Below are 72,089 nucleotides of genomic sequence, written 5' to 3' on the forward strand. Positions count from 1 at the left end.
TCTTTTTTTTAAGTTTGCAAATGGAGAAAAGGGACACACGTGAGTCTCTGTTAATTAAAAGGTTAGTGGTTTGAGCCCACCCAGAAATGCACTTCTCATTATTGCAATGTAAACCTCATCTCTACTTATTCGGATTTCTTAGCAAAACCTTAACCCACTTGATATTTGCAAGAAATGTGAATGTTTTTGTTAAACAATTAAGTATGTAAGTCAATATCACTGGGAATGGCCAATAATGACCAACATTCAAGGACATCATATTCAGCCAAGGACTTTGATCTTCGAACGGCTAGCAGAAGAATTCATTTATGCTCTCGATGCATCCTTAGTTAGAATATTTAAAATTACGACACAGATTTGTTGGAGAACTTGACAAGCAAAAAAGACAGTTGGACAGCATGATTATGCTAGGACTGTACATTTGTATTTTAATACTTTTGTATATTTATCTCAATTGTAATATACATGTAACCATAAATGCTGTTCTATGTAAATACATTTTGTTATATTTTATCATATTTTAGCTGAGGGCACAAGGGGGTCTATTATACCTTCCGAAACTTCCAAGACAACTATAACAGAGGCTCATATTTTAATATAATTTGCTTTAAAAGAAAAACACAATTTGTACGATATCATCCCTCAATATCGACGTTCAAATGAAGGATTTAAAGAAGCAACAGCGATAGGAGAGTACATTGATTTTGGACCAATGTTTGCATCTGAACAATCCTTCCTCTTGGAAAGAAGAAAAAACAGGTATGTTTTGAGTCTCATGATGATGCTCTTCTGGAAAAAAAAAAAACAGTGCAAATTTGTTTCGGATGTATTTTGGATAAAATTATCATCGAAAATAAATTTGATCAGTTGAATGCAGTCGAAACTTTTGACATTTTATATGATGACAGGACGTACATTTAGGACTCAGTACCGATAACGCTGCTGATATTGATGGAGTAGAAATTAAGTGTATTGGCAATTTTATCTGAGGCAAGAAGTACTAGAACACCTCCTATAAAAATGTTAGGATTCAGAGCAAGAAATATTTTTCCACTTCACCCAATGGTATTGCATTAACGAGGCTGAAGCTGGCTTCTTATTCGCCAGCTTCTTCTTCTGCCTTAAATGCTGCTGCTGTGATGTTATGCCGCCTTTCGCCTGTAGATGGCTCTCTACAGTAATTTTTAAAAGTACTAATCGGGATGGATTACTGTATTTATCCTCAGTAAATGGGAATATGTAAGTAGTGACTATCCAAATAACATTTTTGTGTGAAACACATTTCAGAAAATTGTAAACCAATTTTCAAAACTCACAATAACACAAACACAATAAGTAAATAAGACAAAGGCAAAACATAAGTTCACAGGCTCTTTCTGCATATTTACCACGACCTTGCCTTCTGATCATAAAAAGTCTTAAAATCTTGCATATTACAAGAACTTTTTAATATAAATGGGACATTTAGAACATGACATATGAGAATATATGGTTAACCGAGGATGAGCAACGGGTGATTGCACTTTTTGCTTCTTGCTATAAACCTACCCCCTGGTTATAAAAACATCTAAAAATTCTGACACTGAGGTGTGAGAGACAATGGAACAGACTATCAAAATCCTGAACTTTAGGAAATTTTACTGTGCCATTTTTTTAAATATGACCCTGTGAACATGGCATGTCCCTCCTTCCTCATTACCAAAACATCTCAATGTTCCGACACTACAGATGCAGCCATTCAAAATGGGTGAGGTATTTCGCAGCATACCCCGGTGGGCGTGTCGCAGTATCACGCGGTATCACGCAGTTAACGTGTGTCACGTGGTTAACTATCCGGCGTCGCCTTGTAAAACCGCCAGGGGGAGCTTAACCTCTCATGTACAGCATTTGAACCTTTAATTTTGAACTGTGTATTACAGCATGTTAATCATCAGTCATTAAAATGTTGGTATATTTTATGAAAGCAAGATTGCTCAGTTGGACAAAAGTACACAACCTACCTTTATCAGAAATATTTATGCATCAAAGCCTTTACTGAAGATATTACTAATAGTATTAATAATGAATGACTTTGGACAAGCTGTATACTCAAAGTATAATTTCTTTAGCACATTTGTACAAGCACTTGGAATCTGTCCAAGCCATACTTTGTCAGGCATTTTGTTTTACTTCAACGGGCATAAAAACTTCCTTGCTTTTAACAGGGCGTTTCATAATTTCTAACTACGAAAATGATTTAAAATGAGACACCTATCATTCAACTAGAGCTTAAAATATCACAAGGATCCTCAAGAGCACAGCAAATAGTGTATTAAAAGACACTTGTATTTATCAACGCTTTCTTTTCCGTATACCAGATTTTATGGAACCACTGCAGAGGGGTGTCAAATGCGGCACTTTAAAGGAAAAATACACACCGGTATTCCATCCAAGTACTTAACTAGCATGTGAAATAGCGTGTGAAAAAGTGGTAGTATTAAGCTTTTCTGCTAATATAATATGGAATCGCGTATCTAAAGAATTTAATAACGGTATTCGTGTGCTGCGACAGGGCTGTGTAGGGCTGTTTCGCCTGCCTGTTCGTGCAAGCTGTCTTGTAGCCAACTGGTCTATGTGCGTGACTACCAACTGGCAGGTTGTGTGTTTGAATCCAGCTGGTGCTGGACTTTTCTTTTAACAAACATTTCTTCGAAAAAATAGGTAAGCGATATTATGGACAATCAATTGACTTTTATATTTCAAAATATCGCAACATGATCGATATTTGCGATATTTTGAACATATCTTCCCTTCTGACAGTGGTTCCTGCTTCTAGTGTGTGTGTGTGCAACAGAGTACATTTTTATAGAGAAATGGAGGCTGGACAGTATGTGTTACAATATAAACATTTATATTGATTTAAATCGTGTATGATTTAAATCGCAAACGTGTGTTTAATTATGTGTTTTTTAATCATAATCAGGCTAATGCATTTCTACATTTTCTGTATGAACCAGCTTAGAGGTTCATACAGAAAGACAGCTTGTGTTTAAATTGAGTGTAAGGTAATTTATGCTTCTAAAGTCATGGTCAGCATTTATTGTACTGTGCTGTAAACTTTTTCTGTGCCTAGTCACATTATTTTATAGCGTTTTTATTGTGTTATTAAATCCGGTGGCGCTGTGTGTTAGTTTCCTGACTCCCGTTATTTAAACTGCAACACTGATCATTCATCTCTAAATAAACTTTATTTTATATAGCGTTTTAACCAAATAGGTAATTAGATTGCTCATAAACCTAATCGCTTTTTCTACATAAACACAGCGTGATTGCTCTCTGAAAATGCTTTCCGTTAAAGCGATTCTATTGAGGGAGTAGCCCAGCTACCACTTAACACTGTACTTCCTACTTTGAATACCTGTGAGAATGGTTTAATTCGTCACAGCCAGCACTCCGGGAGTTCATATTGCTTGATTAATTTTAAAAACTAAGTTATAAATGCAAACGCTTCCTCGGTGCGCTGCTCTGGTACGCTGGGTCTTACACAGTGCCTGTCGGCAGTAAGCGTTACAATATACATACCCAACACTGCTTGTACCCATCTGTCATGCAAATAAAACACCTTGAATTGAATTGAATTGAGGGAGAGAGGGGGGTAGTGGGACAGAGATACTGTAGACAGACTCAAGGCAAATAAGATACTTATGGGTACGCAGGCATTCACGACAGCAACATACGAAATGTTTGCACGTATTGTATAGTTAAGTTATTACTTGGTTTTCAAAGTGCAACGAAATACAATATTGTTGTTGCTGCTGTTCTGGTTGTTTTTATCCCGTAAAGCGTTTTGACTATTGCCTTTCATATCTGACACCAGTGAAGTAAAAGGGGTGATTTCAGACCACATTTTAGTTACTTTATTTTGTTTACTTTTAACATTTCTGTAATTTACAGTAGATGTCACAATAGAAGCCCGAAGCCTATTATACTCAGTCTAGCCTTGGATCCTCTGAGTCCCATGACTCAGTCTTGTCTGCTTTCCTAGAATAAAACCAGTTAAGTCTTGTGTACTATGCAATTTATATTTTCCTATTCCATGCATTCCCTTAATGTTTAGAGTTTACTATATTCTCCAGACTCAAACACATAAGTACTAATAGCTCTGTCCCTTTAGGAGACTCTTTGCAGTACTGTCCCACTACCCCCATGAATTCTTTAGGTTGGGTCTAATATTTTCCAGTAATATACAGAATGGCATACAAAATGCTGTCAGGCAGGTAACAGAAAAGAGAAAAATATAAATATTTCCATTTTACAGACGTTCACACATTTATAACATTTCGGCTCAATAAAAAGCTAACCCAATAATTAAATGTGATAAAGTATAGTTTGGATGTTTATACATTCATGTTAATCGTATTCTTGATTTATTTCAATAAGTGTTCATGTTTCATTTGCTAACTTAGAGCATATTGTGCAATGAAGATTAAAATAGTAGCGTGACAAGTGACTTCCTTCTCTCAGTGGAAATTAAAAGGTAGCCTGATAAATTATAAGACAGTAAGAAAGGTTCCAATCAGGAGGAGACAATTCTTTCCATTTTTTTGGTTTGATTGCTGGTAGCAAACTGATCTGAGGATCTACTCCAGCTCTTTCTCTTTTTATCATACAGTAAATTTTATTTTCTTGCTTTCTGAAACACAATATAACAAAAAATAACCTCACAAACTCAAAGAAAAAATCCTTGCTCCCCCCCTCCCCTTGGCAGTACTTCCTCCCATGCTTTTTACTAAGGACATCTAAAATACTGTCAAACAGCTACAATGGTATCTCTGTACAAGGCTTTGACTGTGTCAATCACAGCACCTACCGTTCCCTTACCAGCAACAACATGGATTCTAACACTCAGACATTAAAAAAGTCAGGCCAAGAGAGAAAATACCGAGCTTTACAACATGGGGTACCAGTAACATTTTACCCACAGTAGACTCACCAACCAGATGTGTTTCAGTTTCTGTGATAAGCCTAGATTAATCATATCCTCTCCTCTAGTAGGAGCACCAAGTGTAAACATGTAACGTCCCTATTAAAAATAATGGCAAAACAGAAGTTCACTCTTTCTAGAACATACCTTCCTATGGGCACTCCTAAAATGTATAAAATAGTGTCCACAGCATCTCATAATAGAGGCAAATGGGGAACTACAAACTCATTTCATACAATGCCATCCATGAGGGGTTAAATACACCCTGAGAGAAATTAATTTCTGGATAATTCAACGGCTATGATTTCTGGAATATGTATTATCCCAAATATTTTCACAAGAAATTGAATCATTTCAATGAATCTGTGCCATTCAAGTACCTACTCCAGACAGTAACCACTGCTAAGGGTTTATATGAAGCTTGCATTAAAAGACTTTAAAAAAATGTCATGTTCCCATAAAAAAGTCATGCCTTGGAGTATAGACTCAAACTGCAAAATAAACACATACAGAAAGAAAGTATTTGTATTGTAATTGCAAATCCTGGTATGAGTGATTGGTATGACTTTCCTCATTACAAATCTCTTATTAGAATTTAAATTTCTATGTAACTCCAGGTCAGAACAGAGAAAATGTAACCGCCTTAAGGAGTTTACGATTATGAAAAATAGAAGGATAAGCATGATACGTATGTCTTCTGTCATTTTCTAAGTCATGTTACTGAGCACCAAATCTTATTGAGAATATGAATCCATTTAAGGTTTATACCATTAAAGTAAAAGTTTATTCCATGCTGAAAATGTTTGTACCAGACTTTTTTGAGGCCTGTTTAATTGTGTCTGAAGTCTAATGTTGTAAATTTTATTGTTAAAAAGATCCATGAAAATGTCACTACTAAAGTTAGCTGGTACTGTTGGTATTGTAAGTGGCAAGTAGAGCTCATAGTTTACCGCTCCTGTCTTTCTGAGCAAGGAAGAGCTCTGCAACATATCTTTATGGAAGCGACCCTTTAAGAACAAAACAAATTCCATAATTTGGTAACACCATGGCTGAGTCATTCATGCCTACCTCAGACATTGTACTACACTCATACTGTAAGTACTTCACACAAGTGCCAGACATCTTTTTCAACTTTCACTTTTGCAAGTGACAGAACTATAACAATAATTTATTATTAATTACTGGCAAAGGATTGTGTACAGCATATAAAAATATCTCACATACACATACTGTATATCATTAAAACCTACACTTGTTCTTTCAAATCTATAAACAATAGTTTTATATATTTATTTATTGGAAACTAGCAAGTGCACAAAAACCAGGTAGACAGTTGGTAATTCTGTTTGATAGGTATGCTCAGTATTATATCAGGGCAGTACCAGGACCGTTCCACACTCTGTAATGACTATAGGTTATTGTGAAGTTAAAGGGAACTTCAGAGATTGTGCACTTTAAAATTATAAAGTGTTTAATAACCTTGCAAGGGTTTGTTGCTTTTAGTTATCTGTCACAACTTTTTTTTTCCTTTGAGCAGGAGAAAGCCTGGATGAATTTATGAGAGATTTAAATGGTTGAGCATGTGAGTTTGAGGTAACATGCAAATGTGTGTTTCATGCATGAAGCACGAGATATGATATGGCGGCAGATGGTTCACTGAAATTGCTGCTGCAGACAATACAAGGTACAGTATAAAGCTACTGTAACTGCTTATCATTTTTGTCAGAAGTATGAGATTTTATTTTGAAGATGGGTACAGTACAAAACAAATGTTTTCACATTAAAGGACACATCAGTCTTCTGCATTTGGAGAAATTAGCTTTCTAATGTAAAGTATTGAGATTATTTTATTTCAATGAAAGTTCCTCCAAAATTTAACTTCTGGACATATACTAGAGAAATTGAAGATTGAAGACTTTTGTTCAATGTTACATGTTGTGGCCTGAAAAAAGACACAGGCACATCCTTGCTTGTGACCTAATCTTCTTGCTGAAGTGTCAAGAAATTCTGCTAATAGGCAAAATCCCTACTCAGCAAGCTGAGTGAATTGTTATGTGTAATGTTCAACCGTATCCATAAACTTTGGATAAATTAATTGCTTTGGAAGTACAGGGGTATGACTCATATTCATTCTATTCTATTTCACCACAAAAGCCTGGCAGAACACTGAAGTGCTTTGTGAACAGCTGTTGTGAATGGGTATGAGTTACTAGTAGACTAGCTAGCAGCCATATCACCCTGCAACTCACAACTGGCAACCCACTGAAACTAAGCAGTTGTGAGTTCCTGGATGGGAGACCTCCTGGGAAATCATAATCAGGCTAATGCATTTCTATATTTTCTGTATGAACTAGCTTAGAGGTTCATACAGAAAGACAGCTTGTGTTTAAATTGAGTGTAAGGTAATTTATGCTTCTAAAGTCATGGTCAGCATTTATTATTGTACTGTGCTGTAAACTTTTTCTGTGCCCAGTCTCATTATTTTATAGCGTTTTTATTGTGTTATTAAATCTGGTGGCGCTGTGTGTTAGTTTCCTGACTTCCATGTCACATGGTCTGTGATTGAATCCCATGGAACTATGACTTTATTTTTTAACAAACATTTCTTTGAAAAAATGAAACGTTTCCCTTGGTCAGAGATTAAATAAAACCTCACTCGCACCAAACAAATTTATATTTCTAAATATCACGACATGATCGAATTTAAGTCTTTTTAATAACAATGAATAGTCACCTATGCTTTACAAAATATACATTTATATTGATTTGAATCGTGTTTTGATTTAAATCGTAAAAAACACATAATTAAACACGCGTTTGCGATTTAAATCAGAACACGATTAAATCAATATAAATGTTTATATTGTAACGCATACTGTCCAGCCTCCATTTCTCTATAAAAATTTACTCTGTTGCACACACACACACAATAGAAGCAGGAACCGCTGTCAGAAAGGAAGAAGGTGACTATTCATTGTTATCAAAAACGACTTAGAATCGATCATGTTGCGATATTTTGAAATATAAAAGTCAATTGATTGTCCATAATATCGCTATTCTATTTTTTCGAAGAAATGTTTGTTAAGAATATAGTCCAGCACTGGCTGGATTTGAACACACAAGCTGTGCATTGTTAGTCAGGCACATAGACCAATAGGCTACAAGACAACTCGCATGAGCAGGGAGGCGAAACAGCCCTACACAGCCCTGTCGCAGTACACGAATATAATCATATCGTCATTAAATTCTTTAGATATGCGATTCCATATTATATTCCCTATTAATCTCTTTAGTTAAAGACTTCGATGCTTAAAATGTTTAGGGAGAAATGGAATACTGGTGTGTATTTTTTTCTTTAAAGTACCAAGACCAGCTATACACAGTACTGTATGTTTATGTTCCAAAATTAATATAGTTTATGTCCTTCACACGCGTTACAGTATGCTCCTATTCTTTTTCTGCTCAGCTACTAAGATTTCCCTTCAGTGGTAAAATTCAATATCTACAACGGGCACAGTAAAGACATTTACTGTACAGTAAGTCTTTCTACGACAGATCAACGGACCACGAGTGCCCCTGTCGGTCAACCGATCACGCACCGCGGTACCCCGCGTCATCTTACGTCATGATACGCGACACCGCAGCCAATTACCTGTGGTACGTGTCTGTACCGCTCACTTTGAATGGCTGCATCTGTATAGTGAACAAAATAGCACCCCTTCTGCTGAATTACTTTTTCCCTCCTTCCTCGTTACCAAAACATCTTAGTATTCTGACACTAAGGTAAGAGAGACAAAATCACTCATCACGAACATTTGTAATTACAAAACTTCACTGTTGCATTTCTGCGTTGTGACATTCTGAACATGGCATGTTAAAGTATATAGAAAACCTAGATCAGAACAGGCTAAATGTAATTCATAGTGATTTATATTTTTTTAATTCTTTCTAAATGAAAAAATATGTTTTTCAGTGATTATGACACTTCGGTTTTACATAAAATATGCTTCAATGCCAAAATAAATAATAATGGAAAAAATACCCACAGTGGACATTCATAGTTGTGATTATAGGAATGTTATATATCAGGTGGGTAGCTGTGTCAGCATGCGTAGGCTGCAAAGGAAAAAGTAAAGGATTATTCCATGCTGAAAAGAGAAGAAAGGAAACATAACGTGTTGGCCGTGGAGCCTTCTTCAGGTGTGAGAAAGACAGGGCAGTAAGCAAAGATAATTTCCTTTATCTTTGCTTGCTGCAGTTTATCTTTGATTACAACATCAAGAACGTTAGGAATTTTTACGGCTATCAGCTCCACATCAACTTCCTTTTATAACTAACCTCATCAGATCCCTTTACTCCCAACTCTTCCAATTTCTCACTTCAGAGAAGGATAAAAAACTCAATCATCCTCTACAAAGAAAAACCACCTACGACCTCCACCAATCCTAACCTTGTTTTTACTATACCCTCTGACCTTTCCCTTTCACCCCTTTGCATCCTCAGCTAACATATTTTAAAATTACAATATACTGTATAGTATTTATGTTTAAAATTAAGGTAAATATGTCAAAATATCAAAATCCAACTGCACAGTGCTATCGTAACAATGCTTGTCAAGTTCTCAAACAAACCTGCATTGTATTTTTAAAATATTTCAGCAGAGGATTCAACTGGAGTATAAATGAAGATTCGACTATATTTTTTCTTGGGTGAATATGGTTTTCTGGGGAGTTGCAATGTTGGGCATTATTGGACATTTCCCGGTGACCCTGACACGTGTTAAACACTCGCATTTCCTGCAAATATTAAAATGGTTATGGCTTCGCTGAGAAATCTAATTGACTGAAGACAACGTTTACATCGCAGAAGAAACGCGTCCCCGGGTGGACGCAAACCACCAACCTTTCAGTTAACAGCCAAACGCGCTAACCGATTGTCCCACAGAGACTGGCGGATGGGTACTTCTCTCGAATCACAAGTTTTCGGTTAAAAAAAATATCTTACCGTTTATTTTGCCAGCCGGTAATATTTCTTCTGCACTGATAACCAAGAATTGAATTTCATTTTTCGCAAGCTGTGTGAATTTAATCAAAAACAAGTTTTCCAGAAAGGAAATTAACACCTGCATTTAACGAAATTAAGCCCTTTGTGATTGCCCGAAATGGACCGGGGTAAAGTTAGCTCGAAGTTCGAAAATGATTTTGGCACGCCTGTAGCGCTTTCACGAAACCTCTTAGAGTTGCGAGAATGCTTGTTTTGTGTATAAAATACATTGTGGATGCTTTCTCAGCCTTTACTTTTTCGATTTTATGACATTTTTTTGACCATGCACGAATATTCTTTTGTCCATATCTTCGCAATGGAAGCACAGAACGCCGTCAAACCAAATGCATTTTAAAGACCACGACTTGTGGATATTTCCACAGCCTTTACATCAAACTATCAGTGAGCTAATTATCTTTTTTTAAACCTCCGGTTTTTCATCGATGCGTAATTACGCACGAACTGGAACCCGGGGGACCGCTGTGTGCACACGTTCACAACGCGAGAAATACTGTTCAATAAGGCTTCATGCGAAAAACCCGTATATGACCATAGGAAGCAGAACAGCGCAGTCTCCCATTACCCAGACTGTAAGCACGGGAATAAAGCTTTGTTTGATTTCTGAAACCCTTCCTTTACGCCCTGTTTTCATTCAGGTAAGGGTCAACTATATTCACAATACTACTGACAGCAGGAAGATTAAAATATTCTTTTCTCAGCAGCTTATTAAAAACAGCTCCCATGATGTTCAAACCGATTTTTTACACAGAACACTGACACAGCTTTGCATTTTGAATCTCTTTTTCTCATGCTTTTATTTAATATGGCACAATGCACTGGGATAGGGGTATTCTGTTCACAAACCAATAGCATTTAAACCACAGCACCCACAATGCAGCAAGTGTTTTGGACACTAAGCAGGTCCTCTGACTTTTCCCAGCTTTGTTTTGGGTTGTGGAACCTTTCTTTATATTTTTTAGGATTTTCTGAAGATAACACTACAGGTAATACACTGGGATAGGTGGGTCATCTTCATGGCTCAATAGCATTTCAAATACAGCACCCGCACTGCTGAAACCAAGTGTTTTACACACCAGACAGGCCCCAGAACCTCGTACAACCTTGCTGTGGCTGTGGCCCCTTTCTTTATTTTTTTTATGATTTTCAGATCATAAGATTGTAGGTTCGACTTCTAGCTGGTTCGTGTAAATTTTAATCAGGCTCTTCAGTAATAGATTATGTAATGAACCACACCTGAAAGCGAACGTTGGGTCTGTTTCCTTAGTTTTCCAGCATGAAATAGCAAATCGTTACAAAAAGCACCAGCTAATGTCCAATAGCAGTTTTTTTTTCAAATTACATTTTCAGGTTTAAGACACTGTTTAATAAAACAGTGTCCTTAAAATCTCCAACTTTCAGGTTTGTTTTACTTTATAATAAAGGAGATCTGAAACTTCCAGGATTCCATTCTCTGATGTAGCTGTCTCTAAAGAAGGGGGTGATGATTCACAGATGTGAACCGTGCCTTTTCTCTTGTATTCAAGGGTATTCGCTGCGTAAGCTCCTAAATGCGTGTTCTTTATTACTCTATTTTGTGTAGATTATCTATGTGGTGTACAGATAGAACTCAACTACATGGTATGAATTCCATGTTCAGCACAAGCAGAACTTGAAAAACTAATAGCTGACCTCGACATGATTTGAACACGCAGCCTTTTGATGTGAAGTCAGAAGCGCTTCCGTTGTGCCACGAGGTCACGCCAAACAGCTACTTTTAAGCCCCCATCAGCGTCGTGAATTTTTTTTTCCTCCTGTGAGGAGTGCCGCTCTCCCAAAGAGAGTCTCTTCTTCCCAGACCACATTTTATTCTTGCCTCACAGCTCTTGAGCAGGTGTTGTTCTCGACAACAGATCCAGGAACACTGATTGTTTTTTTTTCATTAAGTACCCCATGGTGCAACGGTAGCACGTCTGACTCTAAATCCGGAAGTTGAGTGTTTTAAGTACATGGGAGTCAACTGATACTGAACAGGTTCTGCTGCTGAACCTGCAGCCTTCACCATAAGGTCCAATTCCCCAGCCTTCTGACCTTATATGTCCATCCCTTCTCGTCAAAACACAGAAATCGCAGTATAGAATGAAAAAACTCCAATAAATCTCAGCTGCTGTTGGTAATTTTCCTTTAAAAACAAATGAATCTCCAAAACTTTTACGGAGTGTATCACTTGCACTGAGACCGAGACGTGTTAAGCTGTACATGAGTCTTTGTGGCTCGGGTGTTAACCAAAAGGGTGGTGGTTTGAGCCCTCCCAGGGACGCTATGAGCCTTTTAATGAACACAACCTCCTCACTTCATTTCTCCACGGGCGGTCTCGTACCGCAATCAAATACAGAGCCTGTAGGGGGCAATAAGCTTGCAAATATAGCTCGCTGTGTATATATGAAGAAGCAGAGGTTAGTTTCTCATCTGCATGTTGCAGAGCCTTACGAAACTCGTACCAACAGCTGGGGTTTGATCCCTGCACGGGCTATTAGTTAAAAGGCCATTGTAAATGACGTGTAACAGATTTTCCAGCTGGCTTTTCTGTTTCACACTAAATTGCAATCTTGAAACTAAAAGAATAAGAAATATGGAACACAACTGTTGTTCCCCAAGAAGGAAAGCTGTTCTACACTGATGTCACTCCTTTTAATAAAATCCAGATTGTGAAGACATCTCCGTCCTATCAAAAGAAAATGTTATACAAAAGTTGGAAAGCACACTCTCAATCCATCTGTATATTTGATTTTTGCCATCCATTCAAGGGTGCTTGGTGCTTTACAAACAAATCATTTCAGGGAAGAAACTTAGTTTAGTGAGCTACTGTTGTATTTTCACTGATTGAATTTGATCTTTGTACTCTCTTTGCATTCTCATATATAATATTTCAGAATTACAGTTCAAATTTGTTGGAAAACTTCACAGGCATTATTAGGTTAGCACTGTACAATTGTATTTTAATATCTTGGTATATTTACCTTCATTTTAATATAGAAGTAACCATAAATGTTGTTATTTTGTACTTTTGTCGCACTTTTTAAAACATTTTAGCTGAGGATGCACGGCGACAAGTGCATGATATTATTCCTTGATATCGATGATCACTTGAAGGATTTGAAGAAACTATCAAAGAAACAGCAGCAATAGCAGATGATTTTGGTTTTTTAACCCATCTTTACACCTCAATAATCCATTTGTCCTTGAAAAAAAGAAAAGACAGGCATGTTTTGAGTTTTGAGAGGAATGATCCTCTTCTCGTTCAAAAATAAACGTATAAATTTGATTGCTTCAGTAGAATTTTGGATTTTCTTTAGAAGATCTCACAAAGTATTGCCAGGATCTATATTTAGTGTTCAGTAGTGATAACACTGCTGATATTGATGGAGTAGAAATCTATGATGTATTGACAGCTTTATCTGAAGCAAAAAGTCCTAGAACGCTGCCAATGAAGTTTTGGGATTCATACCAAGAAATACCTTTTGTTTTCCCACCCAAAATGCTACTATTACAATACACATTATGCAAACATTACCAGTTTTAGTAGCTTCTGGGTGCAATTTTCCAAACCTGAAACTAATTACAAATTATTTAAGATGAACCATGTCCAAAAATTGTAAATCAGGATTAATATAATATCAACTGAAATTACTACAGAAGAAAATATTTAACTGAAATATCAATAAGACTATGCAAGCCTAAAAAGTAGAACAATTCAATTCATATAACTTTTATTTGTTATTTTTTTACAAATGGGCTCACACACCGGAAAACACTAACATTTCCTCTTTATTAGAGAATGTGAATAACAGTTTAACCCAAAATGTTTTTAATTGTGATTTTGTTCAAATTCAATCATCTATCTATAGTGAGAAATTAATAAGAAAGTAAGAAATTGTGTTATTTCATAAACTGTAAGACATGGAGACATTGACAGGTTATAACCTTTGCTTTGTGTTTTAACATAAGTGTTCAGGATCCAAGCCCATGTTCGGACAGTTGTGTTTCTCTTGTAATCATCAAATGTCATTGTTTTGTCCGTCAGTTTCTTTCTTGAGTTGTACCATGGATATTTTATACCATCAATACTTTTCATGCTCTTTTGCATTTTCCTTCACATATGGAAAAGAACTCAAGGCGTTCTTGTCACTGTGCTACACAGTACAGGATATGCTGTGAGGAATTCGCGCAGCTTTCAGCGGAATCCAGAGGGAGGACTCGCTCGGTGAATGATCTCTCAGGAAATCCCGGGTGAGATTCAACATCCCGGGTGAGGTTTTTCTGCACCAGCCACGACAAGTTTGAAGACGTTCTCTGGATTTCCTGAATGTGACTTTAAATTAGTTCACATTCTTTGGTAGTTAACAGAACTAAATGCTTTGGAGGTACATTTAAAACTGCAGAGAACACTGTAGCACTTCGAGTTTAATTGTGTAAACCTGGCTCTCTATGAACACGAGCAAAGAGTTCTCACTCAACAGAAGACTGCGATGTGAGCACAGTAACATAAAACACTTGGAGATGCCAGAGATTGAACCCGGGACCTCATACATGCAAAGCATGCACTCTACCCCTGAGCTATACCCCCGACATAGAAGGCTGTGGAAGTGACTTAGAGATGTGCAGGTGCTCACAGAACACAATCCATCTTTTGCATCTTTTAAGTGCTCTTGATTAAACTATGCATAGAAAAACAGCGGTACTGATGATTTTCATGGACTGATGCACACTTGTTCTGTACAACTCCAGTGATAAAACCTTGTCTGTAAATATTGTAGAACGTAAAAGGGTGAAACAACGCTCCAACCGCAGGAATGGTAACAGAAAGGATCATTTTCTTATTTAATACGTCCTTTTGGGTTCCTTGTCAACGCACACAGACGTCAGAGCTGAACAAATATTTTGTACACAAGACGGCAGTGCGATATTAGAATTCCTGTCTTCTTGATGGATTCAGACTCTTTCTCAGAGGTCCATGCTTGCCAAATAACTTTACAGCTGTAGCGGCAATGCTTATTAATAAGACAGAATTAAGCGTTGCTGTGCTTTCCTAAATGAGGCCCCATCTCACTCTCCCTCTCTGTGGTGCAGCCACAGAGAAAGTATTCATGCAGGCTGATTTAAGATGTTTTCTTCTGATAAGGGACAGCTCCCAAACGGAGATCCACTTAGCTAAGCCTGGCTATCATGATCTATGGTCATCCATTGGCGCCTATCTGTCTAGGGAGTGCCGAATGGACATCTGGACTGCATTCCTAAGTGTCAGGAGTAAGTGACTCATATCTCACCTTGATCAACCAATCAGGGATTGGCAGGGGGTGGTAACACCACGTGGGTCTCCAATGCCTCCAATGTATTTCTGATGGAGCGCTATGAGCAAAGATTTAATAAGCTACTCCTGCCGATGATTCAGTTTAAAGAAGTAAAAGCTTTGCAAACAAAAGCAACTCGCTACCACAGCCAATATTAAATGTACTTGGTGGCACATTGCCATTTGCACTGGCTCAAAAGTGATCTGGCAGACGTTGTTCCCTACGTAAAGCTGAAAGCGCCAAAGAGCATTTCCATTGAGAAAAAAAAAATCTGCCTTGATGTTAAACATAGAGAGCCTGCTTTTTAGAAGTTCTCCCTCTAAACACCTTGTGCAGCCTCCCGACAGACTAACAAAAAGCGCCTTTTCACCAACTCAATTTATAATACGCCCCTCAAAACTCACAACCGAATAACAATCCACCCGTATATTTGATTTTCAAGATCCATTCAAGGCAACTTGGCTCTTCGTAAGCAAATAATTTCAGGGAAGAAACTCAGTTTAGTCAACTACTGGTGCATTCAGCACAGCACTTGCTCTTGCTTGTCAGGGTGGCCGAGTGGTCTAAGGCGCCAGATTCAAGGACATGTGTCTTTCCAGTGGGCTTGGGTGTTCTGGTCTCCAAATGGAGGCGTGGGTTCAAATCCCACTCCTGACAGCTTCTGTTTCTACCTCTCTTGAATTGTTCCAGTGCTAGCTGACAGTGAATGACTGAAATATAAAAGCAACAGAAGAAAGCAAGCAAGTCAGTGCAATTTATGAGTATTCTGCACTGTTAAAATGCACAGGTTTTCATACTTTTTGGAATTCATAGCTCAAGAAGTGACTCCTGTTTCATTTTCTATTCACCAACTTGATTTGCATTCCGCCCTCACACCTCACAACAGAATAACAAACGGCTGTTTCGAACGGAGTTTAATGTCGGTTTTTTACTTTATTAGAGAGAGGCACTGAACTTTGGGGAACGTGACATCCACCCAGTATTACTAGTAGGTTGATAAATATAAATGTTCTTTTTCCCCCCGTATGCTACCTCGCGAAATATAACGATGGCCAACTCCTTAAGTCGAAATTTAAACCCTTCTCACGCTACAAGACAGTCCGTCAACATCGCCGCGGCCCGAAGCGCGACCTTCGGTATGACGTTGGCGGAAGGGGGTAGGGTAAGTACGTCACAGCCAGGGGAAGCCCCTATCACGTGAGAGGGGTGCGGCGGGCAACTAGCCCACGGGGGCGAAGAGAAGTTGATTTGCGTGGAGTGTGGAAACACTACACGACCGGGCAAGCGAGCCGTTTTTTTTTGTTTTGTTTTTTCCAGAACATCAGAACAACCGCAAAGATGACCATCGATCCACCTCCGGACGTTTCCTTTTTTGTCCTCTTTGGCCTCCAAAATAAAAAAAAAAACTGGGATCCATCGTGGCGTTGCCAAATTAAAACGTCAACCACTTTTCGGGCTTTCGTGCTGTCCATGATGAAACCGTCATGGTTGTGTAAGCATACGTTACGTCACAGACCGGCGGCGCTCGGACGTGAGGAGTGTCGTTACGTTTTTGAAATGGCACGTCAGACAAGATCTCTGACAAGCTCTCCGAAAAACCCAAACCTGTAAAATTCAATTTCAATTCAGTTTTTTTATATAGCGCCTTTCACAACAAGAATGCCCCAAGGCCCCAAACAAAGGAGTTGTTCCACACCCCCGCCACCCTCTGAGTACAGTAGAGCCCCCTGTAATGACTGGAGGAGCTCACCCAGCTGTGTCTGGAGAGAAGCCGGGGTATCGGCTTCAACCACAGGGCTGGGCGGCTTGTTCCCCACCCCCACCCCCTTCTGTGTACAGAAGAGCCTCCTGTCCTGACTCCAGTAGGAAATGTCACCTGGAGGCAACACACCGGCTTCTTTTAACAGATGACCTCGGGAATCGGGAACAACGGAGCTGTGTGCGGCCGTCTGTACGGAGGGGTTCAGCGCGGGGGGGCTCCGGGCTCGGGTCTGGACCCGGAGGGGGGGGGGGGACTGTCTGTGTGGAGTCTGCATGTTCTCCCTGTGTTCTCCGGGTCCAAAGACAGGCTTTTGGGCTAATTGGCTTCTGGGAAAACTGGCCCTGGTGTGTGTGTCCTGTGATGGAGTGCTGTCCTGTCCAGGGTGTGTGAGTGAGTGTGTGTTTGTCATGTGATGGACTGGTTCCTGTCCAGGGTGTGTGAGTGTGTGTGTCTGAGTGTCCTGTGAGGGACTGGTTTCCTATCCAGGTTGTGTGTGTGTGTCCTGTGAAGGACTGGTGTCCTGTTCAGGGTGTGTGAGTGTGTGTGTGTGTCCTGTGATGGACTGGTGTCCTATCTAGGGTGTGTGTATGTCCTGTGATGGACTGGTGTCCTGTCCAGGGTGTGTGAGTGTGTGTGTGTCCTGTGAAGGACTGGTGTCCTGTCCAGGGTGTGTGAGTGTGTGTGTCTGTGTGTCCTGTGATGGACAGATGGTACCAAGCCTGGACACCCATGAGACACTGGCTTCCTCAGAAGACTCTCACGGAGGGCACACTGTCCCTAACCCGGGTCCAGAAGAAACTACAGTGATCTATAATTCCTGCGCCTCGGAAGGGTTTATGACGTCTATGTCCGGCGCCCGCGACCGCGGACCGGCGGTTTGGCGTCGCGCTCCGCAGCTCGAGCTTCGGTGCGAGGCAGAGCGGGAGGGAGTCGATGTGGCCTCGGTGCCATCTTTGCTGGTGAGTCAATTGTGACCGTTGCGGTACAATAAACCATCAATAAACCTTTTCCCACCCCGTCCAGTATTTCTGTCGCGGCCCACGTCCCTTACAATCGACAAACTATTAAAAAAAAACAGTAGCCCTTCGCAACATTACACGCCATTTTTTTTATTTTAAACGTCCTCTAGATACGCAGGTGGCTCGATACCTGTCTTATCCTCGCCGGCGTCTTTATACCGGCAAGTGAATTTTATTTGGGGTCCCTCAGAATTGTGACAGAAATGTCAGTGAACCACAATAAAAAACGAAACTTTTTTTTTAAAGGCGGTGAATGGATTTTCTGAGTAACCGTGTAGCGACTAACATAAGGAAAAAAAAGTTGTCTTTTCCTACGAAGACGTTTTGGTACAGGACTTTCTTTAAATATCAGTTGTGCATAGCGTTTTACAAAAAGTTGATGATGATCTTGGAGATAATTGCAAAGGAAAATTGAGATAACTACCAAAACGTTACGTGTGAAACGACAGGACAGAACTTTGAACCCACAAAGAAACAAAGGTATGAAATATTGCCTCGTCATGGGGGGTTGATAATTGTAGTAAGTGTTCCTAATTTTCGTAAAGAAATGTATATTATGGGAGTCACACGTGAGATTTAGTGTATATACGTTTCATATTGTGCATACATACGTGGTTAAAAAGTGGAATGAGTATGATTATAAACTCGTGTGTCCTATAATCAGATAATTTTTGAACAAGCTTTGATTAGACAGGTGAAAAACAACATCAGATCCTTTTTTTAATATATTCTCACGTCTGAATATAAGCTTCTCCCCTCTGGCCAACATTTCAGGGCTCCCAGGTGTAGATCCCAAATTGAAACAAATATTAATTTGTTACCCAGTTAAACAGTTAATAGAAGTGAGTGACCAGGGTAAATAAAGGTGGGTCAGTGTAAACTGTTTATTCTGGACCAGACTTCGTCATGTGTGATATGTCATGACTTCTTATATTAAGTTTTATCTTTATATTTAGTTCTACATGTGTAATAGATGCGATGTGTGTCCATAAAAAGGTTTCTCCAGGGGAAAATCAAGTTCGTTTTAAAACCGTGTTTCCTTTTTAGGGTACGTTTGCATTCCAAGTGTGGGGTTTTTGCCTTTTTATCATATTTTGGATGTGAATCCGTGGTATTTTTGCTGAGACAAGTTGCCTTTCTTATACGCGGAGGGATCTGCTCGTGAGATGTCCGCTTGGTCCATTTCTGAGCTCAGTATAAGGTGTAGAAAGCACGACTGTCATCATCACCCGCCTCTCACCCAGGTGTGGAATAATGTTGTGACTATTGCTTCAGCAATAACATGCTGATTGCATGTTTCTAGATGGGTATAACAGAGATCTCAACTACTGAGGGGCCTTATTAATAAAGTCTCCACAGCCGAAGCGCTGTGTCTCTTTTCAGCTGGCGATAAACCTTTCCTCGATCCTTTGCTGACTTGTAAAACTGTTCCTGATCAGAATAAAAAACGCTCCCGCTAATACACAAGCACCCGTGTCTCGCCAAAGCTGACAAATAAACAGACGGACAAGCCGCACTGCACGTGTGAACAGGGGAATGAGCGAGCGAGCGGGGATAGGGCGCCTCCTGCGCTTAAAAGCTTGCAGCACCTGGTATACCCAGGCGGTCTCCCATTTAAGTACTAACCAGGCCCATCCCTTTTTAGCTTCCGAGATCAGACGAGATCAGGCATGCTCAAGGGGGTGTGGCCGTAAGCGAGAGCAAAGCTCGCTGGCACCCTTCTTATTGAGAGGACAGCTCCGTCACCTCTTTTACGACGCTACTTTTTTTCCCTTGTGTTTTTCTCTTCTTCCCACGTTCTCTCTCTTCACTGCCTTCGTCCCCGCTCTATTTCACTTCAGCCTTTCACTCTTGCTTCCTTCCAATGAGGACGGAGCTGCGGGAGAAAGGGCGCTATAGAGGATCGCTGTGGAGAGCTGCTGCTGTGCTTTGACATCTGAGCTCTGTGGAAAACGATCTCAATACAATTCTGAAAAACGCGACTCTCCGAACGCCAGCCGAACAAGTCTCCACAGCCGAAGCGCTGTGTCTCTTTTCAGCTGGCGATAAACCTTTCCTCGATCCTTTGCGGACTTGTAAAACTGTTCATGATCAGAATAAAAAACGCTCACGCTAATACACAAGCACCCGTGTCTCGCCAAAGCTCACAAATAAACAGACGGACAAGCCGCACTGCACGTGTGAACAGGGGAATAATAATAATAATAATAATAAACTTTATTTTATATAGCGCCTTTAAAGGTGGCTTCTCAAAGCGCTTTACAGGATGACAATAACAATAAATAAGAAGACTACAACAATAAATAAGAAAATTTCACAAGACAGGACACAATTATAATTACAACAATACAACAATAACAATAGAGGAGACCGTGGAAGATGGTATTAAGAAGAGCAGAGGGGTGAAGAATGGAACCAGTTAAGTAAAGGCTTTTCTGAAAAGGAGGGTTTTGAGTCTGGATTTGAAGGAGTTTAGAGAAGGTGACTCTCTAATATCCTTGGGCAAAGAGTTCCAGAGCTTGGGGGCATAGCAGGAGAAGGCCCTGTCGCCCATACAATGTAGACGGGCTTGGGGGACAGTAAGGAGGGCAGAATTTGAAGAGCGGAGGTTGCGAGGTGGGGAGTAGGGTGATAAAAGTTCAGACAGGTATTGAGGTGCCAAGCCATGTAAAGCCTTGTAGGTGAGCATGAGGATTTTAAAGTCTACGCGGAATTTGACCGGAAGCCAGTGCAAGGACTCCAGGATAGGAGTAATGTGAACACTTGCACTAGACCTGGTCAGGATTCTGGCTGCTGAATTTTGGACATACTGCAGCTTGTTCAGAGTAGATTTAGATACCCCAGGGAGCAGAGCATTGCAGTAGTCAATTCGAGAGAATACAAATATGTTGATCAGCTTAAGATCACAGTTAATGATAGCATAGGGCGTAGTCTTGCGATATTTCTAATGTGAAAAAAAGATGTTTTGACAGTATGCTGTACATGTGGGTCGAATGTTAAGCCAGAATCTAATATAACCCCAAGGTTTTTCAATTTTGATTGGAGCTCAAGTACAGAGCCATCTACAGACAGGGTTACATGGTTGTTGAGGGCGGTCAAGGGAGCTGTGAACAAGGAGGTTACGCAGATTAGGTGGTCGGCGATATGAGATGATAGGGCGATCAGAAAAGAGGGCCCCAATGGAGGGATCATCCTGTACGATGGAAAAGTTCTGGTTAATGGTCCTGGGGATAGGAAGTGTGTTAGGGTGGTAAGGAAGCACCAAAGGAATGCAGTTTTTACGGCGGGAGTTCCTGATCGGGTTGATGGTCCGGGGGGTGTTTTTGGCTCGGGCAAGGGCCTTGTCAATCACACTGCTGGGGTATCCTCTGTTGATGAAAAATGAGTACATTTCGAGGGCTTGGTTCTCGAAGTCGATGTCGTCGCTGCATAATCGTCGTAACCTAAGGAATTGTGAAAAAGGAAGAGAGTTTTTAGTGTAGTTGGGGTGAAATTAGCTGTACAGGAGGTAGCTGTGTGAATCCGTGGGTTTGTAATAAACTGAAGTGGACAGTCGGGGGTAGTTGATAGACAAGTGGATGTCTAGAAACGGAAGAGTGGTGGAAGATATGTTAACCGTATATTTGAGGGACGGGTGGAAGTTGGTGAAATGGTGCAGGAAGAACTCAAGCTGATCGTTGGAGCATGTGGCGGCACCGACGCAGTCATCAATATATCGCTTGTAGAGGTCAGGGACATAGCCAGTGTAGGAAGCGAAGAAGCGTTCTTCTACCCAGCTGACAAAAATGTTGGCATAGCTGGGTCCCATTCTGGTGCCCATGGCAACTCCACTGACCTGTTGGTAAAAAAGATTATTGAAAGAGAATGCGTTCAGTGTGAGGACCAATTCTGCACGGCGTACCAGGGTGTGGGTGGGTGGATCAAGCACTGTGCGTTTGTCCAGCATGTGCTTGAGGGCTGTAAGGCCGTCATTATGGGGAATGACGGTGTACAGAGATGTGATGTCCATGGTAAAAATGTAGCATTCGGTACCCTGAAATTGGAAATCATTAAAAAGTTGGAGCGCGTGGTTGTTGTCTTTGATGTATGAGGGAAGATCTTCAACCAGCGGTCTCATGAGGCTGTCGAGAAAGGCTGAGATGTAAGTAGTTGGACAGTTACATGCTGATACGATGGGGCGTCCAGGGGTGTCCGGTTTGTGGATTTTGGGGAGGAGGTATAATTGAGATACCTGTGGATGTTCCATGATGAGCCGGTTCGCCTCCTGGGGGAGCTCGTTACTGCTGATAAAAAGGGAAATGGTGGAAACCACTTCCTTTTGGTAGTCAGTGGTAGGGTCCTGTTGGAGAGGGAGGTAGGCAGAAGTGTCAGTTAGTTGTCTAGAGGCTTCAAAGATATATAGATCCTTACGCCACACCACAACAGCACCTCCTTCGTCCGCTGGTTTGATGACAATATCATCCCTGTTGCGGAGAGACTGGAGCGCCTGATTTTCTCCTTGGGTGAGGTTAGACCTATGTTTACTGGGTATAGGGAGTGCCTTGGGAGCTTGATTAGTGCATTGGTTGATGAAATAATCAACTGGTGGAAAACGGCCAGAGGAGGGAGTCCAACAGCTCTGTTTGGGATTAATGTTGTTAATGACATCAATAACCGGGTTGTTATCAGCTGCCTGTGAAGAGAAATTGTCGGCAAAATGTGCTCTGAGACGGATCCTGCGGTAAAAGCGGTTAAGGTCGACATTGGTCTGGGTGATGTCCAGTTTCCTGGGAACTGGTACAAAACTGAGCCCTTTGCTGAGGAGGGATCGCTCATCCTGTGAAAGGGAAGGGTCAGAAGGTATGGTGACAACAAGGTTAGGGTTGGTGAGGGTGTTCGGGGTGTTGATGGTTTTCTTCTGTAGAAGATGACTGAGTTTTTTGGCCTTCTCTGTAGTGAGAAACTGGTCGAGTTTAGAGTTGAGAGATCTAATGAGGTTAGTTATGAAGGGAAGATGATGTGGAGCTGTCAGCCGTAGAAATTCCTTAGCCTCTTTGATGTTGTTGTCGGAAAGGATAATCTGTTTTTTGAGGGAGAAAATGGTAGAGAGCATTAGTTTCCTAGAAAATTGTTTTAGAAGTCTCTGAGTGTTACTCTGGGTGGTATCAGAGTCAAAAGAAAAGGTATTAAATTTAAGGCGAAATCCTTTAGGGATGATATTATGTCGACGACATCTGTAAAGGAATAGAAGGTGGTTAGAAAGCCTGGTCTTGGAACAGATAGCTGTAAAGAGACGGAATGCTGGTTTAGTGAGAGAAGCGGGCAAGTGGCCCAGGGAGGAAGAGAAGGTATGACGAAGAGATCTAGAAAAAGATTTGGAGGAAGGCATAGTGGGTCGCATATATTTTCATTTTTCTCTTTTTTACATAACACGCTTTCGAGAAATAGACTGTCTTGTAATGAAAGCTGCATTAGAAAATGTGTATCTAAATTAAAATCGGGAATATGTCTTTTGCGTTATTCAGCTTTCTTGGGAACACTATGGGATCTCAGAATTGTGACTTAGAATCATAGAATTGCGACCTAAAAACTCAGAATTTTGACTTTATATCTCACATTTGCAACTTCGAAATAGCCCATATTTCATTGTCTGTCCTTTTGTTATTGTAACGGATTCGGGTTCTAGCCAGCAAGACCTGGGTTTGAGCCAATACGGGGTTTGAGGCACGAAGTAGGGTGGGAGCGGCGAGGGCACAAACCCTAGAACCCGAATCCGTTACAATAACAAAAGGACAGACAATGAAATATGGGCTATTTCGAAGTCGCAAATGTGAGAGATAAAGTCAAAATTCTGAGTTTTTAGGTCGCAATTCTATGATTCTAAGTCACAATTCTGAGATCCCATAGTGCGTTTTTTTTACTCCCTGGCGGAAACGGGCTTCCATAGGTTCTCAGTGCTGCGAAGCAAAAGCAATCTCTGGAAAATCAGACAAATTATTATCAGATCATGTCAAAAGCTGATCAGTATTTCTTTACTGGGAAGCAAAGAAATGCTTGTATTACACATTTTAATATGACATGCAATTACACATGAAAAATAGTAAAATTATTTTCATTGCGGTACGTGTTGATAGAACAGCCCCCTCGATAAAGGAAAGTGTGGACGGACGTGTCGCATGTTCCGTACTCTGTCTGACAGCGAGTTTAACACACTTTCCTCGGAAATTAGAAACTAATTGAACAATAAATTAATCTGAGCAAATTTTACACGTGTGGGTGATTTAATTCTGTCGAAATTGCGTGGAACTCCTCCGCTGAGGTCAGATACACACGGGAAAGTGTTCAGGAGGCTTCACGGAGTCCCGCCTCATACTGGAAGCAGGTTCTAATTAGACGCTGAGAACAATCCGGGTCTCTGTGTGTAATTGATTGTGTTGATTGAGCGGTAGTGTGACCAGGTGTGCGGTAGCAGGTCCTGCCAGTATAAAAACCTAGTCACCGCGTTCACACTTTATGCTTTCTTGCTTCAACACGGTTTTGTGGTTTACTTATTTTACTCCTGTAGCAATTAAGCGGGACGTTAATTTGGCGATGCGCTCGTTTCTCTTTGTGCTGTGCCTGTGCGCAGGGGCCGGGCTCCCCGCACTGGTCTCCGCTGGGCCGGCTGGCTGGGACTCTCGGGAATTGGCGCTCCAGGCCGACCTCCCGGCTCCTGAAGATGCAGCCCAGTTGGAGGACTTGAACCTGGCAGATGCGCCCTCCGAAGACCTGTCTACAAGCGAGAACGACTCGCAGTCCTTGGCTCCCGACTTTCGCCGCCTTCCCGTGTCCAGAGACGCGTACTCGCCCTACTTCAACAAGGAGAAGATGAAGCCGGCAGCCGCCCCTTACCCGCCTACATCAAGAGCGTCCTGTTTCCTCCCCAGCGAGGGCGGCAGCCGGCTCGCCCGGCCATCGGGGGCACCCGAGCAGTGGCTGTGTGGTGCGACTCCAGCAGGATGTACGTGAGGGTCAGTCGGCTCCTGTTCGGCTTCAGCTGTCGGCCATCGGAGGTGACCTTGGGCAACTGCAGCGTCAGCCGAACCACACGCCATTACTTCTACTTCATCTACGGGCTTCACGAGTGCGGTACCGAGCGATCGGTAAGCGGGTCTTCATCTACAGGCAATGTATTGATGTGAACTGTAGGGCTAGTGCCTTTCCTGGGAATACCCCTTCCTCTGTGACCTTGCAGGTTGTCCAGGGCCGCCTGGTGTACTCCAACACTCTCCGCTATGCCCCGCCCTCCTCCAGTGCGCCTGTGCATCACTTCATTCCCTTCTCTGTGCCGATCAAGTGCTCCTACAACAGGTAGGCAGGGCTCTGCTGCTGCTGGGAAAGTGTCCAGAAGCCCTTCATCTCCTCTGTCCTGCAGGTTCCACTACTCCTACAAGGTTGGCTATGTCCCCACGTGGGCCAGGAGAAGGACCTTCTTCAAGGACCTGAAAAACAAGCACAGCTTTGTCCTGCTCACCACCAACTGTAAGCTCCTTGAGCGAGTGGCTCCTCCTGCCAGCAGGGGGTGCTGTGTGCAGGTGTAATGCTGTCTTTCTCTCTCCAGCCCACTGGGTCCGGCTCTCTCCTAAGGATGAGTACTTCCTGGGTCAGCCCATGTACTTCCAGGCCACTGCCTACTTTGCCACAGCGGAGCAGAGGCTGTACATCCACTAGTGTTACGTAACCGAGAAACCGGACCAGCACTCGCAGCCCCGTTTCCCTGTGATCGATAACTTGGGGTACGGCCCCTTCTGGGAGCAGAGGTGGGCAGGAGCCCCGAGAGCCTGCAGGGGTTCATCCTTGTCCTTGTCCCCAGGTGCATGGTGGACAGCACAGCAGATGGCTGCCTGTCCAGGTTTGTACCCTCCAAGCAGAAGGATGTGCTCCGCTTCACAATTGATGCCTTCCTCTTCCAGAAGAAGCTGTCCAGGAAGGTACTGCTCTCAAAGGCTGCTCAGCCTTCTTGCTCTACTGATCCATTGTCTGCTTTTCCATCCATGATCTAGATGTGAACCAGACTGTGGCAGCTGTAGTGCCTAGAGCTGCCAGCTTGCCTTCACTGATGGCAGAAGGTCCTTCTCTGTCCCTCTATTGGCCTTGATCCCTTAATGCTGTGACCTTCCCTCTTGCAGCATGAAGTGACTGAGCTGTACATGCACTGTCATGGCTGTGGCTCCTGCTAAAGCAACACCAGGGACCAAGTCCTGCACCTACAACAGGGAGGCTAAGAGGTACTTCTGCAAGGAACCTGCTGAGGGTGCTCTGGGACATGCCAGGTGGAGGCCTCACCTGTCCTCCTCTCCTCCAGGTGGGAGGAGCTGTATGGTGACCATGAGGTCTGTGCCTGCTGTGAGTCCAGGTGTGCTGGCAGTCAGAATGAAGGTGGGTCTGGTTCTCTATCCCTTGTGGATGCATCTCTGCCCAGGAGACAACCATGCTTGGACAACTGAGGAATGATCCCGTGCTGGACAAAGGGACTGTGTAGATGAGTAGACTGTGGGTCTCTGGGTATAGCAGATCCCTCACTCCTGGGTGTTACTTGTCCACAGGTACTAGGAGCCTGGTGACCAGCAGTCGGGTGGCTGTGGCACCAGTAGAAGCTCCTCTGGATGTGGGAGCTGACTGGACTGAGGATGAGGAGGGAGACCCTCAGAGCTCCAGTGAAGATGCTGAGAGGACCAGAGAGGATGTGGAGGGAGCAGAGGACTTTGGAGATGTTGGCCAGTGGACAGGTAGGGTCTGGCAGGAGGAGCTCCTGTAGGGGTGGGTGTCCTGCAGTTCAGCTGGATTGTTCTCCTTCTTCCTCCCCAGGTGCCTGAATGAAGGCTCCAGCCTGGCCCTTGTGACTCTCCTGCCTCCAGTCGCCTTGTAATGGCAACATTTCAATAAAGCTGTGAAAGACCCTTCTGCCTGCCCTTGTTTCTTTATGGTTTACAGGTTTGAATGGGGTGGAGGAATTCAAGGGAAGTGAGACCCATTAATAAATTAAAGTACTGTATTTGTGGGGGTTCCACTTTCAAGAATGCTTCCTGTATTGCTGCCAATGAGGACTGAAAATGGCTGGAGTTATAAAGCATTGTACTGGGGGAAGATGGCCGCACTATTCCTTGGACAGGTCATTGTGACTTTTTTTTTTACTGTGGGAGAGACAGAGGTGTTCAATATACTGGAAATCCTCCCGTTTCCGAGAGGGGTAGTGCTTATGGAGTGAGTTGCTACTGTAGTGCCCAGTAAGAGTGAGATCTGATGTCCTATTCTGGGCTGCACAAACTGACTAAAATAAACACAAGGAAGGAATTGTCAACAGGGGCTTGGTGTAAAGTAGGCCTTCCTTCCTTAGCAGAGGAACAATACTGGTGTGTGAATAATGGTACAGTTAGAATCTCGGAGGTCTTATGTTATGGGTGTTGGTTTCACAGCAGTGGTAGTGGACAGTCATAAGTATTAGGATTGAGACTGGAGATCCCAGTACTTGATCCGGAAGACAGGTGTTCACAACTACCTCTACCAGCAGCACAGATGGTGTAGATTGAGACTGAATGCTTACTACACAAAGCCTCTCCACTGTTTCAGTGTCCCGTGTCATGGATTTCAAGTGAATCCTAGTCTTCCTTTGTGACTACCTATAATTTGCACAAATCATGATGGCCCACTAAGGCTGTCAATTTTTAGCCCTACTGCAGTGCCCTATTAAAGTTTCAAGGATTTAGAATAAACTATTTTATATAATGGTTCCGAAGGTGGCTTCTCAAAGCACTTGACAAAATTACAATTAGAATACACAGGATAAAACAATTCCAATAGATTGAGGAGAAAAGTAGAAGCAGAGGGGTAAAGAATAGAACCAGTTCAGTAAAGGCTCTTCTACAGAAGAAGGTGTTGAGTCTGAATTTGAAGGAGTTTAGGGAAGGTGACTCTGGTATCCTTGGGGAGAGAGTTCCAGAGCTTGGGGGCATAACAGCAGAAGGCTCTGTCACCCATACAGTGTAGACAGGCTTGGGGGACAGTTAGGAGACTAGAATTAGAAGAGCGAAGGTTATGATGTGGGGAGCAGGTTGATAATAGATCAAACTGCTACTGAGAAGCAACTGAAATGTGATGGCATGTTCTACATTTTATGCAAGACAGGTAATGTTAGGATTTTATGGAACAGTGGTAATGGCAGCACTTTTGAGGATCGTTGGTACAACGGCAATGCTCAAGGATTCATTTCTAATATTGAGGACAATGGGTTATATACCCATCGTTCTTACCAAAGGATCAGAGACCTTTTGCTATATATAAAGACTCCTTTCCACCACTAATTTATACAGGTTTGGTCCATTTGGGCTTTATCAGTTAAACATTTAATATTGTATTTGTCAGTTTGTTGATGCCTATATATCACAGTGATCTGCACACACATCTTTGACTGAATATGGGCTGCCAAACCTCTCCACCAAACTTATGTATCACGGTAGGTACACAAGAAGTTTCTTTGTAATAACAGGGTTGGTGCCAGTAGTCAGATTGGGTCAATTGCAAGGTAAGAACAGCATCGCATTAACTGGAGATGATCCAGAGATTAGCATGCAGCTCTGTACGCCAGATTACTACCGATTTGCAACGCGCTCGTCTGCTGACTTTAGTCCCCTGCTCAATAATCACAATGTTCCCAATTGCAATGAGCCCAAGGAAACAGCTGCTGCTCTCTAGATGACACTACAGGACAGGACTAAGTACAATTCCTGCAATAGACTAAGCAGTTTAGTGCCAAACTAATGGAACACTGAATCCTATGGGACAGTTCCGAATGTAGTAACAGCTTAATACTGAAATAATATCGTAAACACCTTGTGATCTTAAGAATCTGTCGCTGTTAAAAAGTATTATAATAATAAGCTAAAATTGTACTGCAGCCACAACACAGTGGACCTGCAGCTCCTGTCCTGATCATACAGAAAGATGTCATCACTATGTAGTGTGCTCTCTGAAGGCACCAGTTCTGTAGGGTTTGGGCATTTACTGGGACAATTATTAATTGTAGCAGTAAATCACAAAATGATTCTTTTAATGGCTTTAGAATCCAACCATGCGATATAACTCAAACAATGCACACACACAGGTACTAATACACGAGGATACATTTCTTAATATATGGAATATGCATATAAACCTAACAGATCTTATCGAGAGGGTTATCAGAATACAAAGGGTATATATTCAGTCAGTTACCAAGAGTTACATATATCAAGAGGACATACGTTCAGTATATCATTCATTTAGACCATTTCGTAATTGAACTTGGTTACAACGTCTACATTAGATACTCAAAACAAGTACATAACTCTTAGGAATTAAATTGATATCAACTGTTTGGGATAACAATTGAATTCTCGAGCTGTAATGCATTGAAGTTGAATACTCATCCAATCTCTGGGGATTCAGATCTCCTGCGGGCACAAAGAAACAGTTGCAGGCTGTTGCTGTCCAATCCGCGCTCTCTGGCTCGGTGCCAGGCTGTGCTGTGCGGCTTGTGACGGTGCGCTGCTGATGCTCACTGACCAGCTAGTTAGTGTTGGCTTTAACTAGCAAAGTTTGCACACAGGAGAAAAGATGACTGTGAGTCCCAGCAAGTCAGGAAGTGGACCGGTTCGTTCCTGATGAAGAGCTAGTTCTGAATAGTGATTCAGCTGTCAACAGTTCCGACCTGTTCACGAGGCCTGCTCGGGTGGATCCTCTGGTTACTCTCTGGCAACCTCCGCTCTAGACTCTTAGAACAAAGGAAAGTTCTGGCACTCGGACACACTGGCCGTTCCATGGTTGTCCGGGCTGAGTCTCAGGATGGTCAGGAGGCGCGCTGCGAGAATGTCCTGCCCTTGGCAGCCTTTCTGCTCCTGGGCCGTCCCGCCCTGGAATTGTCTCACACTCCTGGAATTCTCCTTTGAATTCCCTTTAGAATAGTCTTGGAGCTCTGTGTTGCCTGTTTTTACCTGGAGGAACTTCAGCTCGTTCATTGGATGAAAGTTTCATGGGCATCAGAGACCCACGTGGGTTACTCGGCCCTACCAGTCCCTGATTGGTTGATCAAGGTGAGATATGAGTCACTTACTCCTGACACTTAGGAATGCAGTCCAGATGTCCATCTGGCACTCCCTAGACAGATAGGCCCCAATGGATGCCCACTGATCATGATAGCTAGGCTTAGCTAAATGCATCCCCATTTGGGAGCTGTCCCCTATCAAAAGAAAACATCTTTAAATCACCCTGCCTGAATAGCTTGAAGAGAGAGATGGGGCCTCATTTGGGAAAGCACAGCAACACTTAATTCTGTCTTATTAATAAGCATTGCCGCTACAAATAGTAGGAAGAAAGATACAATGTTTTGAAAATGTAATATGTTTTAAAGGATTAAAGGGAAAAGAAATACTTTATATAAACTAATTCAACTGAGCTCCTCTAAACAATATAGCCTGAAGAATTGCCAAAGCACAATGTATCAATTTTGGTGACACTGGGGTAAAAGGATCACAACACACAAGGAGCCCAACCACAAGGCTTATTTTCAACAGCAAAATTTGTGCTTGATAAAATTTGACAAAAAAAGGAATATTACACGCACGGAAACCAATATTTACCACTAGGGTAGAATGCAGCATAGAACAGTTGGATAGAAGGTTAATGTAACTCTATAGTGCATCACAGAGGTCAGTCTCTTCCCCCTCATTATGCAGGCTGACTTGTTCACAGTGAACTGTCCTCCAGCGATAGTCAGCTGTAATCACTGACGCAGACATGATGTTAATACTCTGACAGCATCTTGGCTGATTTGGTTAAAGTGTTTTCCTATTAAACAGGAGATTCTGCGTTCAAATCCCACCAGTGTCTTTCTTCCTGTCTTGTCTTACAAAATGAATCACTATGGATGATTACATGCAGCTTGATTTTGTTTAATGCAAGTTTTCATTCCCTTTCTGATGGCTCTCTCTACAGTAATTTTTAAAAGTACTAATCGGGATGGATTACTGTACATATCCTCAGTTAAGGGGAATATATAAGTAGTGACTATCCAAATTGCATTTTTGTGTGAAACGCATTTCAGAAAATCGAAAACTAATTTTCAAAACTCACAATAACAAGACAAAGGCAAAACATAAGTTCACTTGCACTTTATGCATATTTACCACAACCTTGCCTTCTGATCATAAAAAAGTCTTAATTTTAATATAGCAGTTTTAAATGGGACATTCAGAACATGGCATATGAGAATATATGATTAACCGAGGATGAGCAAAGGATGATCGCACTTTCTGCTTATTGCTATGAACCTACCTCTGGTTATAAAAATGTCTCAAAATTCTGACACTGAGGTGTGAGACCCAATGTAACAGGCTCTCATAATCCCGAAATACAAGAAATTTTACTGTAGCGTTTTATAAATTTGACCCTGTGAACATTGTATGTCCCTCTTTCCTCATTACCAAAACATCTCAATGTCCCGACACTATGTACATTTGTAATTACAACACTTCACTGTTTCATTTATGAGTTGTGACATTGTGAACATGGCATGTTAAAGTATATAGAAAATCTAGATCAGAACAGGCTAAATGCAATTCCTAGTGATTTATCATTTTCTTACTTTCTAAATTAAAAAAATATTTTTTCAGTGATTAGGACACTTCAGTATGACATAAAATATGCTTCAATGACAGAATAAATAATAATAATAAATAATCATGGAAAAAATACCCAAAGTGGACATTCATAGTTGTGATTATAGGAATGTTAGCTATCGGGTGGGTAGCTGCGTCAGCATGCGTAGGCTGCAAAGGAACAAGTAAAGGACTATTCCTGCTGAAAAGAGAAGAAAAGAATCACAATGTTTCGGCTGTGGAGCCTTCTTCAGGTGTGAGAAAGACAGGGCAGTAAGCAAAGATAATTTTCTTTTTATCTTTGCTGAATGCAGTTTATCGCTGATGACAACATCAAAGACATTAAGGAGTTTTTACGGCTAACAGCTCCACATCAACTTCCTTTCATAACTAACCTCATCAGATCCCTCAACTCCCAACTCTTCCAGTTTCTCACTTCAGAGAAGGATAAAAAACTCAAAATTCTCTACAAAGAAAAAACATCAACATCCTTATCACCTCCACCAATCCTAACCTTGGTGTTACTACACCTCTGACCTTCCCCTTTCACCCCTTTGCATCCTCAGCTAACATATTTTAATAGTACAACAAAATTACAATAGATTGTACAGTATTTATGTTTAAAATTAAGGTAAATGTGTCAAAATATCGAAGTCCAAATGCACGGTGCTAATGTAACAAAGCTTGCAAGTTCTTAAACAAATCTGCATTGTATTTTTAAAATATTTCAGCAGAGGATGCAACGGGGGTATAAATGACGACTCGACTTTTTCTTGGGTGAATTTGGTTTCCTGGGGAGTAGCGATGTTGGGAATACAGTAATCGGACATTTCCCAGTGATTCAGACACGTGTTAAGCACTCGCATTTCCTGCAAATATTGAAATGGTTAAGGTTTCGCTTAGAAATCCAATCGACCTTTGCGAAGACAATATTTACATCGCAAAAGAAACCCGTCCCTGGGTGGACTCGAACCACCAACCTTTCAGTTAACAACCAAACGAGCCACACAGACGGAATGGTGGGTCCCTGTCTCACCTCACAACTTTCCGGTTAAAAAAATATATTTTTTTGCCAGCTGGCAATATTTCTTCTGCACTGATAATCAAGAATTGAATTTCATTTCTCGCAAGCTGTGTGAATTTCTTGAAATACAAGTTTTCCAGAAAGGAAATTAATACATGCATTTAACGAAATCAAGCCCTTTGTGATAGTCCGAAATGGTACGTTATGTACCACAAGATAGGAAAAAAAACATGACTGGGATTTTAAGCTACGTGACCTATGGTACCAGACCGGGGAAAAGTTAGCTTGAAGTTCGAAAACGATTTTGGCACGCCTGTAGCGTTTACACGAAACCTCTTAGAATCGCGAGAATACTTGCTTTGTGTATAAAATACATTGTGAATGCTTTCTCAGCCTGTACTTTTTCGTTTATATGACATTTGTTTGACCAAGCACGAATATTCTTTTGTCCATATCATCGCAACGGAAGCACAGAACGCCTTCAAACCAAATGCATTTAAAAGACCACGACATGTGGATATTTCCACAGCCTCTACATCAAAGTATCAGTGAGCTAATTATCCTTTTTTAAACCTCCGGTTTTTCATCGATGCGTAATTACGCACTAACTGGAACCCGGGGGACCGCTGTGTGCACAAGTTCTCAACGCGAGAAATACTGTTCAATATGGCTTCATGCGAAAAACCCGTATATGACCATAGGCAACAGAATAGCGCAGTCTCCAATTACTCAGACTGTAAGCACGGGAATAAAGCTTTGTCTGAATTCTGAAACCCTTCCTTTACGTTCTGTTTTCATTCGGGTAAGAGTCAACTATATTCACAATACTACTGACAGCAGGAAGATTAAAATATTCTTTACTCAGCAGCTTATTAAAAACAGCTCCCATGATGTTCAAACCGATTTTTTACACAGAACACTGACACAGCTTTGCGTTCTGAATCTCTTTTTCTCGTGTGTTTATTTAATGTGGCACAATGTACTTGGATAGGGGTATTCTGTTCACAAACCAATAGCATTTAAACCACAGCACCCACAATGCTGCAAGTAAGTGTTTTACACACTAAGCAGAGAGCGATGTCTTCCTCGTTAGTATAGTGGCAAATATCCCCACCTGTCACGCGGGAGACCAGGGTACATCAGGACATGCATTGAAGTGAAAGCAGGATGCGCTGCGACATCCACTGTGCAGATCCTGCCACACTAAGAGGTGAGTGGGTCTGTTCGATCACAGCGCTAGGCGAATCCCCAAACAGTGTGCGTGGCAACAAACGAAACGGGCCTGTTTCCGCCCAGTTTCGATCAGGGGAAATCGGGCCCAGTAGTGGCGGGATCTGTACAGTGCATGTCGCAGCGCTTCAATGTGCTTCCTGATGTCCTACCCCGAGAACAGAAAGGACAGCGTACACAGCAACAACAGATCAGGTCTCTGCACTGGATCTAAGCTGCCCCCATCTCCTCTGCTCTGCGGGTCCTGCGGAGTGGAGTCCTGCCTGGAGCCGTGTTTGCAGGCGGCGGCTCCCCGCGCTCTGTCTGTGCGTCGTGTCCAAGAGCTCCTGGGAGGAAGAGAGAGCCCTCCCACTCGGGGGCTTTTCCACGGTCTGTGTGAGGAGGGGCGGGTGTGTCCAGTAGCTTATCGAGCGGAAGCCTGGGGCGGCGGAGAGCTGTGATCGTGCAGACCTTGAGGTGTCACCTCTTTGTCTGCTTTCCCGCCCCCCCTCTGCCCAAGCTCTGCTCCAAAGTAGCCCGGCAACCCCTCACACCTGCATTTGTCACAACCTAAGCTGTGGTCATGAGACACCCATGGGGTGTTGTTCTGTTCTTGTTAATTGTTTCCTGCCCGTCGCAGGCAGGAGTCCATGCGAGGAAGATGCACTGGACAGAGCTCAGAGGGCGCAGCTGGGTGGCTTTCCTTCTGAGTGACGTTCCTGCAACACTCTCCCGCTCCTCTTGGTGCACTCATGCCGCAACACAGGAAGGCTGGAGCAGGTGGCCGTGGGCTCTGCGCACCGCCGAAATAGCTCATTTGGGAGAGCGTTAGACTGAAGATCTAAAGGTCCCTGGTTTGATCCCGGGTTTCGGCATTTTGTTTCATCGCACCCTTTGTTCCTCTCTCCAGCTCCCCCTACTTAAAGTGACGCGTCACTTTCTCAGCCCGAAACGCAAGTGAGACACCAGCAGCATTTCCCGGTTCGAGACCGGGTGGAAACAGCCTCGTTTTGCACGCTCCTGTACTTCACAGAGGTCTTGAGCGACCGGTCATTTGTTCCCAATGTATTTCCGGTGCCTTCGTGCACTCTTGTACCAAACGCACGTTCCTTCTGTACGTGGAGCCGATCATTTGCATTTTGGCTGTGCCGACAGACCAGGACGAGCTCTGTCGGCTTAAAAGCAGCGCAGGACCTGCAAGAACAACAGAAAGATTAGCATCCAGCGGGGGCCTCTTAGTGAGCCCAAGATCTCATCAAGAATCGGCTCCAGCAACAGGGCTGGGCGCATTGTTCCATTCTCCGACCACTCTCGGTGTAAACAAGTCCCTCCTGGTCTCTGCTTGAAATGCACTTCCCTGCGTTTGCTTTGGTGTAACTGGCTTCCCCTGCATGGGCGAATGTGAAGAAGATCCTTAGTAAGTCATTGAAGAAAACCGAGAAGAGGTCGGAGTGGCCTCTGTCGTTCATCAACGATCCAGTCAGGCAGTACTCCTCTGCAAAGCGCCGTTCGTTCACATCGATTGGCTTTTTTTGCCTTCATTCGTGCAAGTAGTAAATTATCTTTGTGTGACATAATTCGGAAAAGTCCTGACGTTGCATTTCAACTGAGCCCCAGTATACATCGACCCTTCGACACTCTGAGTGACAACTCTCTTGCGTGTTTTCTCATATTTATGTAGTTTGCTTGCATGATGCCGAGAACAACGTGGTTGTTCGCTGCCATATGGTGTAGGGGTTAGGATTCCTGGTTTTCACCCAGGCGACACGGGTTCGACTCCCGGTATGAGAACGTGTCGGTTTTGCCTCCTGCTTTCCAAAAGATCAGCACCGTGTACGAAGGAGCTGCATTAAAACCACTCGAACGTGCAAAACGTGCGAGAAGAGGGGGCGCTTGTTTCCAACCGAAACTTCTCGCGTGTGAGACGAGCTGATCATCACTGTGGGAGGGCTACTCTGGTAGACAGGGCTGACCTTCGGCAATAGGATTTATACTCTCCAAGATGATATTTGCACTTTCTGGAGAGGCGATTTTCTCCACTTCAGTAGCACGATTTCGTCGATTGCGTGGAGAGGGCTGTAAAATGTGGCGCCGCCTTTCCTGCTCCGTCCATGACAGGCGTGCTGGTCTCTGGAGAGAGAGCACGGTCCATCAGCGCACTCCAATAAAGGCACTGGAAGCAGCTGAATCGCATTGGCGAAGCTCAGCGCTGGGCCGCTGGGCACGTCTTACCACCGTTTCCGTAGTGTAGTGGTTATCACGTTCGCCTCACACGCAAAAGGTCCCGGGTGGAAACACACCCCTTTTGTCGCCACGCACAAAAGGGGATTGGGGATTCGCCTAGCGCTGTGATCGAACAGACCCACTCACCTCTTAGTGTGGCGGAATCTGCACAGTGCATGTCGCAGCGCATCCTGCTTTCACTTCAATGCGCGTCCTGATGTAGCCCGGTCTCCCGCGTGACAGGTGGGGACAGGTGACAGGTCCTATACTAACGAGGAAGACATCGCTCTCTCCGACCCCCGGCATCGTGTTCCGACCCACCGTGCTGGAAGCCGACGCGTGCTCTGATTCCTTTACGGAGCAGAAATGACAACCGAGGAGCCGAGAGATCATTTCAGCATTTCGCGTCTGAACGGAAAACACAGACGACCAACTCGGAATGACTTGCCTTTGACGCTTATCAAAGCGTTCTTTGTGCATCGAACAGACCCACTCACCTCTTAGTGTGGCGGGATCTGCACAGTGCATGTTGCAGCGCTTCCTGCTTTCACTTCAATGTGCTTCCTGAAGTCGAGTCGTGTGCCGTGCGGAGGCTCTGAAAGCGAGAGCAATGAAAAGGTGCACGACGCTGTGAAAGAAAACAGAGAAGTGAAAGGCAGTCCTTTGTCTAAGGAGGTGAAAGAAAAGCTACTCCCCGTCGGGGAATCGAACCCCGGTCTCCCGCGTGACAGGCGGGGATACTTGCCACTATACTAACGAGGAAGACATCGCACGCTCCGACCCCCGGCATCGTGTCCCGACCCAGCGTGCTGGAAGGCGACGAGTGCTGTGATTCCTTTACGGAGCAGAAATGACAACCGAGGAGCCGAGAGATCATTTCAGCATTTCGCGTCTGAACGGAAAACACAAACGACCAACTCGGAATGACTTGCCTTTGACGCTTTTCAAAGCCTTCTTTGTGGACGACGACTGTGCCGCCTAGCAGATACAAATGGGTTGTACAACTTTGAACTACCAAATGGAAGAGGGCTAAGCCCCCTCTCTTTTAGCCCAGGTTCGATCTGTCTCCCAGAATCACCAGGGCGCACGCACACACACACACACCCGTGCCGTTGAAGTGCTCTGCTTCATTTCTAAGGGCAACTCAACATTCACTCCTACCCCGAGTGCAGAAAAGACAGCGTCCGCAGCAACAACAGCTCAGGTCTCTGCACAGGAGCTAAGCTGCCCCCATCTCCTCTGCTCTGCGGCTCCTGCGGAGTGGAGTCCTGCCTGGAGCCGTGTTTGCAGGCGGCGGCTCCCCGCGCCCTGTCTGTGCGTTGTGTCCAAGAGCTCCTGGGAGGAAGAGAGAGCCCTCCCTTTTGGGGGGCTTTTCCACGGTCTGTGTGAGGAGGGGCGGGTGTGTCCAGTAGCTTATCGAGCGGAAGCCTGGGGCGGAGGAGAGCTGTGATCGTGCAGACCTTGAGGTGTCACCTCTTTGTCTGCTTTCCCGCCCCCCCTCTGCCCAAGCTCTGCTCCAAAGTAGCCCGGCAACCCCTCACACCTGCACGTGTCACAACCTAAGGTGTGGTCATGAGACACCCATGGGGTGTCGTTCTGTTCTTGCTAATTGTTTCCTGCCCGTCGCAGGCAGGAGTCCATGCGAGGAAGATGCGCTGGACAGAGCTCAGAGGGCGCACCTGGGTGGCTTTCCTTTTGAGTGACGTTCCTGCAACACTCTCCCGCTACTCTTGGTGCGCTCATGCCGCAACACAGGAAGGCTGGAGCAGGTGGCTGTGGGCTCTGCGCACCGCCGAAATAGTTCAGTTGGGAGAGCGTTAGACTGAAGATCTAAAGGTCCCTGGTTTGATCCCAGGTTTCGGCATTTTGTTTCATCGCGCCCTTTGTTCTTCTCTCCAGCGCCCCCTGCCTAAAGTGACGCGTCCCTTTCTCAGCCCGAAACGCAAGCGAGACACCAGCAACGGTCCCTGCAGGTTTCCGTAGTGTAGCGGCTATCACGTTCGCCTAACACGCGAAAGGTCCTCGGTTCGAGACCGGGTGGAAACAGCATCGTTTTGCACGCTCCTGTACTTCACAGAGGTCTTGAGCGACCGGTCGTTTGTTCCCAATGTATTTCCGGTGCCTTCGTGCACTCTTGTACCAAACGCACGTTCCTTCTGTACGTGGAGCCGATCATTTGCAATTGGGCTGTGCCGACAGACCAGGACGAGCTCTGTCGGCTCAAAAGCAGCGCAGGACCTGCAAGAACAACAGAAAGATTAGCATCCAGCGGGGGCCTCTTAGTGAGCCCAAGATCTCATCAAGAATCGGCTCCAGCAACAGGGCTGGGCGCATTGTTCCATTCTCCGACCACTCTCGGTGTAAACAAGTCCCTCCTGGTCTCTGCTTGAAATGCACTTTCCTGCGTTTGCTTTGGTGTAACTGGCTTCCCCTGCATGGGCGAATGTGAAGAAGATGCTTAGTAAGTCATTGAAGAAAACCGAGAAGAGGTCGGAGTGGCCTCTGTCGTTCATCAACGATCCAGTCAGGCAGTACTCCTCTGTAAAGCGCCGTTCGTTCACGTCGATTGGCTTTTTCTTGCCTTCATTCGTGCAAGTAGTAAAGCAGATGCCCCTTTAGGGAGCCTGTCAGCACCCGGAGTTTTCCCCTTCTGTAAGCTCTCCATAGCCTCTCAGCTCTTCTACTGTCAAATCCTCCTCAAATACTTCCCCATCTTCTTCACTCAAAACGTTTTCTAGCTTTGAGGTAAAAAAATGAATTTCTTCATCCTTTACCTCTGTAGAACTGTACAGTCTTGTGTAGAAGTGTCACGCCCTCTGCAGCCAGAGGGCGGTCCTTCTCTGTCCTGTCCCTAGTTTCTGGTCTGCTGTCCTTCCTGTCCCTCTCTTTCCCTTGGGCTAAATATTTCCGGGTCTTGCACTCTGTCCTCGCTCAGCACTGACGTTTGGATGTCCTGAGACCCGCCTAGCACCAGGGCGCCCCACGTCCGCTCCCTGAGGGCACAGGTTTCTATACGGCATTCCTGAACTCTTTGCACTAGTGAGCCCGGGCCTTTTTCCCGTCTCGCCGCTACGCATATGGGTCTTTTTCCGCTCTCCTGCTACCCACGGTTAGGCCCCTTGGACGTCCGTGACAAGAAGGCCTCAATGCAGGAGAGGATAGCACTCAGCTCTGTACTCTCTCTTCCCTCCTCATCAACTACACTTTCCATGACAGACTTGGAACCTACCACTTTCCTGAAAAAGAAGTGAGTACACTTCTCATTTTCTTCCAAGAACTGCACTCAGCTTCTTAACAGCACTCCTCGACTACTTTCTTCCGCTATGCTCCGGATGTCCTTTTTTAAAAGGGTGATATCCTCAAGCACATCGAAGCCACTGTGCAGCATCGTGTAGAGACGCTGCAGCTGCCTCTGTTTCCTGGCTAACACTCCTCTCCGTCTGGCAGCCTTCCTTCCATCAGCCATGAAAAAGGCCCTTGTCCTCACCTTCACCTCCTCCCACCACTCTCCTACTGACCCATACAGACACTGCAAGGACAGCCACTGTGATAGTTTCTCCTTGTAGCGGGATACTACCCCCTCGTTCTCTAGCAGCTTTGTGTTGAGTTTCCAGAGGCCTGGGCCAAAGACAGTCCCGCCCTGGAGTTCCACTCTACACCCTAAAGCTTGGTGATCTGAGAAGAAGTCAGGCTGAAGAGTGACCCCAACAACTTTCACTCTCTCTGAGACAAAGCAATAGTCAATTCTGGAGCTGCTATTCCTCCCTGACCATGTATATCCTGCTGTTGTGGAATATATACATCTAAATGTGTCTGAGAGTTTAAAGTCTTGAACTAAGTTTTGCAGGGCCAGTGAGCTGGAATCCAATTTTATCTGCCTTTTGGCTAAGATCAAGTTCAAGTGGCATGCCCGCAGTTCCTGTCTTTCCAAAGTTCTAGAAGGCGATCGAAGATCCTGAAGAGTGCTTGAGCTGGTATCGCCCTAGGTTGAGCCTAGGGGGTTAAGGCCAAGCAGCAGCTGAGCTGGGTGGGATCCGGCAGTAACGTTCTCTCTCTCTGCTCTCTCCTCTCCCCTCCCCCTTTCTCTTGCTCCGCCTCCTTGGCCTCTTGGCTGGGAGTAGGTACTCGTGGCCTGCCCGCAGTGCTTGCTTTCTTCCTCGAGACTCGGAAGCATTATCCGCTCCCTCTCTCTCTCCTCCTGCGCCTGCACCTAGCTGGGCTTTGCCCACAAGGACAAAGGCCAGGGCTCCCTCCCTGCTCCTTTAGCAGCTAAACCCCCCTCTCCACAGGACCTTGCTCTCTCTCTTTCTCTCCTTTTTTCTTTTTTCTCCTTTCCAGATGGCAGACAAGAAGACACTGATCCGGTTCCACTGGACCAAGAAAACAGAGACGATGCCAACTGTGAAATCCTTTTTCATTACCTTCCTGAGAGGGATCCTGCAGTTGGTGGCCGGAGATCTCTACTGCCTGCAAGACAACAAGGCAGAGAGATACATGGAGGCCTACATGGCCACGGACGCCTCATATGAAAAGGCAACGAAAATGATCAGAGAAAAAGGTAAGCACCCCGGTTTCTCTGATTTCAGGCCGGAGCCTATGAGGAAGACAAACCAGAGGACCATCACAGTCCTCACATACAACCCCTACAAACCAATGGAACTGGTAACAGCGTACCTAGGGAGGTATGTAACTGTGGTGGGCAAACCGACGGAGATCAGGGACAGTTGCGGTGTCTGGTATGGCAAACGCCAGTACCGAGTCCTCCTGAAAGAGGACCCAGAGGGCATCGACGGTTTCCAGCACCCCCCGGCCTGCTTCAACTTCGGATCCGACAGGGGGTACCTTTACTACCCCAGGATGCCACAAGGAGAACACGTGTGACATCGTCAGATGTCACAACTGTAACAAAGAGGGGCACCTGGCAAAAACCTGCCGGACAGCCAAAAAGTGCAATGGATGAGGCGCCGAGGGACACCTCCTTCACCAATGCAAGGTAAACAAACCTTCGTTTGTGCAGGTGGTGGAAGCCGGCCGGCAGAAACCGGTCTCAAGACAAAGGGAGAGAGGTGAGAACAAAGAACCCGCACCTCCCCTGCAGAGAACCGAAACTTCCGAGGCCACACCCCCAGCTGCACCAGTGCCACAAGATGGCTGCCAGGACGACGGACAAAATGGCTGACCGGAGAAAGGGCCCTAATAACTCCCAGCAAGAAGGGAAAGAGAAAGCGGGAGAAGAGATGCAGGGCGGATCCACCTTCGGAAGGACAAAAGAAAAGAGTGGTAAGGGAGAACCGTTTCCTCGTCCTAGAGGAAACGGAACTTTCTTCCCCTGAGGCCCAGGAACAACCGGAGGAGGCAGCCCAGGAAATGGAAACCCTCCCCCCCGAGTCCAACGGACAACAGGAGGAGGCAGCCCATGAAGTCGGAACCCCCTCCCCCGAGGCCCATGAACAACATGAAGAGGCAGCGCAGGAAGTCGGAACCCCCTCCCCCAAGGCCCAGGAGCAACTGGAGGTCCCCGAAACTCCTAGAGAAAGGGAAGAAAAAAGCCTTCCCAAAGCGGTGGTGGAGAGTATCCTCAAGGAAGACGAGGATTACTTTGAAGCCGCCCTGGAGCCGGGACTGATGGTAGAGCTGGACCTGTCCAGCATGTTTACCTTTCAGTCCCCAGCGAGACCTGGAGGGAGCCCAGCATATTCCCCCCAGGACCCGAACGAGAGGAGTTACATCTAGGCTAAACAGTGCCCAGATGTAGACTCCCAAGTTTTCCACTGTAAGCACAAAGAGAGGAGGTTCAACTTTCACTTGTTTAATCATGATTGTGAAACTTACCTTTCTAACAACTAACGTGAGAGGGCTAATAGACCCGTTGAAAAGACGGGGAGTCTTTCATGATCTGGCCTCAAAGTCTTTCTCAGTTTGTTTCTTACAGGAGGTCCACCTGAAGGATGAAAGCGACAAGCTGACATTCACCAGGGAATGGACGAAGGGAGAATCATGCTGGAGCGTAGGAGGGGTCCACTCTTCTGGAGTGGGAATCCTCCTCGGAGACCCAGAGATGAATCTGGTTTCCTCCTTCCCGGTGGTGCAGGGCCGGATCCTGGTCGCAGACATCGACTGGAGGGGGCAGAAGTTGAGAGCAATTAACGTCTATGCTCTGACAGAACCCTCTATCCTGAAGGAAGTGTTTGCTGACCTGGCCAGCTGCTGCACCACCAACAGACAGGTGGTGCTTGGCGGGGACTTCAACGTCGACCGAGAGAAGGGGAGCGACGCTAGCTCGGCAGAGCTGGAATCGCTACTTAAGCAGTTCTCCCTGGTAGACGGTTTCAGATGGTGCCGCCCTAACGACGCCGGAACAACATGGAAAAACTCCCGGGGAGTGTGCAGCCGCCTGGACTACATCTTTCTGCACACGACCTGCTCCCTGGAGTCGGCGACGGTGTCCCCGGAGTGGTATTCCAGCCACGAGCGCTTGACAGTGGTGGCTAACACCAACCTGCCGGCATTCGGTCGTGGGTACTGGAAGCTGAACCGGGAGATACTGGAGGAAGACGACTTCAAGGCACTGTTCCGTAAAGACTACGCGAGCTGGGTCGATCTGAGAGACGGCTACAGCTCCCTGGTGGAATGGTGGGAGTCGGTGAAAGACAGGACCTGAACCCTGGCGCAGACGTACTGCAGACGGAAGGCGGCCAGGGAGAGGAAGGAAGCTGCACGACTCCAGAGACAACTAGAGGAGGAGTACAGCTCGGCTAACGGGGGAGGAGCCTTCAATTCAGCCCGGGCACGGGACCTGAAGGAGAGGCTCCGCAAACTCAATCAGGTCCGAGGAGCCCAAAAAAAGAGGGTGATCCACGGCCTGAGATGGGGAGATGGAGAGGAAGTGCTGGACGAGAGCGACAAGGTAGAAGCGGCCACTGCTTTCTACACGGAGCTCTTTTCAGAAAAGCAGATGGAGGTGGAGGCAGGCGATGCTCAGAATACTGGGGGTTTCCTTCCAGAGCCAGGACAATGAGACCAATAACTGGACCAAGAGGATCGCCAAGGTGAATGCGAAGCTGGGTCTGTGGAAAACGCGGTCGCTGTCCTACACAGGGAAAGTGATGGTGTTGAAAGCAGACATCCTGCCGGCTTTGGTTTACCTGGCGGTGGTGTACCCGCTGCCGGCCAGACTCAGACGAGCGCTGCAAGGGATGATCTTCTGCTTCGTCTGGGGCGGCAATTACGAGTACATCACGAGAAACCGGATGTGTCAGCCGGTCGAGGAAGGGGTTCGAGATGTCCCACATTTCCCCCTGAAACTCGACTGCATCTTCTACTGCAACCTCTGTCGGGCGCTGCAGGAGCCCATTGGCCACAAGTACCAGTACTTTGTCAGGCTGTGGCTCTCCGTCCCGATGAGGCACTTGGTCCAGTGGTCAAACACTGGGCCCAAGGCAGAGAGGCGACCGAAGTTCTACACCCACGCTGTCAAGTGGAGCAGGAGGTACAAGGCCACGAGACAGCCAGAGCTCTGCACCAACCACAGAGCCCTGTACAAAGAGGTGAGGGGGCATTTGGTCGCTGACGAAAGGCTGCAGGTTCCCAGACAAGTCTGGGAAAGGACACAGCCCAAAGAACTTGACAACCAACTGAAGGACCTCAACTGGATGGCTGTGCACAAGAGACTGGCTACCAGAGAGGTCCTCTACAGACACTCGCTAACCAGGAATCCGCATTGCCCCCGGGACACGTGTTTTGTCGAGGAGACTCAGGAGCACGTGTTCTGGAGCTGCCTCTTCGCCAAGGCGGTGTGGGGCAGAATGGACAACATTATGCAACTCCTGGGAAAGGATGCGGTGCTCAGTTACCAGTACATTCTGCTGGGTGCTGGCACCCACCGGAGTGGACAAGGGGACACAGGACCTGTGGGGGCTGCTACTGTCCCTCTCAAAACAAGGACTGTGGAAGGCGAGGAACACTCTCATCCGGCACAACATAAAGTGGGGGGCGAGGGAGCTGGAGGAGAGGATCCTGGCGGACCTCAGGAGGAGGACGAAGCATCACGTCGCCAAATGGGGTTTCCCCACGGCGAGGGAGTGCTGGAATGGACTTTGGGCCCTATACAGGGATTAAAGGACAATAGCAAGTGGTAGGTTTGGAAGGACTCTCTTAATTGCGCAAATCCGCCCCCACTTGCAAAGATTGTTAACGGACAATCAATCTCCGTTCCGCCGTTGTTTTTTATTACATGGAGTGTTAATATGTGTGAGATGTTCCTTTTGAGATGTTTTTTTTGTGGAATAAAGTATATTTTGTAGAACAAAAAAAAATCTTATGACAAGGTTTACAAGTTATCTGTTGAACTACATTCTAATAGGTGTGGTCACATTCCAGGTCATTTGTTTACGTTTTTGTTTCTGCAGCAACTGTTAGATGAAATGTGCTAATATGTAACCTAACTCCAGTGTGAATAACTAGAAGAGGGGAGCAGCTCCATTCCAGACCAAGGGAGCTTTGAGATTGGCTGGGCCAGATCTCTCATTTGCATATCTGATTTGGAAATATAACACTACACCCCCTTCTTGCATGGATTTAACTTGCACCCAAGAGTCCCCTACTGTGTATTGCTACTTATTTTTTTATGATAAGTGGTGATTACCAGTTGACAGGTTTTATTTGTTAAATTATAAATGGTTTTGTATTATCATCCTGAATTACATGTACTCAAGGTTTGGTAGGGAATGTGTTTTCATTTCATTTACCAAATTGAATTTTTGCTCTTTTAGTATTTGTCTAGAAGGCTTTCTGAAGTCAGGAAGCCCATTTATTTGGTGAAAAAAGATTCTGTATTAATATTAATATTGCTCATACAACATAAATAGGGTCTTTTATGAATAAAAAGATCTTGCACTTGGAAATCTTGATAAAGCTGTGTGCTTCCATACACTCGAGCAGTTTTGATTCCTAATATTTGACCTTAGGTGTGGGAACGGGTCTTTTTTGCAATTTGATTTCCAATTGATCAGCACAGTATAGAAAATAGACCCATAAAGCAACCTCAGCAGTGACAAATGTCACTGGGTCACTTGGGTTTATACGTCGGGGTCCGGTAGTGAAGCTCCGCTCCTGTTTAGCCTCCGAAGCCGTACAGGGTGCGGCCCTGGCGCTTCAGCGCGTACACCACGTCCATGGCGGTGACGGTCTTCCTCTTGGCATGCTCGGTGTAGGTGACGGCGTCGCGGATGACGTTCTCCAGGAACACCTTCAGCACCCCGCGGGTCTCCTCGTAGATCAGCCCAGAGATACGCTTCACTCCCCCACGGCGAGCCAGGTGGCGGATGGCGGGCTTGGTGATTCCCTGGATGTTGTCACGGAGAACCTTATGGTGACGCTTAGCGCCTCCTTTCCCGAGTCCCTTTCTGCCTTTGCCTCTTCCAGACATCTTCTAGTTATCAGCTGTGAACACGACACACACTGCTCATCTTTGATGTATAATAGACATCTTTCTTTGATGTCTATTATACATCAAAGAAAGATTTTTATAGGTGTAGAAACTAGTAAATAAAGCCAATGATTTGTTTTAGAAATGTATTCTTAAAATATACAATTATTCACACCTGAACAATATGTAGTTCAAATTATACATTATATACAATATAATTGTACATAATACAATATACATTATATACAATATTGTATTGAAATATCTAATCATCATAAAAAACACAACTAGTAAACTTCAGTTACAAATTCTAGTAACATGGCAATATATATAGTAATGACAAACACAAACTAATTAATTACTAACTAATTACATGAACACACTAATATTTAACTCAAAACCACATTTCGATTCAAATATAAATTTTTAAAATTTACAACTTCTTTATTTCCACGAAAATATTATTAATGTAGCACAAACGCTACTTTCTAATAAAGACCGAAAGAAACTGTTTGTTTTGTGTCTCATGGTGATCCTCCTCTCGATACTAATGAAATGTTTATGATCCCTCGAGAAATAAAAGGAGTTTAAAATCCTCATGCTCACCTATTGTATAAGGCTCTGCATGGCTTGGCACCTCAGTACCTGTCTGAACTATTATCGCCCTACTCCCCACCTCGCAACCTTCACTCTTCTAATTCTGGTCTCCTAACTGTCCTCCAAGCCCATCTTCACTTTATGGGTGACAGGGCCTTCTCCTGTTATGCCCCCAAGCTCTGGAACTCTCTCCCCAAGGATATCAGAGAGTCACCTTCTCTAAACTCCTTCGAATCCAGACTCAAAACCCTCTTCTTTAGAAAAGCTTTTACTTAACTGGTTCCATTCTTCACCACTCTGCTTTTCTTAGTACCACCATCAATGGTCTCCTCTATATATTGTAATTGTGTTTTATCTTGTGTATTCTTCTTATTTATTGTTGTTGTCATTCTGTAAAGAGCTTTGAGAAGCCACCTTAAAAAGCGCTATATAAAATAACGTTTATTATTATTATTACCTGTGATTTTGTGTGTTTGACTGATGGGCAAAGATCCCAGACAGTGACTGGATCCCTGGATCTCTTGAGTTCCACCAGCAGGATCAGGGAAAGGAATCCACATTGGTCCTGGTGGAGGGGAGACCCCATTACCTGTAAAGCGCTTTGAGTGGAATGTCCAGAAAAGCGCTATATAAGTGTAAGCAATTATTATTATTATTATTATTATTATTATTATTATTATTATTATTATTATTATTGTGTCTGAACATCTTTTCGAGGCTAAAAAATTAACTGGGATACTGTTGATATAAAAAAGTGAAATATACATAATAATAATAATATAATAATAAACTTTATTTTATATAGCGAATTTAAAAGTGGCTTCGCAAAGCGCATTACAGGATGACAATAACAATAAATAAGAAAACAACAATAAATAAGAAGAATACACAAGATAAGACACAATTACAATTACAACAATACAACAATAACAATAGAGGAGACTGTGGAAGGTGGTACTAAGTAGAGCAGAGGGGTGGAGAATGGAACCAGTTAAGTAAAGGCTTTTCTGAAGAATAAGGTTTTGAGTCTGGATTTGAAGGAGTTTAGAGAAGGTGACTCTCTAATATCCTTGGGCAAAGAGTTCCAGAGCTTGGGGGCAAAACAGGAGAAGGCCCTGTCACCTATACAACGTAGACGGGCTTGTGGGACAGTAAGGAGGGCAGAATTTGAAGAGCGGAGGTTGCGAGGTGGTGAGTAGGGCGAGTAGAGCCTTATAGGTGAGCATGAGGATTTTAAAATCTACGCGGAATTTGACCGGAAGCCAGACCAAGGACTCCAGGATAGGAGTAATGTGAACACATGCACTAGACCTGGTCAGGATTCTGGCTGCTGAATTTTGGACATACTGCAGTTTGTTCAGAGTAGATTTAGATACCCCAGCGAGTAGAGCATTGCAGTAGTCAATTCGAGAGAATACAAATATGTTGATCAGCTTTTCAGCCACAGTTAATGATAGCATAGGGCGTAGTCTTGCGATATTTCTAAGGTGAAAAAAATATGTTTTTGACAGTATGCTGAATATGTGGGTCAAATGTTAAGCCAGAATCGGATATAACCCCAAGGTTTTTCAATTTTGATTGAAGCTCAAGTAGAGAGCCATAGGGTTACAGTACTGGCTTTACAAAGTTGATGGGGGGTACCAATAAGCATGACTTCAGTTTTGTCGCAATCACATAGCAGAAGATGGCTTCAAACTATCAACCTCTGGGTTATGGACCCAGCACGCTTCTGCTGCGCCACTGTCATAGATTCAACACACCTGCTCTATCTTTACTTTCTAAAAGTGCACCCGAGATGAAAAGTCTAAACGGTAAACCCAGACGTCACTTTGAGCTCTTGGTCTTTCATAGTACAAATCATCACACGCTACTCTACATGGGCTTGTCTTCAAGATCGTTGTGAACTAAACCTTCTGCTTTTCGAGGCAACTAATTCTTTCGTCGTTAATTCCCAAATCTTCAATGAGAATCAGTGAAACGAAAACCAAACACATCTATACACTCGCGTCCTAGCGTGAAAGAAAAATGATGGAAGCATTTGAGAAATAACAAGAGTAGTCTGAACAGCTCCAGTCTATCAACTGCTCTACAAAGTGATCGCTACTTCCACACCCAGTTTATAACACTGAAAACGACTCAGGAAGCACAGCAAAGTTCTAAAACCAGCGAATGCATCTGCATACATAAAACGTCAATTTTTCAAAAGTAAAATCTTCAGCTTTGAAATATTGTCATCCATTTATTTTAGTTTTTCTCTTTTTTACATAACATGCTTTCAAGAAATAAACTGTCTTGTAATGAAGGCTGCATTAGAAAATGTGCATCTTGTTAAATTAAAATCGGCACATCCCAGTGGGCGAAAGATGTAGAATATACAACTATTAAACGCATACCTTAGATGTATAAATGTGCTCCGTAACTGCTCTAGAATGAAATTCTAATATAAGTCTATCGTTATACGTCAATTATATGTCTATGGTTATATGTTCATTATACGTAAATGGCTGGAATTCTATTATACGGATAAATTTAGAGGACTATTACACATATATATATATAGTTAAAGGTCTGTTATACAACAAAGACAGATTTTATAGGTGTAGAAACTAATAAATAAAGCCAATGATTTGTTTTAGAAATTTATTCTGAAAATATACAATTATTCACACCTGAAAAATATATAGTTCAAATTATACATTATATACAATATTGTAATCAACAAATGGCTAATCATCATATAAAACACAACTAATCAACTTCAGTTACAAATTCTAGTAACATGGCAATATATATATAGTAATGACAAACAAACTAATTACATGAACACGCTAATATTTAACTCAAAACCACATTTCGATTCAAATATAAATTTTAAAATTTACAACTTCTATATTTCCGAAAATATATTAATGTAGCACAAACGCTACTTTCTAATAAAGACAGAAAGAAACTGTTTGTTTTGTGTCTCATAGTGATCCTCCTCTCGATCCTAATGAAATGTTTAATATGATCCCTCGAGAAAAAAAAGGAGTCAATTTCCACCTGGAATGATTGATGCCCCATCATTTTGTAATATCCCCGGAAGTTTATACAGTAGAATCCTGGTTCGTTGTTTAAATTCAAGGTAAACAAGACTAAAGAAAGTAAATGGAAACTTGATGTCGAACTGGAATTGAAATCACCCGGAACATTTCACTACATTCAGCAGTACGTGCCAGAGAGTCACACTTGCTATCAGTTCGATAGATAAGTTATTAGAGCAGAGGACTGTAATAGAAACAGTGGGGAATCCTTAGGTCACTGGTTCGACTCCGGCTCGAAAAAAGGTGCTTTTTGTGTACTTCAATCAAACAGTTAAAATAGCCAATCTTATTCACCCAGACGTTGATCAAAAGCTCAGTAAACGACGAAGCAGAGGCTCTTGTTCCGAATTCAGCTCACGTCTGATTGTCTTGTTTTGGCCAAGATCTGATCTTTGAATTCAGGGACTACTCTGTCTGCTTTGTACAGTAATTCAAAAGTTGATACAAATGTCATGTTTGTATTGTAGATATAATGGTGTTCTCTGTTTTTAAAGGATAGGTACTTAATTGGCTTTAAGATTTGGTTTTGATTTTGTATCGTTGTATTATTAAGTTTGTGCTTTTTGTGTTTTTAACATATTGTGAACTTATTTTTTAAACAAATGCTTACAAAGGCAAACAAGGCACACATCTGTTTATACCAGCGGTGAATTGTACATTTTTTAAAGTACAAGCTACTGTTCACTTTTGGGAGTATAACAGGTTCGATATAAAGGGGCACAGGGGCGGAGTGGTGGCTCTGTGGCTCAGGATCTGCGCTTGTGACTGGAAGGTTGCTGGTTCAAATCCCGTGGCCGGCAGAGGAATCCTACTCCGTTGGGCCCCTGAGCATGGCCCTTAACCCTAACTGCTCCAGGGGTGCCGTACAATGGCAGACTTTTGCTCTGACCCCAAGCTTCTCTCCCCATCTGTGTCTCCATGGAGAAAAGCTGAGGTATGCGAAAAGACAAATTCCTAATGCAAGAAATTGTATAGGGCTAATAAAGAAACATTATCATTATCATTAAAGTGGCAAAAATATAAAAGTGGAAAATACCCCAGGCTGCGTGTAAAGGGCTCATTGTTTTCTTGTAAAATACGGCGTATTGTGCACGAAATGTTGCAGAAACACAATCTTTAAAGTGATATCTTCCCTTCCTCTCGTGGAATTCACACGATGTGAGCAATTGTTTTTGTTCTTTTTTTCAAGTTGCGATCCCAAGAGCATCAGACACACAGTCTGACAGTAACCAAACCAGGATGGATTCTGCTGGGAGCCGGACTGAGCTCATTCTCACTCCCTGTGCTAAAAACAGAATTAATTCTTCCCCGAACATCGCCTACAGCTGCTAGATGGTGCTCTGCGTCTTACTGCTCCGGCAATTGCTTTGACGAAAGACAGATCACTTGTGTGCTTTTAACCTTCTCGCAGCTACAGGTGAGACTGGCGCTCGCTATATGAAGGCACCCGCTGGTACACATTCTCTAACTTCCACAATCGCGACAGACTTCGCTTTAAAAAAAAAAAGTAGATATAGCCCTGAAAAAAGCATTAGCTTTATCAGTTTTTACATTAATCTATTTTGAATCAAAGTTTGATATTTTTTTATTTTTGATTGCATTTTACATTATAATAATAATAATAATAATCATCATCACTTACACTTATATAGCACTGTTCTGGATACTCCACTCAATGCGCTTTACAGGTAATGGGGATTCCCCTCCACCACCACCATTCTCCTGAATGATCACAGAGAGTCAGAACCTCGGTTTTACGTCTCAGCCGAAGGATTTTTAGCGCGACACACAAACCCTTTGTCTTTTTTAGAGTGATTTTTAAACAGACATAAATGTAGAAAATGTGTTTTTTTTAGTACTGCAATAGCAGGGTCAGTGGCGTAATGAATAACGCGTCAGGCCTCGCGTCAGAAAATTATAGGTTGGCCTGCCGTCTGGCTTGTTGCGTTTATACCACTTACATTCTTTTATATAAATGAACTGCACCTGAAAGCTATAGAAAACACTTTGGGTAAGTTGTCTGCAGCCTCATGCGAATTTCGACAACTTACCCAAAACACTGTACTGTCTGGAGATCAGCTCCAGCTCTGAACTCAATTGCAATGAAAAACCATGCGTAACAAAACTGGAGAACAGCTGAACTTGTGCTCAGGTCGGTGATGAGGGTTCAGAACTGTCGTTGTAATTAGCATGAACTGCACAGGCTCAGAATTAGACCATGTCAATTAGTCTGATCAGTGTAGGACACGTTAATGTAGAATTATTAATAGGTTTATTAGTTAGTTCAGGTTTACCCACCTGAACTAATGTAGAATTATTACTTGGTCTCTTGTTTGTATATAAATGAACATCTCTGACAACTTAATGTTAGTTTTACGATGTAGGTCAGGCGTTGACATATGCACGAGTATACGAAATGTCTCACTCCTGATTCAACTCATGTTCTATAGGAGATTGGCGATTCCTCCTGTTTCTCGTACAACCATATCAGAACAGAAGCCCGTGTCACCCAGCTGTGATTCAAGATCGACTCGCATCTTTATCCCTTTTTTGTTCGTGATCATTATTTTCTTTAATTATGATCAATATTGAACTTTTTCGAAATGAAATGACAATAATCAAACATGTAGGCAGATTTTTGAAAAGTATTCGGAATTGACAGGGTGCCCCTTTGGAACAGTCGTCAGAAAATGTGAGAAACTGAAAGTTATGTAAGCTCTCACACAAAGCATTGAAGATTGGAATCTGAGTGTAAAAAAGCTACCCGTCTTCCAGTGATAGGCAGGGATACACACCATGACTCGAATAGACTCAGCGAACTTTAACACCTATGATATTACGAATGCTTTGCATGTGTCGAATTTCAAGAAGGAACTACTACAACAGTTGTGGACATAATTCAACACCACCGGCAAAGTCCAATGCCGGCAACTTCTGAGAAAATAATGTTCACTCATGGAATTTGGTCTTTGAATGGCTGGCGGGAAAATTAATTTATACTCCTGTTGCACCCTCAGCTGAAACATGTTAATATAACAACGCAGATTTGTTGGAGAACCTGACAAGAATTATTGGGTTAGCACTGTATGTATTCTTGTATATTTACTTTAATTTTAATATAAATGTAAACATGCATGCTGTATAATCTATTGTAATTTTAAAATATGTTAGCTGAGGATGCGAGGAGGGCTATTATACCTTGTGAAACACGCAAGGAACTGTAAAAAAGGCTGGTATTTGAAAAAAAATTGGCAATCATAAGAAAACCACAATTTATGTGGTATTATCATCAATATCCTTCAAAATCTACGTTCAAATGAAGGATTTGAAGAAACTATGAAAAAAGCAACTGTAGTAGCAGAGGATTTTGATTTTTGCTCTTCAAGTCAGTAGATCACTGTAGAGTTGCACCCCTATAAACAGCACAAAGGATGAAACCCACCTCCTTCGTTATTGCTGGTTGTGCCGGTGAAAGTAGCGTTTGTGCTATTGAAAGCATCTCGGAAGATAAAGGTGCAGTCACTTCCACATGATATCATTAGATCCAACGACAAGAGCTGAAGCCCCCGGCATTTCCCAAGCCAGCAATGTGAGGAAGCTAAGCATGGGAAGGTAGCGTGGCCGAGCGGTCTAAGGCGCTGGATTTAGGCTCCAGTCTCTCTGGGGGTGTGGGTTTGAATCCCACTGCTGCCAAATGTTAATGTTTTAAGACCTGCAATACGATCAGTAAAAGTGCTTTTTGTTAGGCTGCGTAGGTGTTTAGAGATAGACTTTCTAAAAGACAGGCTGTCAGCTTAACATCAAGGCAGAAAAAATATTTTGTTTTCTCTACAGAAATTCTCTTTGGCACGTTCAGCTTTATGTAGGGAACAACGTCTGCCGAGATCACTTTTCTGGCAGTGCACATGATAGTATACATTTAGTACATTTACATTTACTGTAATATTGGCTGTGGTGTTGAGCTGCTTTTGTCTGTGAAACTTTTAATTCTTCACGCCGAATCGTTGGCAGGGGTAAAGCTTATTAAATCTTTGAACATAGCGCTCCATCAGAAATACTTTGTTTGTGCTCAAAAGAGATCAGAGGATTAACTTCATGAATTCACATAGCATACCTTACAGGAAAGATTTAAAAGGGCAATTGATTGTGCTTCCTGATGTTGTTCCTGTGGTTTCTTTGGGTACAAAGGTGAATGTTCTTTGACGTTCTGCTAGAGTATCCACTGGGTGGGCTTTATCAATTAGCTCGGTGTAGCGGCGAGGCTTATTAATAAGGCAGAATTAAGTGTTTCTGAGCTTTCCCAAATTAGGCCTCATCGCTCTGTTCATCTCTGTGGTGCAGCCACAGAGAAACTATTCATGCAGGCTGATTTAAGGTTTCCTTTGATAAGGTTTCCTAGGACAGCTCCCAAAGGGGGATGCACTTAGCTAAGCCTGGCTATCATGATCAATGGTCATCCATTGGCGCCTATCTGTCTAGGGAGTGCCAGATGGACATCTGGACTGCATTCCTAAGTGTCAGGAGTATGTGACTCATATCTCACCTTGATCAACCAATCAGGGACTGGTAGGGCCGAGTAACCCACATGGGACTCTGATGCCCATGGAACTTTCAGCCAATCAATGAGCTGAAGTTCCTCCAGGTAAAAACAGGCAACACAGAGAGCCTGAGAGATTCAGGAAGATTCTGGGGAGGGTTCTGTGGACTTTTCTAAAGGGAATTCAAAGGAGAATTCCAGGGCAGGACGGCCCAGGAGCAGAAGGCTCCCAAGGGCAGGACATTCTCGCAGCGCGCCTCCTGACCATCCTGAGACTCAGCCTGGACACCAACCGAACGGCCAGTGTGTCCGAGTGCCAGAACTTTCCTTTGTTCTAAGAGTCTAGAGCGGAGGTTGGCAGAGAGTAACCAGAGGATCCACCCGAGGTTAGCACCAGCAGCAGGCCTCGTGAACAGGTCAGAACTGTGGACAGCTGAATCACTATTCAGAACTAGCTCTTCATCGGGAACAAACCGGTCCTTTTCCTGACTTGCTGGGATCCACAGTCATCTTTTCTCCTGTGCACAAACTTTGCTAGTTAAAGCCAACACTAACTAGCCGGTCAGTGAGCATCAGCAGCGCACCGTCGCAAGCTGCACAGCACAGTCTGGCACCTAGCCAGAGAGCGCGGATTGGATAGCAACAGCCTACAACATTTTTTTTGTGCCCGCAGGAGATCTGAATCCCCAGAGATTGGATGAGTATTCAACTTCAATGCATTACAACTCGAGAATTCAATTGTTATTCCAACCAGTTAATATCAATTTAATTCCTAAGAGTTATGTACTTGTTTTGAGTATCCAATGTAGAAGTTATAACCAAGTGCATTTACGAAACGGTCTAAATGAATTATATACAGAACGTATGTCCTCTTGATATATGTAACTCTTTGTAACTGACTGAATATATACCTTTTGTATTCTGATAACCCTCTCGATAAGATCTGTTAGGTTTATATGCATATTCTATGTATTAATAAATGTATCCTCGTGTATTAGTACCTGTGTGTGTGTGTTTTTTCCTGTGCTGTCTTTTAAAACATATAAGATCACGAGTTTACAGATTTCTCCAAATAACAACTATACATTTTAACCCAGCGGTTAGCATTCTTTCAATCCAATAGTTTTACTCTGGGTAAAAAGCAGCGCAATATACAGAGAGATGATATTCAAATATTTCAACGTTCTTATTGGATTACCTGTATGGAGATATCACTCAGAATTCCTAATATGATTTTGAGTTCAGTTTTGCTTTACTACTTTCAGAGTCTTTTATTGACCTTGCTGAAGCAGAGAAGTGACATAATCACAAATGCGACCTACCTGTGCTGCTGTTTCTGGTTAATAATGCTTATTGCGAGGAAAAAAAAAAAACAGCTCCTTGCATTAAGAGCAAGAGCAACCAACGCGCTCTCTTGTTGAGTTGGGTTTTTTCCGTGGTGCTCTTCCTCAGATACAAAGTTATTTGGGGAGCAAAGACCTCTGAGAAGGAGCTTGAATCCGTCAAGAACTCAGAAATTCTAATATCGCACTACCGTCTTGTGTACAGAGATCTGCTTCTTCCTTTTTGAGTGTTTTGGTGTTTAAGAGCACGCTTCCTATCTCGAATGAAAGTTTCAGGAGATGTGTTACCTGATCACACATCTGTGCCGTAGGGGATGTAGCTTAGTGGTAAAGTGCGTGCTTTTCATGGATGAAGTCCTGAGTTCACTCCCTGGCATTTCCAGATGTCTTATGTTATTGTGCTCTCATCGCAATCTTCTGTTGAGTGAAAACTCTTTGCTCCTGTTCATAGAGAGCCAGGTTTACACAATTAAATTCAGTCACACACGAAGTGCTACAGTCTTGCTCTGCTGTTTTAAATGTACCTCCAAAGCATTTCGTTCTGTTAACTACCAAATGATTTGAACTAATTGAACGTCATATTCAGGAAATCCAGAGAAGGTCATCAGACTTTTAGTGGCTGTTGAAGAAAACACCTGTTGAATCTCACCAGGGATTTCTTGAGAGATCATTCAGCGAGCAAGTCCTCCCTCTGGACTCCAAACATTTTGGGTTAAACTGTTATTCACATACTCTAACGAAGAGAAACGTTAGTGTCTTCCGGTGTGTGAGCCCATTTCTCAAAAAAAAAAAGTTATATAAATTTAATTGTTCTACTTTTTAGGCTTGCATAGTCTTATTAATATTTCAGTTAAATATTTTTTTTCTGTAGTAACATCAGTTGATATTAATATTAGTCCTGATTTATAATTTTTTGTCATGGTTGATCTTAAATAATTTTGTAATTAGTTTCAGTTTTGAAAAATCATGCAGAGAAGCTACCAAAACTGGTAATGTTCATATAATGTGTAATGCAATAGCAGCATTTTGGGTTGAAAACAAAAAATATATCTTGGTATGAATCCTAACACTTCATAGGCAGCGTTCTAGGACTTCTCGCTTCAGATAAAGTTGTCAATACATCATAGATTTCTACTCAATCAATATCAGCAGTGTTATCGCTACCGAAAGCTAAATATAGATCCTGGCAATACTTCATGAGATCTTCGTAAGAAAATCCAAAATACTACGGAAGGAATCAAATTTATATGTTTCTTTGGATCGAGAAGATGATCATTATGAGACTCAAAACATGCCTGTCTTTTCTTTTTTCGAGGACAAATGGATTATTGAGGTGTAAAGATGGGTTCAAAACCAAAATCACCTGCTATCGCTGCTGTTTCTTCAAATCCTTCAACTGATCATCGACATAGAGAAATAATATTATACAATTGTGGTTTTCTGTTAATTGCCAATTTGACTGTAATTACATCTTCGTTTACAGATGTCTTGCATGTACAGATGCAGCCATTCAAAATGTGTGGGCGATACCGCATTATTTTGCGGTACGCTGTACGCAGTCTACCGCAAGCTACCGGTAAATACCGCGAGTTACCGTAAATTCTCCTATAATACGACAAGCAAAATAATAGTATCCGGAATTTCCGCAAGGTGGAGCTAATAAAGCTCAACCTCTCATGTTTGAGCTGTGGCCATCAAAGTCTTTAACGAAGATATTACTAATAGTACTAATAATGAATGACCTTGGACAAGCTGTAAGTGTAAACTCAAAGTATTGCCCTGGTCAACATTCTTTTTTTCATTGACCGTCTTTGTAAAAGTAACACCACAGCATTTCGCAATCACGCATTTGTTTCCAATCATGCAAAGTACAGTAATTTTTGAGAATCGATTCACCATGCCTTTCACATGCTCATAAAAGAGATTGATTTAGGAACATAAACATATTACTGTATGAAAACTGTACTGTATACAGTATGTATATGTATATTTAATGTCTTAACTGTGCCCGTTTACGTATTGAATATTCATATCTAATTTTATCACTGAAGGGAAATCTTAGTAGCTGAGCATAAAAAGAATAGGAGCATACTGCAACGCGTGTGAAGGCCATAAACGATATTAATTTTGGAACATAAACATACAGTATATGGTTGGTCTCAGTACTTTAAAGAAAACATACAGGAAACATGGTTTCATTATGACCAGAATCGGTCTTGAGATATTTTTAACTTGATTTACAGTATTTGAGAGGTATGTCTTAACACCGATACTACAGTGCTTAAGTACTGCTCACGTATATGTTTCTAGGTTTATATTATGCATTTCATACGGTCAAATTACTTTTGAGCAACTAATAAGAAGCGCAAAATGGTATGCGTTTTACTTTCGTTTTGTGCTGGGACCCGTGGATTGATTAGAGATATCAAGTACATACAAGTCATTTTTTAAATGTTGTAGTTCGTCTTGAAAAAATGTTACGAGTACATCATCTATCAACAATTACACAGGTTCTGTTTCCATATTGCGGATTTTGGTTACGTGATATTATTTTCTAGATTTCACATTGTGAATATATGATTTGGGCAAACAGACCCGCAAAGAAGTACATTATGGGTTGTTGGTTTTTTTTTGCAGTTTTATCTAGAACAAGCGATGCTTAAACCTTTGTCTGATTCTTGTGAAACTATCCACATGACAGTTACAGTACCTAGGAGTTGATTTCAGTGATGCCACTGATGGGATGTTTCTAAAAATCCATCCTCTGTAAAACGTCTTCTCTAGTTTTATGTATGTTTTATGCATATGTATTTGCTAATGAAGCTGTGTGTTCTGAGCCTGGATCTCTACATTTCTGTATGAACCAGCTTAGAGGGCTAAAGACAGCTTGTGTTTAAATTGAGTGTAAGGCAATTTATGCTTCTAAAGTCATGGTCAGCATTTATTATTGTACTGTGCTGTAAACTTGTTCTGTGCCTAGTCGCATTATTTTATAGCGTTTTTATAGCATTATCAAATCCGGTGGCGCTGTGTGTTAGTTTCCTGACTCCCATGTCACATGGTCTGTGATTGAAACCTGTGAAACCGGTATAATTCGTCACAGCCAGCACTCCGGCAGAGAGGGAGTTGTACTCGTAAAGTAGAAGCAGGCGAGATTTCCAGCGAAAGACACCTCCCCCTTCTTCAGGTGTGAGGGTCTTCTGGTCAGAATGAAACGCTAAAATGTAATGTAGGCTCTGAATGGGTTCAGTTATGATTTGGGCTTGATTAAGGTCGCTGCCTTTCATCTAAAACCCTACTTGAATCCTTCTAAACTAAAAATCAGTGTTAGTGAGTTCTAAATAAAGAGGTATCCAGGTAACAGTGAAACGGGCGGACAGTCTGGGGAGATCGCCCGTTTTCCATGTAAATAGTTCCCTGGTTCCGCACCCCTTGGTGTTTCTCTCGCTCTCTCTTGGGTCACCTGATCATTAGCTCGAAAGATTTCAGTGCCTTGTGTATATTCTAATGGTAGTGGGGGCAGGGTGTGTGGGAACAGGTTTGGTTGAAATTGCATTGGAGATCTATGTTCTTCACACCTGAAACATTTTCTCTGAAAGCATTTTCTTCGCAGTTTAACTGATCTTGTTACAGCATGTTACAGTTTACTATTGTTAACCATATTAATTTTAAGAGCTTAATGTAAAATCTTGTAAAAATATATTTTCATTGTTCAAATATACATTAAGTCTGACTATCATATAATAAGTTAAATACAAAACTAAAGAAAAAATAGGGTTAAATATAATTCAAAATATTTTGCTAACAATGTTTACTGTTAATGAATAATAAAATGTATTAACTAAGGAGTAGGATGGCACAGTTGTTAGTATGTTTTTTGTTTTGTTTCTTTTTCATAAATACAACAGTAGTACCTGATGTCTCAGTGGCTTTCAAAATTAAATTATGCATGCAAACCTGTGAACTAGAAAGATAACTAAGATATCCATCCATTTATAATGGTGGCGAAGTGGTTAGCATTGCTTTCATGCAGCACTGGGGTCCTAGGTTCAATTCCTGCCATCCTGTGTGTGTGGGGTTTACATGTTCTCTCTGGGTTACATGGTTTTTCTCCATATGTGTGATATGACTCCCTCTCGCACTCCAAAACATACTGGTAAGTTAATTGGTTTATGGGAAAACTGGCCCTGGTGTGTGTGTTTGTGTCTGTCTGTCCTGTGATGGACTGGCGCTATGTCCAGAGTGTATTCTGCCTTGTGTCCGTTGCTTACTGGGATAGGCTCCAAATCCTCTGTACTGGATAAAGAGATTAGAAATGGAAGTAAAGGCACTGTGTGGATGGAACTATACACAGTGTTAGAAACCCACTATGAAATGGCAGCATCTCACTGAGAATAAAATATTTTATAGTGCTGGTTTAAGGAAACAGCCTTTCCACCTCTCTTGCACATCAGTATCCATACCTAGTTATTTAAACAAATTGCCTCTAATTATAAACATCTTAAAATGCTGGCTCTGTGGATCCGCATCAGCTATGTTTGCCCATTCCTTCAATTCATGTACATCCAACACACAGTTCAATGCCAGCAACTACACATAATCTAAAATACAAATCCTTATTTCAGTATCTATGTAAACATATAGTCTGTTAACTTCATCATCTTCATTAAAAGTATGCCTAACCCCATTAGGAAGTCTTCTTGTTATAAGTGTATTCCTCAGCTTTCCCCAAATTATCTTCTTCTTGCCAACATCTCTAGTCTTTTATCCTGCAATAACTCAGCCAACACTTAAATCTCCAAAAGCTGCTTGTGTTAATTTCTTTAAATCACAAATATCATTTGTAAATACTGGCCATGTAATACTCTGCATTGTGGAATAATAGTTTATTTTAAATGGAACTAGAGAAACTAAGAACTAGAGAAATCAAGAAAGGCTTTTTTTCTAGAATTAATAAATGCACATCCTGTTCACTGGGGAAATTAAATCCACACTTAGCAATCTTCAATATGTTCAGAATATGACAGCAAGAATCCTATCAGGGATGCATTACACCTGTTTTCAAGTCCTTGCACTGGTTACCTATCAGATTTCGAGTCAACTTCAAAATCCTTATCCTCCTTATATACTGTCCAATAATTGATGACCGAATTATTGTACTTGACATGACTTCATTCAGCCTTTCCTGAACGTCTATGACAGGCAGAGAGAGTGCTGTTTCTGGTGCGATCTTTTGCAGCTGACATTTCACTGTTTTAAACGAACAAGAAATTAGATTGCTCATAAATCAGTTATTCTATATAAACACAGTGTAATTGCCCTCCGAAAATCCTCTTTTTCTTGTTCGTTTTAGAGACCTTGATCCAAACTGATTTTAGATGTCAGAAAGGATTTATTTTCTCTGTATTTCCTACATTGCTTTGTCGAGATTTTAACTTTATACCTAACTTTATATCTAGGCTCAGATTTCAACTATTAATCGTACAGTAATTAATAGCAGTAAATACTGATGTTTTGCACCCTCTTACCACAAAAATATATGTTTTGTAGTTGGGATTAACTTTATTTCGTACGCGTAGCTACTCCGATTCGGACACCGAACAGTTAAAGATGGCGGCAAATCAGATACCCAGAGAGGGGGGGGGGGGGCGTCCTGTTTCGTTGGTTAAACGCAATGATCACAAGCACCACCATGGTAACTGGGATGTGTAGTTTTTAATTCCATTTGAATTATAACTGTACATACTGTCTTCATATTTGGCCAGGGCTTTAAAGAGAAGGCGCGCCAAAAAATTTCGGTGCCGTCGTCTCCATTTTAAAGGTACCCCCGTGCTGGAAGAATTTGACCTCGGAACGTTTGCCCAGCGTAGTTATAGTGGACATAAAAACAAGAGTTCGCTGGCATTATATCCTAGAAGACACAGACCGGCGCCAGACCGGTAAATGCTTGATGAACTAGGGATTGGACAGTTTCCAAGTACTTGTACAATCGATGGAAATGTTCAAATAAACGTGCAAAAGAAATAAACAAAATAATCATTTATTTCTTTATCATATTGGCTAGCTAATGTCCTCTCTTTGCTAGTTAGTGGCTGTGTTTCTGCGTTGGGTAGCAATGGGTGACTGTTCTCAGGCGGAAGATGTAAACAGCTTAATTTTCGTGTTAAATAATTTTTAAAAATTAAAATTCATTCTATACAGCAATCACATATTTGGGTACCGTTTCATAAAACTTTCATGCTTAAGATGTTTAGGGAGAAATGGAAGACTGGTGTGTATTTTTTCTTTAAACTATCAAGAGCAGCCATACACAGTACAGTTTATGTACATACAGTAATGTTTATGTTCCTAAATTAATATTGTTTATGACCTTCAGATGCGTTATGCGCCTCTTCTTTTTATGCTCAGCTACTAAAATTTCCCTTTAGTGGTAAAATTCCATATAAATATTCAAAACTAAGCAGATTGAAATGTGCACAGTAAAGACATTAAATGATTAAATCTTTTCACTACCAACCAATGCACCACGAGTGCCCCTGTCGGTCATTTTGGCCAGCCAATCACTTGCCCTGCGGTGCCCTATGGTGCCCTGCGGGTTGGTTACTGTACCACGAGTTTTTACCGCTCATTTTGAATGGCTGCATCTGTATCACAAGGTATAATAGTCGTCGTGCGTCCTCAGTTAAAATGTACAACAAAAGTACAACATTTATGGTTAAATCCATATTAAAATGAAGGTAAATATACCAAGATATTAAAATACAATTGTACAGTCCTAACTTAATAATGCCTGTGAAGTTTTCCAACAAATCCGAACTGTAATTTTGAAATATTATAGCTGAGAATGAAAAGAGAGTACAAAGATCAAATTCAATGAGTGAAAATGCACCAGTAGTTCTCTAAAGTGAGTTTCTTCCCTGAAATGACTTGCTTGCAAAAGCACCAAGCAGCCTTGAACGGATCGCGGAATCAAATATACAGTACAGATGGATTCAGAGTGTGCTTTCCAACTTTTGTGCAACATTTACCTTTGATAGGGTGGAGTTGTCTTCACAATCTGGGTTAAATAAAAAGGAGTGACGTCAGCGTTAAACAGCTTTCCTTCTTGGAGAACAACGGTTGTGTTCCATATTTCTAATTATTTTGGTTTCAAGATCGCAATTTAGTGTGAAACATAAAAGCCAGCTGGATAAGCTTTATTAATTTCCCTCATGGGATCAATAAAGTATCTACAGCAGTGGTTCTCAAACTTTTTGGACCAAGTACCACCCCTAATCCAACCAAAGCATCCAAGTACCACCTACAAGTCATCATCTCATAGGAACCCCAGAAATTCTCAATGACCAACATGAGTGTACGTGCACATACTCACACATACATATAATAAATATTATAATAATGAACTTTATTTGATATAGCGCCTTTAAAGGTGGCTTCTCAAAGTATTTTACAGAAAAAAAACATTAACAACAACTAATAAAAAAGCACCATTTCAGTGAGAGGGGTGAGCCTATTTAGTTGAGCAAAGGAGATGTGAATTAATTTTTCAAGCCTTGATACAATTCACAACAGAGTCTAATAGATATTAAATCGTCAGGCATTTTCTTGACGGCAAAGGTCTCGCGGTGGATGTTGTAATGCGTACATTAATTTCTGGAGCAACCTCTCTAATTCGTGCAACTGCACCGTTATGTCGGCTTGTCATTGCTCTAGCACTGTCTGTACAAACTCAGACGCATTTTATCAAGTCGAGGCCATTCTCTTCGATAAATTCATTCAGAAGCTGAAATATGTGCTCTCCTGTAGTTCCTGTTGGTAGCGGTTTACAGAACAGAAAGTCTTCATGGGACATACCCTCAAACTCGTATCTAACGTAAACAAGCAAATTGGCCAAATCGACTACAGACTCATCTAATTGCAGTGAAAAACATCTGCTCATCTTAACGCGCTCTATCAGTGTACTTTTGATATAATCCTTCATTTCAATAATTCTATGAATGACTGTGTCTTTCAGGGGGAGGGGGGCAGCAGGTCGAGCTGTTTAGCAGCTTTTTCTCCACACATAATACGTGTCAGCTCTTTTGCCAACAGTAAATAAGGTTCTTCAAAAATAGTGTAGCTTACCTGCTTAAGCAATCCGAAAGCTTGCATTTTTCCGCGTTTCTGTTTTTATTTCTGTATTTATTTAAAGTTTTTATTTCATGCGCATGGGAGCGAAACACAGAGACGCTCGGTGTATTTTTCTCAAATTCGAACAGTTCTTAAATATTTTTCTGTTATCACGCTTTCGTGTGCTCACAAGATTACCGGTGTTCGTAGCACATATTTCTATGCATTGCTGTGTTTAGAACGTTGGCATAGTTCCAAAATCACGCACATTCTTCGTTCTCCCTATTTGCTGGAGATGCAGTAGCTTTTTTTAAATACAATTGGTCACTTGCATCCGTAGCACGCATTCCTATAGAGTGGTATAGAATTACAGAGTATCTCTTGTGTCCACTGAAGTATTAGCGCATACTGTATCGTAGTACGTAGGCTGCGTATTTGACACGTATTAAAATACAAAATATGAAAACCCATCCCGATTTTTCAGTGCACACTACACAGTTCCAGGGTCATTTGGCGTACCACCTGGTGGCACTCCACGTACCACTGCCGGTACGCGTACCACAGTTTGAGAACCACTGATCTACAGTATCTATAAATCTCTTACACGTCATTTACAATGGCTTTTCAACTAATAGCCCGTGCAGGGATCAAACCCTAACTGTTGGTACAGTACGAGTTGCGTAAGGCTCTGTAATGCGCAGATGAGAAACTAACCTCTACTTCTTCATTATATACACAGTGAGCTATATATGCAAGCTTACTGCCCCCTGCGGGCTCTGTATTTGATTGCGGTACAAGACCGGCCATGGAGATAAAGTGAGACGGGTGTGTACATTAAAAGGCTCATAGTGTCCCTGGGAGGGCTCAAACCACCACCCTTTTGGTTAACAACTGAACCACAAAGACTCATGTACAGCTTAACACTTCTCAGTCTCAGTGAAAGTGATACTCCGTAAAATTTCCAGAGATTCATTTATTTTTAAAGGAAAATCACCAACAGCGGCCGAGATCTACTGGAGTTTTTTCATTCTATACTGCGATTTCTGAAGGGTACTCTGTGAAAATATGAGTTTTGACGAGAAGGGATGGACATATAAGGTCAAAAGGCTTGGGGAATTGAGCTTTAAGGTGAAGACTGCGGGTTCAGTAGCAGCAGAACCTGATCAGTATCAGTTGACTCCGATATACTTTGAAAATGAACTTGGGGATTTAGAGTCAGACGTGCTACGGTTGCACCATGGGGTACTTAAGTTAAAAAAATAGGGAAAAAAAATCAGTGTTCCTGGATCTGTAATTGAGAACAACACCTGCACAAGAGCTGTGCAGGAAGAATAAAATGTGGTCTGGGATGAAGAGACTCTCTTCGGAAGAGCGGCGCTCTTCACAGGAGATTTTTTTTTGTGAAGTTGATTTGTCTCCTTTGGGAAATTCAAAGGTGCTGATAGCCATGGCGCAAAGGTAGCATATCTGACTCCAGATCAGAAGGCTGCATGTTCAAATTACATTGAGGTCTGCTTTTCGTTTTTCAGGTTCTGCTCGTCCTAAACACAGAATTCACACCATGTAGTTGAGTTCTATCTGTACACCACATAGATAATCTAAACAAAATAGAGCCCTACTGGACATACAGTTAGGATCTCACACAGCGAATACCCTTAAACACAAGAGAGAAGGCACAGTTCACATCTGCGAAACATCACATCCGTCTTTAGAGACAGCTACATCAGAGAATGGAATCCCGGAAGTTTCAAATAACTTATTTTAATACAGGTTCAAGCAAACCTAAAAGTTAGGGAGTTTCCGGACACTTTTGTTTTATTAAAAAGTGTCTGAAGCCTGAAAATGTAATTTGAAAAAAAAAAAAACGCTATTGGACATTAGCAGGTACTTTTTGTAACGATTTGCTATTTTATGCTGAAAAACAAAGGAAACAGACCCAATGTTTGCTTTCAGGTGCGGTTCATTACATAATAGACATCTATTACTGAGGAGCTTGAATAAAATTTACACGAGCCAGGTAGAAGTCGAACCTACAATCTTATGATCCAAAATCAGATGCGTTATTTATTAAACTGCTGGTATTTCACATAACCGGAAATCCCCCATAGTGTGCTCACCGGGGTAAAGTTAGCTCGAAGTTCGAAAACGATTTTGGCACGCCTGTAGCGCTTTCACGAAACCTCTTAGAGTTGCGAGAATGCTTGTTTTGTGTATAAAATACATTGTGGATGCTTTCTCAGCCTTTACTTTGTCGTTTTTATGACATTTTTTTGACCAAGCACGAATATTCTTTTGTCCATATCTTCGCGATGGAAGCACAGAACGCCGTCAAACCAAATGCATTTTAAAGACCACGACTTGTGGATATTTCCACACCCTTTACATCAAACTATCAGTGAGCTAATTATCTTTTTTAAAACCTCCGGTTTTTCATCGATGCGTAATTACGCACGAACTGGAACCCGGGGGACCGCTGTGTGCACACGTTCACAAAGCGAGAAATACTGTTCAATACGGCTTCATGCGAAAAACCCGTATATGACCATAGGAAGCAGAACAGCGCAGTCTCCCATTACCCAGACTGTAAGCACGGGAATAAAGCTTTGTTTGATTTCTGAAACCCTTCCTTTACGCCCTGTTTTCATTCAGGTAAGGGTCAACTATATTGAAAATACTACTGACAGCAGGAAGATTAAAATATTCTTTACTCAGCAGCTTATTAAAAACAGCTCCCATGATGTTCAAACCGATTTTTTGCTATTGAGCCATGAAGACTACCCACCTATGGCACTATATTACCTGTAGTGTTATCTTCAGAAAATCATTACAAAATAGAGAAAGGGGCCACAGCCACAGCAAGGTTGTATGAGGTTCGGGGGCCTGTCTGGTGTGTAAAACACTTGGTTTCAGCAGTGTGGGTGCTGTATTTGAAATGCTATTGAGCCATGAAGAAGACCCACCTACCCCAGTGTGTCACCTGTAGTGTTATCTTCAGAAAATCATAAAAAAAGAAAGGTTCCATAACCCAAAACAAAGCTGGGAATAGTCAGAGGACCTGCTTAGTGTGCAAAACACTTGCAGCATTGTGGGTGCTGTGGTTTAAATGCTATTGGTTTGTGAACAGAATACCCCTATCCCAGTGCATTGTGCCATATTAAATAAAAGCATGAGAAAAAGAGATTCAGAATGCAAAGCTGTGTCAGTGTTCTGTGTAAAAAGTCGGTATGAACATCATGGGAGCTGTTTTTAATAAGCTGCTGAGTAAAGAATATTTTAATCTTCCTGCTGTCAGTAGTATTGTGAATATAGTTGACCCTTACCTGAATGAAAACAGGACGTAAAGGAAGAGTTTCAGAAATCAAACATTCCCGTGCTTACAGTCTGGGTAATTGGAGACCGCGCTGTTCTGCTTCCTATGGTCATATACGGGTTTTTCGCATGAAGCCGTATTGAACAGTATTTCTCGCTTTGTGAACGTGTGCACACAGCGGTCCCCCGGGTTCCAGTTCGTGCGTAATTACGCATCGATGAAAAACCGGAGGTTTAAAAAAAGATAATTAGCTCACCGATAGTTTGATGTAAAGGCTGTGGAAATATCCACAAGTCGTGGTCTTTAAAATGCTTTTGGTTTGAAGGCGTTCTGTGCTTCCATTGCGGAGATATGGACAAAAGAATATTCGTGCTTGGTCAAAAAAATGTCATAAAACCGAGAAAGTAAAGGCTGAGAAATCATCCACAATGTATTTTATACACAAAGCAAGTGTTTTTGTAACTCTAAGAGATTTCGTGAAAGCGCTACAGGCGTGCCAAAATCGTTTTCGAACTTCAAGCTAACTTTACCCCGGTTAAAAATGAGCGTTAAAAACCCGCGGTACAGTAACCAACCCGCAGGGCACCGCGGTAAGTGATTGGCTGGCCAAAATGACCGACAGGGGCACTCGTGGTGCATTGGTTGGTAGTGAAAAGATTTAATCATTTAATGTCTTTACTGTGCACGTTTCAATCCACTTAGTTTTGAATATTTATATGGAATTTTACCACTAAAGGGAAATTTTAGTAGCTGAGCATAAAAAGAAGAGGAGCATAACGCATCTGAAGGTCATAAACGATATTAATTTAGGAACATAAACATTACTGTATGTACATAAACTGTACTGTGTATGGCTGCTCTTGATAGTTTAAAGAAAAAATACACACCAGTCTTCCATTTCTCCCTAAACATTTTAAGCATGAAAGTTTTATGAAACGGTACCCAAATATGTGATTGCTGTATAGAATGAATTTTAATTTTTTAAAATTATTTAACACAAAAATTAAGCTGTTTACATCTTCCGCCTGAGAACAGTCACCCATTGCTACCCAACGCAGAAACACAGCCACTAACTAGCAAAGAGAGGACATTAGCTAGCCAATATGATAAAGAAATAAATGATTATTTTGTTTATTTCTTTTGCACGTTTATTTGAACATTTCCATCGATTGTACAAGCACTTGGAAACTGTCCAATCCCTAGTTCATCAAGCATTTACCGGTCTGGCGCCGGTCTGTGTCTTCTAGGATATAATGCCAGCGAACTCTTGTTTTTATGTCCACTATAACTACGCTGGGCAAACGTTCCGAGGTCAAATTCTTCCAGCACGGGGGTACCTTTAAAATGGAGACGACGGCACCGAAATTTTTTGGCGCGCCTTCTCTTTAAAGCCCTGGCCAAATATGAAGACAGTACGTACGGTTATAATTCAAATGGAATTAAAAACTACACATCCCAGTTACCATGGTGGTGCTTGTGATCATTGCGTTTAACCAACGAAACAGGGCGAAAAATCAGTCACATGACTTTGGGGCAGAGTTTCGAAAGCTTAACCTATCAACAACAAAGCGAAATTTACACGATAGGCTACCTCAAACTGTCAGTTACACGACTGTGTATGTCGCTTAAGCCACTCCTATTTGGCATTTTAGTTATGGAGGCGAGAAGACGCCCCCCCCTCTCTCTGGGTGTCTGATTTGCCGCCATCTTTAACTGTTCGATATCCGAATCGGAGTAGCTACGCGTACGAAATAAAGTTAATCCCAACTACAAAACATATATTTTTGTGGTAAGAGGGCGCAAAACATCAGTATTTACTGCTATTAATTACTGTACGATTTATAGTTGAAATCTGAGCCTAGATATAAAGTTAGATATAAAGTTAAAATCTCGACAAAGCAATGTAGGAAATACAGAGAAAATAAATCCTTTCTGACATCTAAAATCAGTTTCGATCAAGGTCTCTAAAACGAACAAGAAAAAGAGGATTTTCGGAGGGCAATTACACTGTGTTTATATAGAATAACTGATTTATGAGCAATCTAATTTCTTGTTCGTTTAAAACAGTGAAATGTCAGCTGCAAAAGATCGCACCAGAAACAGCACTCTCTCTGCCTGTCATAGACGTTCAGGAAAGGCTGAATGAAGTCATGTCAAGTACAATAATTCGGTCATCAATAATAACAGTTGTAGGACAGTATATAAGGAGGATAAGGATTTTGAAGTTGACTCGAAATCTGATAGGTAACCAGTGCAAGGACTTGAAAACAGGTATAATGCATTCCTGATAGGATTCTTGCTGTCATATTCTGAACATATCGAAGATTGCTCAGTGTGGATTTAATTTCCCCAGTGAACAGGATGTGCATTTATTAATTCTAGAAAAAAAGCCTTTCTTGATTTCTCTAGTTCTTAGTTTCTCTAGTTCCCTTTAAAATAAACTATTATTCCACAATGCAGAGTATTACATGGCCAGTATCTACACATGATATTTGTGAGTTAAAGAAATTAACACAAGCAGCTTATGGAGATTTAAGTGTTGGCTGAGTTATTGCAGGATAAAAGACTAGAGATGTTGGCAAGAGGAAGATAATTTGGGGAAAGCTGAGGAATACACTTATAACAGGAACACTTCCTAATGGGGTTAGGCATACTTTTGATGAAGATGAAGTTAACAGACTATATGTTTACATAGATACTGAAATAAGGATTGTATTTTAGATTATGTGTACTTGCTGGCATTGAACTGTGTGTTGGATGCACATGAATTGAAGGAATGGGCAAACATAGCTGATGCGGATCCACAGAGCCAGCATTTTAAGATGTTTATAATTAGAGGCAATTTGTTTAAATAACTAGGTATGGATACTGATGTGCAAGAGAGGTGGAAAGGCTGTTTCCTTAACCCAGCACTATAAGATATTTTATTCTCAGTGAGATGCTGCCATTTCATAGTGGGTTTCTAACACTGTGTATAGTTCCATCCACACAGTGCCTTTACTTCCATCCATTTCTAATCTCTTTATCCAGTACAGAGGATTTGGAGCCTATCCCAGTAAGCAACGGACACAAGGCAGAATACACCCTGGACATAGCGCCAGTCCATCACAGGACAGACAGACACAAACACACACACCAGGGCCAGTTTTCCCATAAACCAATTAACTTACCAGTATGTTTTGGAGTGCGAGAGGGAGTCATATCACACATATGGAGAAAAAACATGTAACCCAGAGAGAACATGTAAACCCCACACACACAGGATGGCAGGAATTGAACCTAGGACCCCAGTGCTGCAAGATAGCAATGCTAACCACTTTGCCACCATTATAAATGGATGGATATCTTAGTTATCTTTCTAGTTCACAGGTTTGCATGCATAATTTAATTTTGAAAGCCACTGAGACATCAGGTACTACTGTTGTATTTATGAAAAAGAAACAAAACAAAAAACATACTAACAACTGTGCCATCCTACTCCTTAGTTAATACATTTTATTATTCATTAACAGTAAACATTGTTAGCAAAATATTTTGAATTATATTTAACCCTATTTTTTCTTTAGTTTTGTATTTAACTTATTATATGATAGTCAGACTTAATGTATATTTGAACAATGAAAATATATTTTTACAAGATGCGGGGGAAAGTGCAACAGCTTATTACAGTGCTAAATTTAATATTATTGATTGCTAATAGTTTATGCTAACACCTAACTTTCTTAATTAGATGTATTTAAAACAGTGAACTAAGTGTAACATAATATTCAGAAATACAATCGAAAATAGTTTTGTGGTGTTTGTATGGATGAAACGTTTCTAAAATGTATAACGTAACAAAATTAAAGACGATTAAAATCTGTAATCTTTCCACTTGTAATGTCATTAGACAGAACAACACGTTTCTGGTTTGTTTTAATTAGCTAGTATTAGTTAGTAGTTAGTAGTTTTAATTTAATTAGTATTGCAATTCGCACTGATTCCCTTGCGAAGATATGGACTTAAGAATATTCGTGCCTGGTCAAAAAATGGCATTAAGCACTTAAAATTAATATGGTTAATAATAGTAAACTGTAACATGCTGTAACAAGATCGGTTAAACTGCGAAGAAAATGCTTTCAGAGAAAATGTTTCAGGTGTGAAGAACATAGATCTCCAATGCAATTTCAACCAAACCTGTTCCCACACACCCTGCCCCCACTACCATTAGAATATACACAAAGCACTGAAATCTTTCGAGCTAATGATCAGGTGACCCGAGAGAGAGCGAGAGAAACACCAAGGGGTGCGGAACCAGGGAACTATTTACATGGAAAACGGGCGATCTCCCCAGACTGTCCGCCCGTTTCACTGTTACCTGGATACCTCTTTATTTAGAACTCACTAACACTGATTTTTAGTTTAGAAGGATTCAAGTAGGGTTTTAGATGAAAGGCAGCGACCTTAATCAAGCCCAAATCATAATTGAACCCATTCAGAGCCTACATTACATTTTAGCATTTCATTCTGAGCAGAAGACCCTCACACCTGAAGAAGGCTTGCGTTTTCTCTCTTCTCTTTTAAGCATGTGTACAATGTGTAATACAATTACAATGTGTAATTACAATGCTGTAATACAATTTGAATCGTATGAGGGTGTATTATTAGGGGGAGGTGTCTTTCGCTGGAAATCTCGCCTTCTTCTACTTTAAGAGTACAACCCCCTCTCTGCCTGAGTGCTGGCTGTGACGAATTAAACCGGTTTCACAGGTTTCAATCACAGACCATGTGACATGGGAGTCAGGAAACTAACACACAGCGCCACCGGATTTGATAACGCTATAAAAACGCTATAAAATAATGTGACTAGGCACAGAACAAGTTTACAGCACAGTACAATAATAAATGCTGACCATGACTTTGGAAGCATAAATTGCCTTACACTCAATTTAAACACAAGCTGTCTTTAGCCCTCTAAGCTGGTTCATACAGAAATGTAGAGATCCAGGCTCAGAACACACAGCTTCATTAACGAATACATATGCAGGACAACTAGAGAAGACGTTTTACAGAGGATGGATTTTTAGAAACATCCCATCAGTGACATCACTGAAGTCAACTCCTAGGTACTGCAACTGTCATGTGGATAGTTTCACAAGAATCAGACAAAGGTTTAAGCATCGCTTGTTCTAGATAAAACTGCAAAAAAAAAAACAACCCATAGTGTACTTCTTTGCGGCTCTGTTTGCCCAAATCATATATTCACAACGTGAAATTTAGAAAATAATATTACGTAACCAAAATCCGCAATATGGAAACAGAACCTGTGTAATTGTTGATAGATGATGTACTCGTAACATTTTTACAAGACGAACTACAACATTTAAAAAATGACTTGTATGTACTTGATATCTCTAATTAATCCACGGCGACATTGTTAAAGCAGAGTCCCAGTAAAACGAAA

At 42.3% G+C, this 72,089-nt stretch overlaps 1 protein-coding gene, 1 long non-coding RNA gene, 7 other non-coding genes and 1 pseudogene across 9 annotated transcripts; 7 read left to right on the top strand and 3 right to left on the bottom strand.

Annotated features, from left to right (window-relative positions):
* The first annotated feature begins 15,898 nt into the window (after positions 1 to 15,898).
* trnal-caa (transfer RNA leucine (anticodon CAA)) lies at positions 15,899 to 16,011 on the top strand. Its single transcript has 2 exons — positions 15,899 to 15,936; positions 15,966 to 16,011. It is a non-coding gene; the product is annotated as a tRNA-Leu (tRNA).
* A 3,701-nt stretch (positions 16,012 to 19,712) lies between these two features.
* LOC138227225 (5S ribosomal RNA) lies at positions 19,713 to 19,831 on the bottom strand (annotated as a pseudogene).
* A 6,163-nt stretch (positions 19,832 to 25,994) lies between these two features.
* On the top strand, positions 25,995 to 26,783 carry LOC138227223 (uncharacterized). Its single transcript, XR_011184876.1, has 4 exons — positions 25,995 to 26,084; positions 26,283 to 26,381; positions 26,459 to 26,532; positions 26,700 to 26,783. It is a non-coding gene; the product is annotated as an uncharacterized lncRNA (long non-coding RNA).
* An 8,036-nt stretch (positions 26,784 to 34,819) lies between these two features.
* On the top strand, positions 34,820 to 34,892 carry trnaf-gaa (transfer RNA phenylalanine (anticodon GAA)). The gene has a single exon. It is a non-coding gene; the product is annotated as a tRNA-Phe (tRNA).
* Positions 34,893 to 36,930: 2,038 nt separating this feature from the next.
* trnad-guc (transfer RNA aspartic acid (anticodon GUC)) lies at positions 36,931 to 37,002 on the bottom strand. Its single transcript has one exon. It is a non-coding gene; the product is annotated as a tRNA-Asp (tRNA).
* A 1,029-nt stretch (positions 37,003 to 38,031) lies between these two features.
* On the top strand, positions 38,032 to 38,104 carry trnaf-gaa (transfer RNA phenylalanine (anticodon GAA)). The gene has a single exon. It is a non-coding gene; the product is annotated as a tRNA-Phe (tRNA).
* Positions 38,105 to 38,213: 109 nt separating this feature from the next.
* On the top strand, positions 38,214 to 38,286 carry trnav-aac (transfer RNA valine (anticodon AAC)). Its single transcript has one exon. It is a non-coding gene; the product is annotated as a tRNA-Val (tRNA).
* Positions 38,287 to 44,993: 6,707 nt separating this feature from the next.
* On the top strand, positions 44,994 to 45,049 carry LOC138227226 (U7 small nuclear RNA). The gene has a single exon (XR_011184877.1). It is a non-coding gene; the product is annotated as a U7 small nuclear RNA (small nuclear RNA).
* Positions 45,050 to 45,355: 306 nt separating this feature from the next.
* On the bottom strand, positions 45,356 to 45,667 carry LOC138227224 (histone H4-like). The gene has a single exon (XM_069186277.1). It carries the CDS (start codon positions 45,665 to 45,667, stop codon positions 45,356 to 45,358), a length of 312 nt encoding a protein of 103 aa, XP_069042378.1.
* A 7,291-nt stretch (positions 45,668 to 52,958) lies between these two features.
* Positions 52,959 to 53,040, top strand: trnal-uag (transfer RNA leucine (anticodon UAG)). Its single transcript has one exon. It is a non-coding gene; the product is annotated as a tRNA-Leu (tRNA).
* The last annotated feature ends 19,049 nt before the right edge of the window (positions 53,041 to 72,089 follow it).

The sequence above is a fragment of the Lepisosteus oculatus genome, unplaced genomic scaffold, assembly GCF_040954835.1.
Source record: "Lepisosteus oculatus isolate fLepOcu1 unplaced genomic scaffold, fLepOcu1.hap2 HAP2_SCAFFOLD_277, whole genome shotgun sequence".
Lineage (NCBI taxonomy): Eukaryota > Metazoa > Chordata > Actinopteri > Semionotiformes > Lepisosteidae > Lepisosteus > Lepisosteus oculatus.

Excerpts from the sequence above, each read along its gene's own strand:
- LOC138227224 (XM_069186277.1), bottom strand. The coding sequence starts at position 45,667 with ATGTCTGGAAGAGGCAAAGGCAGAAAGGGACTCGGGAAAGGAGGCGCT.